Source organism: Pinus tabuliformis, chromosome 8 (genome assembly GCF_031772625.1).
Source record: "Pinus tabuliformis cultivar Carrire ecotype Pingquan chromosome 8, CPIR1, whole genome shotgun sequence".
Classification (NCBI taxonomy): domain Eukaryota; kingdom Viridiplantae; phylum Streptophyta; class Pinopsida; order Pinales; family Pinaceae; genus Pinus; species Pinus tabuliformis.
In genome coordinates, this window is record NC_142294.1 from 200534491 (window position 1) to 200606579 (window position 72089).

The 72089-nt window shown below is 38.9% G+C and overlaps 1 protein-coding gene across 1 annotated transcript; it reads right to left on the minus strand.

Moving 5' to 3' along the window:
- Positions 1–23687: 23687 nt before the first annotated feature.
- LOC149234824 (uncharacterized) lies at positions 23688–34959 on the minus strand. The gene is made up of 3 exons (XM_089371953.1): positions 33973–34959; positions 25609–25784; positions 23688–25517 (listed from the first exon to the last, which is right to left on the minus strand). Exons 1-3 carry the CDS (start codon positions 34703–34705, stop codon positions 24039–24041), a joined length of 2388 nt encoding a protein of 795 aa, XP_089228079.1. The 5' UTR covers positions 34706–34959; the 3' UTR covers positions 23688–24038.
- Positions 34960–72089: the final 37130 nt, after the last annotated feature.

Consider the following 72089-nt stretch of genomic DNA (forward strand, 5'->3'; position numbering starts at 1 on the left):
ATGGCCAATTTCTCATTTAGGGTAAGCTCACTTGCTAGTTCAACGTCTTTCTGTTTCTCTACTTCCAATGCTCTCTTTAGGCCTTTTGTTCTTGGCCTTTTCCTTGGCACTTGTTCTTCCAGCTCATCAGGATCACCATATTTTCCATATGCTTTATTAAGGCCTTAGCCTTGGTCTCTTCTCTTTTGGCTTCGAGAAGGTCCACATCCATGATCAGCTGTTTTGTTTTCAGTTGTTGGATTTCCTGCTCAAGAAATGAAATGACATATTTAGCTCATTCCAATTGAGTTTGCAATTGTTTGATTTGGGCCTCTTTCTCTTTGATGATCAAGCTTGTGCTTTCATGATCATCATCCATATCCAAGTCAATAAGGTAAAACTCTGTTTCTGTCTCATGGAAGTTTTCATCCTCATGTTTGCTCTCTGCCTAAACCTTTGCCTTTGTCATATTTTGCTTACCCTTTTGTACCTGCTTTACTGATGAAAAAGGCAAGGCCCTTCCCACAATTTGTGGGGTAAACACATGCCTATGGTCTCTCTCATAAGTATGTGCCAATGTGCTCAAATCTGCCCTCTTAGGCTTGATGACCTCAACCCTGTTAGGTGACCCTGCATGATCATAGAATGGTGATGATGATGGTGAAATAAGTTGAAATGATGGAGGGATGGATGTAGTGCGCTGAGATGGAGGGGGTAGTTCTTCAGCATGATGATCAGTGGGATGATATGAAGAAGGCATATCTTCAACATGTGGAGGTTTTGGAGCAGTGAAAATATCATTGGCAATGAAAGTGTCCCACGAGATGCTCAATTGATTAAGGTGATGGAGGACAATAATATTGATCAGAGAATGATGAAAAACATTGTTCATTCGTTGCTCACACCTTTTTCCCTGAACTTTGTATGCCATTTTTTGAATGCTCCTGAACAAATAATAAGGGATATTTAGCATTCTAACTCTTGTGAGGTGCATGAGCAATCCAATATGGTATGTGTAGAGTCTGGGAAATCTACCTTCACAAGTGAAGTACTTCATGATGATTTTCATCATGGGAGCATATGTATCAAGAAGGTGGTTGAAAGGGAAGAATCTCTTTCTCTCATTTATGAACTGAGGCTTCAAGTATGGCTCATAATATTGATGATCTAGGTTTTGAGCTTTAAACCACCTTTCACCCACATTACGCATTCTAGTAGCAGCAGCAATAATGGTTGAGGATATGGTGAAGGTTACACCAGTAAGGGTCACTTGATTGTCCTCAAGATTTGAAATGAACTCTCTGGTCAAAACAGTATGGCTTTGAACTCTTTATACCATCACACAAAAATCAAAACATCCCAAATGTTTGAAAGAAGTGATTGTCATAGGTGAGGCCATTAATTCTCTGGTGTTGGTAGAATCAAACCTCAAGATTCTTCCTCCTTTATGCGGTTTTCTTTCTTCTTGGTCTTCTTCCTCTAAAAAATCTTTGTTTTCTTCCTCCATTATGAGTTTTCTTTCCTCTTACTTGAAACCCTAAGGATTAGGAAATATGAGTGGGAATGGGGTAGGAAAAATTTAGGGAGTGGAGGAAGGGATTAGCGAACTTAGGGAAGTGATAGGGGAGTGAAATATGTATGGGATTTAGGATTTGATATTTAATTATAGGTATGTAGTATGGTTTCCTAGGGATTTCGTTGCCTAGGAATTAGGGTTTAAGGGAGAATGCACTTGGGATAGGGATTTAGCAACACAGGGGTAGGGATGGAGTTTATTGTGATGTGGGAAGGGTAGTAGGGTCTTAGGAATAGTTTTTAGGGGTGTAGGAAAAAAGCTAGGGTTTGCAAGCCTTTAGAATTTCCAATTTCACACAACGAACTTCATAGCATGAATGATGACTTTGAAAAATGTATGGAGGGATGGACAGGGTTGTACTTACTTCATAAGAGGCTTAGAAACCATGTGCTAAGGGTTTGGAACCTTTGTTTGCAGTTTGAGAGCTTGTGGACAAAGTTTGACCAGTGCGCAACACCCTTAGTGCGTGCACATCGCTTTTAGCCTGTGCACAGCACCTTCAGCCTATGCGCAGTGCCTTCAACCCGTGCTCAACGTCTGCCTCTGTTTTGTTAATTTCGCCCAAAATTGTGAGGAATGGTGCTTTGGGGTTTGTTCAAGAAATTATAGGAGGCAAATGGAGTTAGGTTAGATGCTAGGAAGGCCTTTATACTTGAGTGAAATTGATCATTAGCTTTTAAAAACCCACTTTCTAATGTTTCTCTTCTCCTTTTTTGATATGGTTGCGAATTTACTTTCTAACTTTCTTCTTTGCAGGTGGATGATGCTAGAGTTTTGGCACTCTTCACATTTGAATTTGCTTGGATGAAGTTGGCACATAGTTTTTTGAGTTGACAACTTAGGAATAGTAACTTATTACATATAATGAACATAAAATTACATAAATTAGAAAAAATATTACATCTGTTTTTAGAATAAAATTACAATTTGAACTAAAACTGATACTTGGAATGAAAAATAGAACTTGGGCAAGCATAATTACATGTTTGCCAATCCTCTTTAAATGACAAAATGATATTATTTTTCTCTCTCATAATTTTTGCAAGTTCAATGGCAAAGGAAAAAGGAATGTGGGAAATCAAGGAAGTAGTCAACCCTCCAAGAAAGCAAGAAACTCCAGGTATGAATCAAATGTTGTTAACAATATGCAAGATGAGTATTATCTTATATCGGCCCTCTCCACTACCTCTCCTCTGGACTCGTTGAGAAATTGGCTTATTGATAGTGGTGCCTCAAGGCACTTTACTAGTTACAAGGAAGCTCTCTCTAATCTGATAGAGAAGGAGACAAACTTGGAGATTATTCTTGGAGACAATTCCACCTATCCCGTAAAGAGTGTAGGGAATGTTACCCTTCAATTGAATCAGGGTAACACGATCCACTTGCAAGAAGTCCTATATGTACCTGATCTCAAGAAGAACCTGGTGTCCATTTCGGAAATGGAAGACAAAGGCTACAAGGGGGCATTCATCGATGAAAAGGTATGTGTTTGGAAAAATAATTTTAAATACGCTTTTACTCTTGGATTCTGGGTTGACTCTTTATATCAAGTTGGAGGAAGTCCATTGGGAGTCATATCTTGCGACACATTTCTACAATTTGAACTATGGCACTAAAGGTTTTCCCACCTTCATTATAAGACTCTACCCGATGTGAGGCAAATGGTGACAGGGATGCCCGAGTTCAAAGTAGAGCATGAAGGTGTATGTCCGGTATGTGTCGAAGGAAAGCTTAAAAGTGGACCATTCCCCTCAAGTAATAGAAAGACTGATGTTGGTCCACTTCGACATATCTGTTATGATGCCCATAAACTCTTTGGGAGGATATCTATATTATCTCACTTTTACAGATGATTATTATCGAAAGACTTGGATCTACTCTTGAAAAAGAAGGATGAAGTGTTCACCTGGTTCCGTCACTTCAAAGCCTTGTTCGAAAATCAAACCGAGAAGAGAATCAAGATATTAAGGACCGATAATGGCACTGAGTATGAATCCAATGAGTTCCATGACTTTTGCAAAGAAGTTGGCATTAAGAGGGAGACAACAACACCATACACTCCTGAGTAGAATGGTGTCACTGAAAGGAAGAACCGTACGATTGTGGAAGTTGTCCGTGCCATACTCCATGATCAAAGGCTTCCAAAGTTTCTATGGGCCGACGCTGCAAATATTGTCGTATATGTTCAAAACCAATGCCCTCATCAAGCATTGGACTCATAGACTCCCGAAGAAATGATCATTGGGAAAAAACTTGATGTCTCTCACATTAGAATTTTTGGAAGTCCCGTATATTTGAAAGAGAAAAGAAACAAATTAGGTGCATCTGGAAAGAAAGGAATATTTATGGGCTATAGCGAAAATACTAAGGGCTATAGAATTTATGTGGTTGGTCAAAAGGAAGTCGAGATAAGTCATGATGTCACCTTTGACGAAGATATGGCTCTTAGCAAGGTTGACAATCTTCCTATTCCAAGGTAAGATAAAGAAGCTGACATCAAGGAGCTAGACGAAAAAGAAGATGAAACAATGTCGGATGTTGAAGAACCTGTGGATCCTATTGATCCTCCTCCTCAAGAGCCCTACTCCTCTAGGAAGAGGCCCTCATGTCTTAGTGAGACCCTTGAAGATGACGAGAGACATATTGCACCTAGAGGGACTTTCCGTGAAAGTAAGAAGACGACCACGTATCAAGGATACTTGACCATTATGAGCACTATCATTCAAAACGAGCCTACATCGTTCGAAGAAGTCGTGAAGCATCAAGTATGGAAGGATGCTATGAATGAAGAATATGAGTCCATCATGAAGAATGATCTCTGGGATGTGGTCTCCAGACCGCAGGACAAATCAAATGTCACCTCGAAATGGATTTACAAAATCAAGCATGGAGCTTATGTAAGTGCTAAAAAGTACAAGGCTCGCTTTGTTGCTCAAGGCTTCTCTCAAAAGGAAGGTGTGGATTATGATGAAATATTTGCACTTGTTTCCCGATACACCACCATCCGCTCAATCATAGCCCTTGCTGCTTCGCAAGGATGGAACCTACATCAAATGGATGTGAAGACCACGTTCTTACATGATTCGATTAAAGAGGAAGTCTATGTGGAACAACCCGAGGGGTTTGAGATTCATAATCGGGAATTTCATGTATGCATGTTGAATAAATCTCTCTATGGGCTGAAGCAAGCACCCCGAGCTTGATATGAGAGGATCGATAGCTATTTGATGAAGCTAGGATTCACTAGGAATGAAGACGATCTGAACCTTTACTTTAAGGTTGAAGATGATAAGCCTCTCATACCAGTGTTGTATGTTGACAACCTCTTTCTGAAAGGTGCAAATCGTCTCATTCACAAATGTAACAGGGAGTTGGCTTCTGAATTTGAGATGAAGAACCTATGACTGATGCACTACTTCCTAGGGTTGGAGGTCTAGCAAAAGCCAAGAGAAATTTTACTATCTCAAAGAAAATATGTGGTGAAGATATTGGAAAATTTGGGATGGTGGACTGCAAGCCCGTGACTACCCCGATGGATCTTAACTTCAAGAAGTTATGCGGTAGTACTATCGAACCTGTATTGGGAAATGCTTCTGAGTATCGTCAACTCATAGGAGCATTGATGTTCTTGGTGAACTCCTGTCCAGATATATGTTTTGCAGTCAACACGTTGAGCCAATATATGGTTGAGCCTCATCACTCACATTAGATTGGTGCTAAGAATCTTCTGAGATATCTTCGGGGCACAATCACTCATGGACTAAGATACATTGTCAGAGATGTGACGCTGCATGGTTATTCCGACGTTAATTGGGCAGGCAGTGTGGTGGACCGCAAGAGCACTTCCGAGTGTTGTTTCTCTTTGGGTTCTGCTTCGATATCCTAGATGAGCAGGAAGCAAAAGTCTGTGGCTTTGAGCACCGCTGAGGCCGAATATATTGCTATTAGTATGGCCCCCTGTGAAGTTGTTTGGTTGAAGAAGCTCTTTAGTGAGTCGTTTGGATATACGATGGATACTACCATGATCCTCTGCAACAACTAGAGTGGGATTCGTTTATCAGAGAATCATGTATTTCATGATCGCTCCAAGTACATTGATATCAGGTACCACATTATTCGGAATATGGTACAACGAGGAGTTATAAGGCTCCTATTATATTGAGACTAATGAGAAGGTCGCCGACATTCTGAAAAAACCCCTGGGAAAGGTCAAATTATTGAATTCCCTAGAACAACTAGGAGTCGTGGAGAGACCCTCTTATGAGGGTCCTGTATGATATGTACAGTGAGCTTTGGGAGCTCCGGGGGGCTTGGAATACTTTTTGGAGCGATGAGCAACCATAGGGTGAGTGGTTCAACCTTTACCCTAGCGGTTTGTTGTGGTCAGGGTGAGTGGTTCAACCTTTCCCCTAGTGGTTTGTTGTGTACAGGGTGAGTGGTTCAGCCTTCACCTGTGATACCCCGTGGCGACATGTACGCAGGATGAGTGTTTCATCCTTCTCCTGCTGAGACGTCCTACCCATGAAGTCTGGGACTCATGGGAAGTACCTCTAATCTGGCCAATGAGTAGGGAAATAAGGATATGGACCATAGTAATACCGATGGACACATCATGTAACTACCGTACTCCCTATGCTAGGATGATATTGATCTGGGATCAATTGGAACTAACTTAGGGTCAGTGAGAGTGGTATGAGACACTCTCTTTATTTGGAATTGATTTCGGATTTGTAAGAGTGCTATTAGACACTCTTTTATCTAGGACTGACTTCGGGTCAGTAGAGGATGGTATGATACATTCTCGATCACTTCTTCTTCTTCATAGTTCAGCAGAGCAGAGCATAGCAATGTGGAGCAATGCATTGATGGCAGAGATAATACCGACAAACAAATAGATTAGCAGATGAAATTCTCCCCAGTTGAGAGGGAGTGTTAAAATTGGCAACTAGGGCCAAGCTCCATGTGGGTCACCTTATTTATGGAAGCTGATATTTTTCTTAGATTCCTCTCTTTGAGAGGTGTAGGATTGATCTAACAATCATCCGATTCAGACATGTATTCATGGAGATATGAATTTATTTGTATTCTTGACAATTTGTCAAGGTCGCCCAGCAAACAAAACAGTGTTTTACACCCCTAACTTATCCTCAACGTGGCATATAAAAGGAGGAGACCTTGTGGCATAATCTCACTCATCTCATCGTCTCATTCTTCTCTCTCCTAGCTTGATTGGGTATGTGTAGGAGGAGCGGGTATCTCACATGTAGGAAGAAGGAGGATGCAGATCTAATTAGGGTAGCATTGACTTGGGTTGACCGAGGTGTAGTTGGACAGTTATGGCAGTGTTGACCAGCGTGGGGGCATCTTTGACTACGGTTTGGGTTAGGCAGCCTCTCCTAGGCTAGCCGCATTTCTGATTAGAAATTTGGACCTCTGATTGACCACCCATTTGACCAGCGTTGACTGTCAAGGGTTGACCACAGACCTATCCCTACGTTGACTACAGTTTGACCATCATTTCATACTGTTTTGGGTTTTCAATTCTTGTTGTTGGAGGCTGAGTTGACTAAGGTTGACTTGAGGTCAATTCTGACCTGTTTGACCAACCTTGACTTTGTTGGTTAGGGTTTTGTAGCAGCTGTCATAAAATTACAGATTTGTGTAATTGTACAATCTCTCTCTCTACTGAATTATTGAAGAATATAAGAAGAATTGATCAAAGGTTTCTCCGCATTGGGGTTTGTCCCTGTTGTTATCACTCCTTCAGATCTCCAAGGCTGAGCAAGAGTCTAGCTGAGGTAACCACAAACCAATCTTTTGACTTGGTAGCTAGCCTTACCAAGCTGGAGAGGGCTCTCTCTAAAGAATCATACCCTGGAGGGTTGGATGGATTAGGGTTTTATGCTAGGTATAAAATGCAGAGGTTGTTTTGATTTGATTTGGTTGGGGTAATCACTGGATGAGTGAATTAGGTCAAATAGTGAACTAGGTCAAGGCAAAAGAAAGTCAGAACTATAGACATCTGATGGGGCAAGGTAGGCAAGTACTTTAACACTTTGTGGTATCTTGATGGAATGGTTCAGACTGATGATGTGCTAATGTTAGAACATTCCGACACATAGGAAATAGTTAAGTATAACTTGGTCTAGTGTAGAGTTAGGTAAAGTGTGTTTCTTTACTATGTACATTTGTAACTTACAATCTGACAGTCACGATATGTTCTAGACATGAAGTGATATGACGGTTCATTCTCTCCTCGGTATTACCGACACTTGATCCGTGGCTTAACACCCGATTGGTCCATGATCTCTATTTAAAGAGCATGAAGGGTCATTTTTAGGGTAACCGTTCATGAGAGAAGCTTATGTAAATTTTCATTTTTTTATTAATAAATTGCCTGAAGTGGCCGCGTTGGCTCAGGCTGTGGACTGTTTCCCTCTTTGAGGGTTTTAACCACATCAAAAATACTGGTGTATTGATCTGTGATCTGTTTGTGAGTGATGTCCTTTGGTGTTCTATCTAAGGAACTTACCCTGTAAATTCCTACATCGTATCAGAGTTATTTGAAGGTCGCTTCCGTTGGTGATCCAAATCAGAAGTTGGTACAACTGCGTCCGACTGTCGTTCCCTAGATCTACTGTTTTTGACCGCTTTTGGGCCGAGAGCACTGATCTGTCGTGTTAGGAGCATCTGTTCCAATGAGGAAACCCTTTCGTTTCATGCGAAAAGGTTTATGTTAGCCCTAGCTACGTCATTTTTAAAATCTAGAGGTATACAATCTTTATTTGTAGTTTTAGTTATTTATCTCTTTATTTATTTCGGTTTATTTATCTCTCTGTTTTATATTACCGAATCTATACCTTTCATTTCTGTGTATGCTCTTTGCCCGGCGACTTTGTGCGATCTTGGAAAATCAGAAACATAAATGAAATATTTTTTTCATGCGTATGCTCTTTTCCGCCACGCCTTTGTGTGATCTCGGAAAATCAGAAACATTGAAGAAAATATTTAGTTTCCGGCAAAAGGTAACTTCAAGCCATAAGGTTTGGTTTTTTTTGTATGTCTATGTTGGGTTGTGTGTTTTTTTGTTTTGTAGGAAAAAAAGCTTTTCCAAATAAGCATGCACCCCAAAGCTTCAGTGACTTCCTCTTTTCTAGAACTTACTAGCTTTTTAAACTAGCTCACTTGGTCCAAAGTTACTTTATGAGAATAGAGGTCTTGTGTTCAAGTCTTTCTTTTTGTTGAGATACTTTTTTAAAAAGCACATGTAACTTATGTTTTAAAGTTACTTTATGTAAAAGTGTTCTCACTCATTATAAAAAATGAGTCACTTATAATTCTAAAGTCTTTTTATCTTTTATTTGAGTTACAATTTAGTGAGTAGCTCATAAAGTACCATTGTAAAAGTGACTTTCACTTATTTATAAATGTGGGTCACATAAATTTTTTTTAAAGTGAGCTGATTAGATTAAGTTTGGAAAAGGGACGGAATTTTTTTAAATATAACATTATCATTCTCTTCTGCACATTCACGCACTTCATCGGCATCTTCAACAACTTTTCTTCAAAAAGCCATAACTTCTTTATTCGGAAGCCATTTTCAGTGCTGTTTTTTTTAATCGGCCTAATTTTCAAGATATTTCCATTGGAACACTTAGTTTCAGCATCTATAACATCAATTTATGTTAAAATGGAAATTTCATGCCAAGTTATTCTTGACAACACCAACTACTTCCAATGGTGGTCCTACATTGTGGATTTATTTAGAAATAAAGGTCTTTACAGAATAGCCTCAGGCCAAGAAACCAAACCTAAATATGAAGATAAGGCAACCAAATGGGAAAATATGTAAGATCAAGCACGTGGGTTGATAAGGATGTCTATTTCTCGAGACCTTAGATTCTATATCGCAGAACTTGATATCCCTAATGAAGCAATGAAACAACTCACTAAAGTTTTGGGAATTAAAAATAAAATTAGAGCCCATCAACTCGAAAATGATTTGCTTACTTTGGAGCCCAATAATTTTTCTTCCATTAAAGATTGTTTTTCCAAGTTCAAGACCCTTATACTTCTCTTGGAAGGCGTTAAGGTTAAGAAAGAAGACGGTAGCCTTATCTATTCCATTCTTACTAAGTTGAGACCAACATACTCTGTGTTTGTTTCCACCTTCCATTCTACTAGAGAAGCATTTATTTCTCAAGGACAAGACTACAAGTCCCCCTCTTTTGATGCCTTATGTGCTTCTTTAATAAGAGAACAAGAAAAACTCTTACATCTTGGTCTTCTTAATCTTGGAAACTCTTCTAAGAAATCCTTAGCCGCCCAGCATCAACCAAGTGCAAAGAATCCTAAGAAGCAGTATCCTAAAAAGAATGGTCCTAAACCAAACAAGGGTCCTAAGCACTTTCAGTCTCAACAAAATGAAAAATCAATTCAATAAAATGATAAAGAAAATAAAAACAAAGGGAAGAAGACTCATAGACATTGCAAATTTTGTAATCGAGATGGCCACTTAGAATCCAAATTCTTTAAAAAGATGAAAACCTTGGAAGCAGCAATGAAGAAGCACAACATCCATTTGGATCATTCTTCAACTTCAACTTCATATTTAGGAATAACACTTTCTGCATGCGGTTGTCAAGCATCTCGGTCTGGTTATGCACTAAATGTATCTTCTTCTTCTCATTCTCATGAGTTGCTCATTGATTTTGGAGCTTCTTATCACATGGCCAAAAACAAAGCCATGTTTTCTTCTTTAAATGGTTGTAACACCAAAAATATATATGTTGGTGTCAGATATCTCTTAATGTTGTATGGACTGGGACTATTCATCTAGACAATGGTCAATTTAATGATGTATTATGTGTTCCAACCTTATCTTGCAACCTTCTATCTGTATATCAGATAACTCATTCAAATGAAAGTAAAATCGTTGAATTTTCAGCTCATGATGTTGTAATTAAGGACATAAGAGATCCCAGACAAATTTTAGCTACTGGCATTGCTGATAATTCTACAAAGTTGTATAAGTTTAACAACTTTGGGTCATCAACTCTTCCCTCGGTATTTGTTGCTCATAATGATGAAGTGAGCAAACTTTGGCATGAGCAATTCGGTCACTAAACTATCGCTCCCTTCAAAATCTATGTAAAGAAAATATGGTGACAGGTCTTCCTATGGTATCTTGCAGAGATGGTGTTTGTTCCGGATGTATATTCGGAAAACATCATCGAGATAGTTTTGAAAAACATGCATTTTGGCACGCCTCAGCCAATTTACAGCTTGTGCATAGTGATTTATGTGGTCCACTTCTAGTGATTTCATTATCTGGCTACAAGTATTTCTTAACTTTCATTGATGATTTCTCCAGACGCACTTGGGTATACTTCTTAAAATTCAAGAGTGAAGTATTTAACATGTTCTTGGCCTTTAAGACCTTTGTTGAGAACCAATCTGGACATCAAATTCTTAAGCTAAGATCTGATAATGGCAGAGAATATGTTAACAACAAATTCATCAACTTTTGCACTGAGCATGGAATTCAAATGCAACATAGTGTTCCATATACTCCACAACAAAATGGTGTAGCTGAAAGGAAAAATCGCACCTTAAAAGAAATGGTTAATTGTATGTTTTAATCTAAAGGACTTAGTCTTAATTTTTGGGCATAAGTAATTAACTGTGCAAATTACATAATAAATCGCACTCCTACTAAGGTTTTAAAGAATATCACTCGAGAAGAAGCATGGAGCTCAATTAAACCAAACGTAAGTCACTTTCGTGTCTTTGGAAGTGAAGCATGGCCCATATTCCAGATGAGAAACATAAAGCTTTAGAACCTAAGAGTGAAAAATGTATTTTTGTTAGATATTTTGAAGATGTTAAAGGATATAGACTTATTCCACTTAAGTCCAAAAATGTTATAATTAGAAGAGATGTAAAGTTTGTTGAAAATATATCGGCCTACGAGCCTAGTTCGGCGGATGTGCCACCTCTCTCCATCCCTTCTACTTCTAAAAATATTTCTTCTTCAAATGATGACAGTGAGAATGACAATCCTCCCCCACTTTCTCAGGATCCTCCTTCAGCGCCTCAGCTTCCAAAATGGGCCCGTGCTACTTGGGATGCAACAGGTGCTCTTGCAGGTGATCCTAAAGATCAACGACATGTTCTCAGTTCGATAGAGCCTTTTCTTTACTAGCTCAAGTTTCAGCGAATTGTGATCCTTACACCTTTCCAGAAGCCTCAGACCATCCAAATTGGGACACAGCTATGAATGAAGAATATCGTTCATTATTGGCAAATGATACATGGGATCTTGTTCCTCTTCCAAAGGGATTAAGACTTGTTAGATGCAAATGGGTTTACAGACCAAGTTTGGGCCAGATGGAAAAGTTGATAAACATAAAGCGCGTCTTGTTGCTAAGGGTTTTTCACAAGTTGAAGGCATTAACTATACTGAAACCTTCTCCCCTATTGCCAAAATGAACTCTATCTGCCTTGTTCTTTCCCTTGTTGACTCTTTCAAACGGGAAGTCCATCAAAGGGATGTTAATTCCGCCTTCTTGGATGGGGACTTGCATGAAGAAATCTATATGGAACAACCTCTAGGCTTTATACAAACAAACTCCAGCCTTGTATGTCGGAATAAGAAATGCTTTTATGGTCTCAAGGAAGCCCCTCGGTCTTGGTATGCCAAAATGGATAGCTTTCTTTTAGATACTGGCTTTTCTAGGTGTCATTCTGACAACACTGTCTACACCAAGAAAGTGGGTAAGTCTCTTATCATTTTTGAAGTTTGGGCCAGATGGAAAAGTTGATAAACATAAAGCTCGTCTTGTTGTTAAGGGTTTTTCACAAGTTGAAAGCATTGACTATACTGAAACCTTCTCCCCTGTTGCCAAAATGAACTCTATCTGCCTTGTTCTTTCCCTTGTTGCCTCTTTCAAATGGAAAGTCCATCAGATGGATGTTAAATCCACCTTCTTGCATGGGGACTTGCATGAAGAAATCTATATGGAACAACCTTCTGGCTTTATACAAACAGACTCTAGCCTTGTATGTCGGCTTAAGAAATCCCTTTATGGTTTCAAGCAAGCCCTTCGTCTTGGTATGCCAAAATGGATAGCTTTTTTTTAGATACTGGCTTTTCTAGGTGTCATTCTAACAACACTGTCTACACCAAGAAAGTGGGTAAGTCTCTTATCATTCTTGTTCTTTATGTTGATGATCTTATCCTCACGGGTAGTGATCCCAACCTTATAAACCATATGAAGTCCATCCTTCAAAAACAATTTGAAATGACAGACTTAGGACACTTGCATTATTTTCTTGGTCTTCAAGTCTTGCAATTCAAGGAAGGTATTTCCCTTTCCCAGTCCAAGTATGCCTGTGATCTTCTACACCACTTTCACATGGAACATTGTAAGCCAGCCCCTTCTCCCTTTCAATCTGGAGCCAAACTTTCAATCACTTGTACTTCCCGTCAGCTTGTAGGAAAACTTTTGTATGCTACCTTATATCGTCAGCTTATAGGAAAACTTTTGTATCTGACCCATACTCGTCTTAACCTTGCCTTTGTTGTTGACCTTATTGCTCGGTTTATGCAAAACCCACATGAAAGTCACTGGAAAGCAGCTAAAAGAATACTTTGTTATTTCGAAGTACAGTTTAGTTTGGGATTCATTACAGTGCAGAAGCATCTCCTCTATTGGTTGGTTTCACTGATTCCGATTGTGCTGGTGACCCTGATGATCGAAAGTCTACTACAAGTTATGTCTTCACTCTTGGTTCTGGACCTATTACATGGGATTGCAAGAAACAAAGTGTCATTTCTCTTTTTTCAACAGAAGCAGAGTATCATGGCGTCGTAGAAGCTAGTAAGGAAGCCCTGTGGCTTCATCAGACCCTGTTAGAGTTTGCCTTTTAGCAACGACATCCGACTACAATTTGGTGTGATAGTCAAAGTGCCATTCAACTATGCAAAGATCTAGTTCATCATCAGCGCAACAAACACATTAAACTACACATGCACTTCATCAGAAAGCTCATTCATGACCATGTTCTTGAAGTGCAATATTGTTCCACCGATGATCAAGTTGTAGACATCTTTACAAAGGCTCTCACAGAGGCAAATTTTACTAAACTTCAATTTATGGTTGGAGTTCAGGAAGTTGTCACTAAGGGGGGATAGGTTCTAATGCCTCCTTCCTTCTCCTATTGTGTCATATTTGTACATCCTTCAATCCTATCCCAAGTTGTTCTTAAGGGGGGATGTTAGGATATTCTGACACATAGGAAATAGTTAAGTATAACTTGATCTAGTGTAGAGTTAGGTAAAGTGTGTTTCTTTACTATGTACATTTGTAACTTACAATCTAACGGTCACAATATGTTCTAGACATGAAGTGATCCGACGGTTCATTCTCTCTTTAGTATTACCGACACTTGATTCGTGGCTTAACACCCGATTGGTACATGATCTCTATTTAAAGAGCATGGAGGGTCATTTGTAGGGCAACCGTTCATGAGAGAAGCTTATGTAAATTTTCATTCTTTTATTAATAAATTCCCTGAAGTGGTCGCATTGGCTCAGGCCGTGGACTGTTTCCCTCTTTGAGAGTTTTAACCACGTCAAGAATATTGGTGTATTGATCTGTGATCTGTTTGTGAGCAGTGTCCTTTAGTGTTCTATTTGAGAAACTTACCCTGTAAAGAGCATGGAAATCATGAATTCTTTTTAAACTGAAGAAATGAAACAAATTATTATGATTTTCCCAAAAGAGAGTATAGGAGATGAATTCTTCTTATCATACTTGAAAAACAAACATATTTTAGAAGTGAAATGCATCATGGAAAATACAAAACATTCACACACATGTAACTGAAGAAAAAACAATGTCAAAATACCATGCCATAGGAATCCCACCAAAATCGCGACAACTCATCCAATATATTCCATGCCAAAGAATACAAGAATGTCTATGATCACAAGTACAACATCCAACTGAGTCCGACCTCTAAAAAGGGTGAAGAAAGGGAAGATATAGACATCAAAACAAACTCCTCCCAATCTCAAGGGTCGAATTCATGAGAAGAGCAGTTCCACCAAAATCTGAACTTATAGCTAGAGTGTAGGGTGGTCAAAGTGACTCATCCCTAATTACATTGAAACTGATTCATCTAACTTGTTGAAGGCTATTAACCTAATGTATTTACCCCTAGGTAATAGTAAACGACCATAATTACATTTACCATATCAATTACATCAGTAAAAATTGATTCCCAAAGATGAAAATCAAAACTAGAGCAAAATAGTGAAAAAATCAGGCAATTTGTCTTATTCACAACGCCAGTGCGCTATGCGTGGCACCTTTAGCATGTGCGCAGTGCCTTCTTCTGGTTGTTTTTTGAAGGGGTTGTTGATGTCCAAATTGAGCTCAAGATAGCCCCTTGAAAATCTTATCTTGTCTACTTTCCATAAATGCACTTGGTTCCAAAAACTAACAAGATTTGACTCTCCAAAAGGTCAATCTCCCAAGACTGCTTCTGTGCACAGCGCCTAGCTGAAAAAGAGGGCAAAATGTGATTTTTGATAAATGAACTTGGTTCCAAAAACTAACAAGATTTGACCCTCCAAAAGGTCAATCTCCCAAGACTGCTTTTATGTGCATCGCCTAGCTAAAAAAGCAGGCAAATATGTGATTTTTGAGGTGTTTTGGCCATTTCTCCATGTCAAATTGTCCAATTTTGGTGTGCCAATAGTCAAAATTGTATGTTCATGGCCTTCTGAATCCAATGGTGTTCTTGGTTTTCCATTTGGATGCCTCTAGAAGGTGCGCAACCCATAAGGCGTTGCACATAGGACAGTTCAACTATGCCACAACTATCAAATCTTGCATAAAAAACCCAAAAATGCCAAAAAGTGCCCAGAATCTTGTCAAAATTGGTGTATGAGATGTTGATGATTTGTGTTAAACATGGAAAGAGGCCTAAGCAAGGATGTCCACTTTTCCTTTCTCCTCTTGCACATTTAGGTTTTCAAGCTTTGACTTCACTTTCTTGAATGTTGACCTTGCTATTTGGCTTCTTTGGCAATAATACTTTTCCATCCTCTTATGTACGTCATTGTCTCTTTTAGCCTTGTCTAGGAGCTTTTCAAGATGGTTGTTCACCATTTCAAGCAAATGTTCCCTATTTTCATTGATCATTATGGCCAATTTCTCATTTAGGGTAAGCTCATTTGCTAGTTCAGCGTCTTTTTGTTTCTCTACTTCCAATGCTCTCTTTAGGCCTTTTGTTCTTGGCCTTTTCCTTGGCACTTGTTCTTCCAGCTCATCAGGATCACCATATTTTCCATATGCTTTATTAAGTAAGGCCTTAGCCTTGGTCTCTTCTCTTTTGGCTTCGAGAAGGTCCACATCCATGATTAGTTGTTTTGTTTTCAGTTGTTGGATTTCCTGCTCAAGAAATGAAATGACATATTTAGCTCATTCCAATTGAGTTTGCAATTGTTTGATTTGGGCCTCTTTCTCTTTGATGATCAAGCTTGTGCTTTCATGATCATCATCCATATCCAATTCAACAAGGTCAAACTCTGTTTCTGTCTCATGGAAGTTTTCATCCTCATGTTTGCTCTCTGCCCAAACCTTTGCCTTTGTCATCTTTTGCTTGCTCTTTTGTACCTGCTTTGCTGATGAAGAAAGCAGGGCCCCTCCCACAATTTGTGGGGTAAACACATGCCTATGGTCTCTCTCATAAGTATGTGCCAATGTGCTCAAATCTGCCCTCTTAGGCTTGATGACCTCAACCCTGCTAGGTGACCCTGCATGATCATAGAATGGTGATGATGATGGTGAAATACGCTGAAATGATGGCGAGATGGATGTAGTGGGTTGAGATGGAGGGGGTAGTTCTTCAGCATGATCATCAGTGGGATGAGATGAAGAAGGCATATCTTCGGCATGTGGAGGTTTTGGAGCAGTGAAAGTATCATTGGCAATGAAAGTGTCCCACGAGATGCTCAATTGATTAAGGTGATGGAGGACAATAATCTTGATCAGAGAGTGGTGAAAAACTCTGTTCATTCGTTGCTCACACCTTTTTCCCTAAAATGTGTATGCCATTTTCTCAATGCTCCTGAGCAAATGATAAGGGATAGTTAGCATTTTGACTCTTGTGAAGTGCATGGACAATTTGATATGGTATGTGCAGAGTCTATAAAATTTGCCTTCACAAGTGAAGTACTTCATGATGATTTTTATCATGGGAGCATATGTATCAAGAAAGTGGTTGAAAGGGAAGAATCTCTTTCTCTCATTTTTGTATTGAGGCTTCAAGTATATCTTATAATACTGATGATCTAGGTTTTGAGCTTTAAACCACCTTTCACCCACATTGGGCATTCCAATAGCAGCAGCAATAATGGTTGAGGATATGGTGAAGGTTACACCAACAAGGGTCACTTGATTGTCCTCAAGATTTGAAATGAACACTTTGGTCAAAACAGGATGGCTTTGAACTCTTTGCACCATCACACAAAAAGTAAAACATCCCAAATGTTTGAAAGAAGTGACTGTCATAGGTGAGGCCATTAATTCTCTGGTGTTGGTAGAATCAAACCTCAAGATTCTTCCTCCTTTATGCGGTTTTCTTTCTTCTTGGTCTTCTTCCTCTAAAAAATCTTTGTTTTCTTCCTCCATTATGAGTTTTCTTTCCTCTTGCTTGAAACCCTAAGGATTAGGAAATATGAGTGGGAATGGGGTAGGAAAAATTTAGGGAGTGGAGGAAGGGATTAGGGAACTTAGGGAAGTGATAGGGGAGTGAAATATGTATGGGATTTAGGATTTGATATTTAATTATAGGTATGTAGTATGGTTTCCTTGGGATTTCGTTGCCTAGGAATTAGGGTTTAAGGGAGAATGCGCTTAGGATGGGGATTTAGCAACACAGGGGTAGGGATGGAGTTTATTGTGATGTGGGAAGAGTAGTAGGGTCTTAGGAATATTTTTTAAGGGTGTAGGAAAAAAGCTAGGGTTTGCAAGGCTTTAGAATTCCCAATTTCACACAACGAGCTTAATAGAATGAATGATGACTTTGAAAGATGTATGGAGGGATCAGCAGGGTTGTACTTACTTGATAAGACACTTAGAAAACATGTGTTGAGGGTTTGGAACCTTGGTTTGCAGTTTGAGAGCTTGTGGACAAAGTTTGACCAGTGCGCAACGCCCTTAGTGCATGTGCAGCGCTTTTAGGCCGTGCGCAGCACCTTCAGCCTATGCACAGTGCCTTCAGCCCATGCTCAACGCCTACCTCTATTTTAATAATTTCGCCCAAAATCGCGAGGAATGGTGCTTTGGGGTTTGTTCAAGAAATGATAGGAGGCAAATGGAGTTGGGTTAGATGCTAGGAAGGCCTTTATACTTGAGTGAAATTGATCATTAGATTTTAAAAACCCACTTTCTAATATTTCTCCTCATTTTTTGATATGGTTGCGAATTTACTTTTTGACTTTCTTCTTTGCAAGTGGATGATGTTGGTGTTTTGGCACTCTTCACATTTGAATTTGCTTGGATGAAGTTTGGCACATAGTTTTTTGAGTTGATAGCTTAGGAATAGTAACTTATTACATATAATGAACATAAAATTACATAAATTAGAAAAAATATTACATCTGTTTTTAGAATAAAATTACAATCTAAACTAAAACTGATACTTGGAATGAAAATTAGAACTTGGGCAAGCATAATTACATGTTTGTCAATCCTCTTTAAATGACAAAAGGATATTATTTTTCTCACCCTCATACTTTTTGATGGCTTTATGCAGTGAAATGGAGTATTATTGGACCTTGAAAGAATGAAACCTAGTGACCTAATGGGACCTTGAATGAGCAGACTCCATGTGGACTTGACTGACACAAAACATGATGAAATGAGCCTTTATGGTCAATGTATTCTCAGTAAGACACATGAAGGTGGGCCAGCAAATATTGATTTTTGAGAGAGAGTAGGGCTTTTGACATAGGGCTACTATCAATGAGTAAATTTTTGAATGAAGACCTAGGTAGAATGACAAAAATTTCAGAATGGGACCCTAATATGATATAAAAGAGGAGTTTTGATCACTGATGGCAGTATGCAAATACTTCCTCTAACACCTGGCTGGTGCCACATCTTGTGTCCTCTTGTCTTTGCTTGTCTTCCACTGTTTACATTTATGTTCTCTCTGCATTTTACTATCATGTTGATGTGATTGCTATTCTGGAAATTGATATTGGGCTAATAAGAAAATTAGAGTAAATTGCTCTTAAGCATAAGAACATACCATAATTTAACATGGTATCAGAGGGGAGGTGAAGGCAAAGCCCAAGCAAGAGTGAAAGAGCAATCACTGAAGGCAAAAAGAAAGGACAAAAGGGTCAATGGGTTCCTCATCCCACTTCTCGTTCGAAGATAAGCTCCGTGAAAAGTCTGAGTATCACGGATGGAAGATGTCTCTTGATCTAACATTGGAAGAGCAATAAGTATTGAACTACGTGAGGGGTAAAATTCTGGAGCCTCCATCAAATGCACCGGGTGCTACAAAGAAAAAATACACCAAGGGTGAAGTCAAAGCGAAGAAGATTATCCGAGATTCAATTGACAAACGTCTGGTGGCCTACATTTCCAAGTTGAACACCTCCAAGGAGATCTACGATAGATTGGTAAGCTTGTTTAAAGTTAGTGATGCAAATCAAGTTTTGTTCCTCAAAAATAAGTTGAAGGATATTAAGAAGGGGCAAAGACGAGGATATTCAAGCCTACTTCTTAAAAATCACTAAGATCAAGAATGATCTTCTATCGATTGGAAAAGTCATTCCTGACAGGGAAATAACTATCACTACCCTTGGAGGGCTCCCATCCGAATGGTATATATTTAGAACCACTCTTCTCAACAATGAGAGAATTCCGGGGTTTGAAAAATTGATGTCGAGATGCACTCAAGAAGAGACAAGGATGGTGGAGCAAGAAATGCCTTCAAACAAAGGCAACTCCGTTGCTTTCTCCTCTCATGCCAAAAGGAGAAATAATTTTGGGTCTAAAGTTCATTTCAAAGGAAAGTCCAGATTGAAGGGTGAAAGGAAAGGAAGATGCTTTGTTTGCAATAAATTTGGCCACTATGCAAGGGAGTGTCCAAATTGAAAGGACACACCACATGATGATGATCACAATCATTCCAAGGGAAACTCCAACAATCAAAGGAATGGCAGGATCAATGGGAAAGGGAAAAGGAATGCGAGAAATCAAGGAAGTAGTCAATCCTCCAAGAAAGCAAGAAACTCCAGGTATGAATCAAATGTTGTTAACAATATTCAAGATGAGTATTATCTTATATCGGCCCTCTCCACTACCTCTCCTCTGGACTCGTTGAGAAATTGGCTTATTGATAATGGTGCCTCGAGGCACTTTATTGGTTACAAGGAAGCTCTCTCTAATCTGATACAGAAGGAGACAAACTTGGATATTATTCTTGGAGACAATTCCACCTATTCCATAAAGGGTGTAGGGAATGTTACCCTTCAATTGAATCAGGGTAACACATCCACTTGCAAGAAGTCTTATATGTACCTGATCTCAAGAAGAACCCGGTGTCCATTTCGGCAATGGAAGACAAAAGCTACAAGGTGGCATTCATCGATGAAAAGGTATGTGTTTGGAAAAAAAAAATTTAAAGATATTTTTACTCTTGGATTCCAGGTTGACTCTTTATATCAAGTTGGAGGAAGTCCATTGGGAGTCATGTCTTGCGACACATCTCTACAATCTAAACTATGGCACCGAAGGTTTTCCGGGATGTGCCGAAGGAAAGCTTAAAAGCAGACCATTCCCCTCAAGTAATAGCAAGACTAAAAATATATTGCAGTTGGTCCACTCTGGCATATCTGGTATGATGCTCGTAAATTCTTTGGGAGGATATTTATATTATCTCACTTTTACAGATGATTATTCTCGCAAGACTTGGATCTACTTCTTGAAAAAGAAGGATGAAGTGTTCCCCTGGTTCCGTCACTTCAAAGCCTTGATCGAAACTCAAATCAAACCGAGAAGAGAATCAAGATATTAAGGACTGATAATGGAACTAAGCATGAATCCAATGAGTTCCATGACTTTTGCAAAGAAGCTGGCATTAAGAAGGAGACAACAACACCATACACTCCTGAGCCGCATGGTGTGGCTGAAAGGAAGAATCGTGTGATTGTGGAAGTTGTTTGTGCCATGCTCCATGATCAAAGGCTTCTGAAGTTTCTATGGGCCCAAGCTGTGAATACCACCGTATATGTTCAAAACTGATGCCCCCATCAAGCGTTGGACTCACAGACTCCCGAAGAAATGTTCACTGGTAAGAAACCCAATGTCTCTCACTTCAGAATTTTTGGAAGTCCCATATATTTGAAAGAGAAAAGAAACAAATTGGGTGCATCTGGAAAGGAAATACTAAGAGCTATAGAACTTGTCGTTGGTCAAAGGGAAGTCGAGATAAGTCATGATGTGACCTTTGATGAAGATATGGCTCTTAGCAAGGTTGACAAACCTTTTGAAATCTAATCAAATCACAGAAAAAATGGCCCTGGAATAGAGGTTGAATTTCAGCCCTATAATTACCTCTAGGATGCCATAGAAATCTCGCATGTGTGAGCATAATTAAGGTAGATAACTCAATATTTCTCTCTCCTTTGACTTCCTTCTCTTTCTTTTGACTTCACTCTCTTTCTTTTTTGTTGTGTAGAAATAGATAAGATGTTGATGTGATGAATGATTTGTTTTCCAAGAGGTCGAGTTGACTCGTATAGTTGTCAAGGGTCGATTTGTCCGAGGGCCAACTTGGTCTTTGTGTTGACTTTTGACTCAAATAAGAATTCAAATTATTTTCTTACAAAAGTCCAAATGGGACTTGACTCAAAGACAATTTTCTTTGACTCGTAATAAATTCTTTTGACTCTTTTTTACTTAATATGAAGAACATGCTTTGACGAAAATAAAATAATTATAATCAATATGATAAATACATTACCGATAAAATTACATTACATTATGAAGATCAACACTCGTTACAATTTCAACAATGAGAGTCGGCACCAAGGGCATGGTATGCCTAGATAGACAACTACCTTCTCAAATTAGGCTTCACGAAGAGTGATGCTAACCCTAACCTATATTGTATTGTGGTTAAAAGCCAACCTCTCATTCTAGTGTTGTAAGTTGATGATTTGATATTGCCATGGTGAGAGGAGCTCATCCGCAAGAGAGATCTTGCAAAGGAGTTTGAGATGAAAGATATAGGGTTGATGTACTATTTCCTTGCACTGGAGGTATCACATGGTGATGGATAGATATTCTTGGGGCTATGAAGATACACACAGGAGATTCTCAAGAGGTTCCACATGCAGGATTGCAGGCCCATGACCATGCCTCTAGTCACAAACTGGAGGAAGGTAGATGCTACAGAGGTGAGCGAGTGGATGCCACTGTATACCAGAAGCCCATAGGGCCATTGATGTATCGTGTGAACACACAAACATACATTTTCTTTGCAGTTAACTAGTTGAGCCAATTCATGGTTGAACCAACCAGAGTGAAATGGGTTGCTACCAAGCACGTGTTGACGTATCTCAAGGGCACAATAGATTATGGATTGTTGTACGCACAAGTTGATGGGGTGACTCTTTAGGGATCCACAGATGTAGATTGGGTTCCCTAGTTTAACAGGAAGTGGAGATCAGTGGCACTTATCTCGGCTGAGGTTGAGTACATGGCTGCCAACTTGGCAGCTCACAAGGCTATTTGGTTGAGGAAGCTACTTGTCGAGTTGTTTAGTCAAAGGTTAGAGCCCACGCTCAAAAACTATGATAATCAAAGTTGCATCAAGCTCTCTAAAAATCCAGTTTTCCATAACCGCTACAAACACATCAAAATCAAGTACCACCATATCAAAGATTGTGTTCAGAGGGGTAAAGTTAGACTTCAGTACTTACCTATAGGAGCAGGCATTGGCAAAAGGCAGTTTCTCTACTTCAAAGATAAATTGGTTGTTGTACATAACACCTTCCTCTAAGAGGGAGTGTTAATTGAAATTAGTAATGGAAGGGTTTGGCTAAATTTAGAAGTGCACTAAATTGGGCAAAAGAACCCGCATGTGAAACTAAGGCATAACCATACTTTCTCTTAGTGTTGACTTGGGAAAATTCCCTAATTTTCCTTAGTCAAAATAGTATATCGAACTCAGCGTGCATGGAGATTTTATCTTCGTTCATCATCCATCAATTCGATGAGGCAATGACTTGAGTTCAAGATATTTAGCCAGACTTGAGTTCAGTGAGGCTGTTCAACTTGGGCTTAAGGTGCCAGTTCACTTGAGTTGAAGAGCAGTTCAATTCTATATAGACAAGGGCGCGAACTTGGTGAGACATATGATTATACACTAGCGAGAACTTGAGGTCAGGGAGAGCCAGAGCGCATCACTTGAGGAAGTCGAGATAGTTTGCACGAGGCAGTTCGGCCTGTATAGTTGGTACGGTGGCACAAGAGAGAGGCTGAAGGGAATTTCTCCCAGTGCTTTGTAATTAATTACGAAGAATTTTTTTTTGTGTAAATCAATAAAACACACTAATTACTAAGTATTCCCCAGTTGAGATTTCTAGAGTATTTCTGGGCTTTTGTTAATTATGTGCTTGTGTTTTCATGAATTTACTTTTCACTGTTTTTTTATTAGCTGCAGAGCATTAAAAAAAACTAACAACGAGAATGAGAGAGGAGATTATTTCTTATTACTACAAGCCTATAAAGAGCTAATTTTCCAGAATTAAATTTGAGAAAGGAGATTTTTTCTTATTTCTATCTAAAAAGAAATCTTCCCTGCAAGAACATGCTACAATCAACACAGGCAAATGAAACCCAACAATCAAAATAGCATACAATGGATATCCTAATGGCGTGTGCATATATAAGAATTTTGTAAATATAATTGATTTTATTAAAACGTGGGGCGGAAGGACACATTTGTCCCTTGCTATAAATAACATAATAATCCACAACAAATAAGAGATTATTTTAACATTTCATAGAGAGGAAATTGCATTATGATATGGACGTACACCTCCAATGACTGAATTTGTATTCCAACACAGTAAATGAAAATTTGAGTGCTTGGATCGCCCAGCAGAAAATTCTTATTAAGCCGGAATAAGACTTTTATATGGTTACAATGAGAACAAACTTTATACAGATCACTCTGTCCTGTTATGTTTTCATCATCGGTTTTAGGAACCTCAGTGGGCCAGGGGTAGAGAAGTTTACTCACGGTTGAACGTATACTTACCCATAACAGATCCTCTCCTCTCAAAGGGACCTTGGCTCACGCTGGAAGGTGGTATCGTGGAAACACCAAATCCATATCCTGATGACTCCGTAGGAACCGCATTTCGACCAGAAAAACCTGAAGACTATCCAAGGCTGCTTTCACGATTACCTTGGTTCACACTGGAGGGAATCGTATAGGGATTTGATCCATATACATATGACCCAATGCCAACCATATTACCACCGCCAAATTTTGACGTATATAGTTCTTGTGCCCTTCTCTCATAATGAGGAGTGGCAAATGAGTTTGTCGAAACACCAGTCACATATGATGATGCTCTAACAGGATTGTTATGAATTTCCCCAAAATTCAACGTATAGCTTTCCTGAACTCTTCCATCATAATTAACTTCAGCCACATTGGACAATGGAACTGCAAAACGACCAGCAGGGACACTAGCGCTGTACAATGATGATCCAATAGGTGTTAGATTACTAGTCCCAAAAGCTAAGGGGTACCCTTCATGCCGTCTTCTCTCATTATTTATTTGAGCTCCAATGGAAGGTACTGATGCAAAGGCACCAGCAGCAAGCCCTGTGTTAGCAGCACTAGAAGCTGATGGATGGTGATCATGACCAATAAATCCGTAGTTATTTTGAACCCCATCAATGTTGTAGGGTGAAGGTTTTGAGTTATCCATACCACCAACCACTCTGGTTGTCTCATTCAGTGAAGCAACCCTAACCCTCTTTGAAGCATAGTTTTCACGCTTTGAAAGCCCATAGCCAGGGTCAAAAGATTGACGTCTTTTATGCTGTGCGTCATTCTCAGCAGCTTTTTTTCCGTCTTCTCTCTCTTCTTTAACTTCTGCCTTTTTCTCAGCAGCTTTCCTTCCATCTTCTTTCTCTCGTGCCTTTTTCTCAGCATCTTTCTTTTCCTCTTGTGCATTTTTCCCAGCATCTTTCTTTCCGTCTTTCTCCTGCACCTTTTTCCCAGCAACTTTATTTCCGTCTTCTTTCTCCTGTGCCTTTTTCTCTGCATCTTTCTTTTCACCTTCTTTCTCCTGTGCCCTCTTCTCCACAGCCTTATTTCCGTCTTCTTTCTCTTCTATCTCCTGTGCCTTTTTCTCACCATCTTTCTTTCTGTCTTCTCTCTCTTCTATCTCCTGTGCCTTTTTCTCAGCAGCTTTCTTTTCTTTCTCTTCTATATTCTCTGCCTTTTTCTTAGCAGCGTTGTTTCCATCATTCTCTTTTATCTCCTGTGCCTTTTTCTGAGCAGCTTTCTTTCCATCTTCTTCCTGTTCTGCACTTTTCCTAGTAGCTTTCTTTCTGTTTATTCTAGCATTATTGCTGTTTTTTAATGTGTCTTCTTCCTCCTGTTCCAATTTTGAAATGGCAGGATTTAGACCAGTGACCTTTGATGTTTTGCTCTCATTGTTTTTGCCCCTGGTTCCGGGTTCTGGTTGTTCTTCTGGTTCTCCCCCCTTTCCCATTCTTTTTAGTTTGTCTTCGAAAAAATGACTTTCCAAACCATATTTTCTGCATGTATTAATAACACCTCTCAGGGCAGCCTTCAACTTCATAGCTGCATCTTTCTGGAGCATTGCCATATAACCTGGTACCTAAAACACAAATCAAAATATACATTTCGAATTCAGTATTACATCAAGTAGCTTTAGATATTAGAGAAAAGATATAAAAGTCAGTAACAACCTGAGAGGCAGCCGTGCCTTGTGCATTCGTCACAACTTCCTTTCCAGCCTTCTCCACATCTCTCAAATATGATGTCATCAAATCCACATGATCTACTTTGTCCAGCATGCCAAATGCATCAGCGTATCTAAGGGCCTCTAAACGTTTACCATCCTTGGAAAGCATATCGATAAATTCTGCATAAATACCAAAAACCTGTGAGCCGCAAATATCTAAAATAACCATAAGTAATTGTCTGAATCTTTAAGAAATAAAGAACGGGTGTCCAAGGTTTTAAGTGGATACTACACCCATGTTTGATTTGTAGTCCATTATGATAAGTGGACTGTCAAACCAAAATGTCACACAGGTAAGCACCTACACAATTTATTTCCAAAAGATTTTGATTTATAATCTATGATGGGTGGAGTGTCCACACTCTATCTATGTTTGATTTGTAGTCCATCCTGATGATTTTAGTCCATCATGATGGGCGATGTGTCTAACCAAAACATGGTGGAGTGTATAACCAAAACATCACACAAATAAGAACCTACACAATTTACTTCCAAAAGATTCAAACAAGATAAATAACTTTTCAAAGAATAACAAAGAACAGGCAAAAGTCGAAGAATTTTAGCAACAAAATGAACTGCCAAAAGCCAGTGGAGACACCTTGATATGACAACTCCCATACTCATACTTTTCAATTTAACTATATAAAAAAAAATGGAGACTTCACTTCAAGGTCTATTCATCTGCATGAAACCAGTGCAGAAACTCCACATCGAATGCAACGAACCACAAAAATCAAAACAACAAAGCCATAAACTCGTGCGTGGTTAAATGGATTGCATAAACTCTTGCATAGCCATAGTTCTGCACTACATATTTATCCTGTGCTCTTGTGATGGATACTCCACTGCGGATGTTTCCCCGCACACCCTTGTGGGTGGGAGAGACACCAGGAAATGGAGAGGCAGACAACAGGGGTCTTCCCTCTTAAATGGGTGGTCCAGGAAGCTCGGCCCTCCTAGACACTGCCCTTAAAATTTCTCGTCATACCATGAAAAAGGTAAAAAGATCAATGAAAAAATAAACCCTTTTTCAACTTATAAAAGCACATAAACACAACCCACATTCACTTTTCATTTACATTTCCTTGTACGTGCCACTGATTTCTGAAACCTTGGCCTTGCTGTGTACATTCTGTGGACAGCAAGCGTAATAGCGGAGCACCGCACTTTTCACCCAGCCATTGTTATTTCAGTTAAAATGTGGAGGAACTTTATTCGTGGCACATCTACATCGGGTAAGGAAATGAAAAAGAAATGATGACCAATGATGTTGTCTAATAAGGTCACAACAATTTTGTTCGCACAGCAATTTTTTCCCTTAGAATCTGGCAAAGAAATCTTTAATAAATTCAACTGTGGGAGTGTTTAGTGTTTAAATCATTTTTTATAGTAGAAATACATTCAGCGTCATCAAATCCTGAAACTTGAAAGCTCTAACCCAGATTTTCGAAAATTTCTGTCAGATTTTCTCAAAATCATACTGTAATTTCTTTCTACTGTTTTCCATGGTGTGTATTTGTGTAAAGCTCACTTGAAAATTCAAACGGGAGCAACTGAATAATTGACATTGTTATCAATTAATTACTTCAGTTTCTCCTCTCGCAGCTCCGTTATAGAGATGACCATTACTGGTGCAGCAGACTGCCCTGTAAGCCTCGAAGTTGAAGAAATTAGTGGCAGCTGCAAACAGCTGAAGCTACCTGAAGAACGTGTCTGGCTTAAAGGTCGGTGATTGGATACAGTCAATTAACACTCAGATCACAAGTTGACTCTTGAACTGAGAAGACCTTAAATCACACTATGAGAATGTGAGATTTGAAGACAACAGTTGTAGAAAAGGCATTTGACTCCTAGAAATTTTTCCGAAAATCACACTTGATATAAAAAGCAGGATCACAAGTTGACTCTTGAACTGAGAAGACCTTAAATCACACTATGAGAATGTGAGATTTGAAGACAACAGTTGTAGTAAAGGCACTTGACTCCTAGGAATTTTAACGAAAATCACACTTGATATAAAAAACAAAGCCAAATTTTGGCACTCAAATAAAAGTGGTAACATGAGTATCTCAACTTTGTAGTTTAAACTGCTAATTTCGGAGGCATTTAAAGTACATGTTTCATTTTGCAAGAAGATGACTAACAACATTGAAAACCATGTTCACCTGAGGTCACGTTAGACAGCCAAATTTGGATGTTTCGTCGTGTAGTTAAAATGTCAGCTACTTATTTTATCAAACTTAGACTAGATACCTTTGAACAGTCAAGGTAGAAAACAAAATTTATATGTCTCATTGTGAAGTTGAAATGTCAACCATTTGTCAAACTTTGAGTTGATAAAACATAAAAGGCAATGGTTTTAGAAGAATATTTCCTTTGATTTATGATAATGAGAGTTAGTTTATTAAACATGAGTTCACGTGTATTATATGTGTGGTAGTGTATTTGTTTTACATTTTGAAAGGTTTTTTTGGTAGATTTTCCAGTTTAATTTGCTAAGAATCTGGAGTCACAAGTTTGAGTAATAAATTTTCCATAATCCAAGTGTCCCAGACAATGTTACTTGGGAGCGGGAGCGGGAGCGGGAGCGGGAGCGGGAGCGGGAGCGACCATTTTCAGAAGCTCCCGGTTTGGGAGCGAATCGGGGAGCGATTTTTTAAAAATATATATATTTTTTAGATTTTTTAATTTTTGATACATACATGTCAACAAAAACATGTAGAATGATGAAATAGACATAAAAAACATAAAAAAACATAAATTGATCATTGAACCATATATCACATCAATCATCTAGAAATTATAATCGTCATCAACCATGTCCACAAGTTAGTAAAATACATATTACAACTGCAACATAACATGAAGTTGATACATTGAAGTTGAAAGCTTTCAGAATTGAAAATTCAATAACATTTATCATCATTGATCACCAAAGTAACAAGTTGTACTTGTAAGCCAAGTTTAACCATTACAAGAAGTAATATCGAAGATATTTCTAAGTCCTAACTTCTAACTGTTAACATGATATGAAATGTTAAAAATTTATAAAATGAAACATGAATAATGAGATGAAATGAAACAACTTTAGTCTTTCACAAAGCATCATATTCATAAATCACAATCATTACCAATGAGTTATAATTGCCAAGGCCCAACTTCAAACTTCAAATTTTCATTGTCACAGTGATATAATGTTTACAAAAAATATCATAATGTCATAATGATATGAAAGAGTCAAGAGTCAAGAGTCAAGGACTCAAAACTCAACAGTTATGAAAACTAAAGTCTAATAGAAACTAAAAAAGACAAGTAAACTGTAAATCTACAAGTGGCCCTTGCCACGAGAGTCCCCAGGAGTATAAGTAGGTCGTGGTGGTCTTCTAGGAGTCTCCCGCACAGACCGACGACCAGAACTAGAGCCTCCACGCGAGGGTGTCGATGGAGGTGGCGACAGCAATGGAACCAGACTCGGGCCTCGAGAACTGCTACTGGATGGTGGAGGTGGAGGTGGCATGGCTGCTGCAGCTGCTTCATGTTCATCCCGTACAAGCTCCTCTTCTAGTTCTTCCATATGTACAATGCCATCCTCCAAATTGTCGTCCTCAGGGTGATTGTCCCAAATTTTATATGTGGGATCTTCATTAGCCCGATCACAGTAATGGCTCAACAACCTCAAATTGTAATGCACATAAACCAAGCTTTCTGCTCGGTTTTCGTTGAGCCTGTTTCTTTTCACATTATGTATATAACTGTAGGTGCTCCAACACCTCTCTGCAGAAGAAGAATTTACAACCTGTGAAAGAACTTTTTTTGCCAATTTTGGCAAAAGTCTGTGGCCGCCATATGTTTCCCACCATGTGAGAGAATCAAATTTATCCTTGTCGTCCATTGCATGGAAGTTACCATACAAACCACTGCCACTGAAGTATCTGCCTATTTCAAGGCGCACAGCTGCACATTCCTCCCTGTCAGGCACCAACTTTTCTAATGCTTCCAGATATCCTCTAGTTACCTCTTGATCTAAATGGGGTTTGGTCCTAACACCACCCCCTGCTGCAGGTTTGCCCAACCAAGATTCTGAGTAGTATTTTGGCGTAAGGATATACGCCAAGCAATGTAGTGGAAGGTTAAGCCTATTCCACCGTTCACACACACAATCATGAATCAGTTTGTACAAGTTGGGATCTTTATTATGAACAATGTCTTTTATTTCCCCCAACATGGTATCCATTTGCTCATACACCTCGCCAATCACTGGTTTGTCTGTATCTGCAAACCGAATCATGTTATAAATTGGCTTGGTGAAATCCAATACCTGTCTCACAGTTGTCCAAAACTGCCCATCAAGAGCGACCTCCTCCACCGTTTCAAAACCTGCCATGTCAGCTACATTTGTAGCCCTTTCCTTTAACACCTGCCAATGTGGACTTGATACCATGCTAGCTAATGCCTCTCTTACCTTCAAAAGGCGCCTAAAGGTGAGGTAATAACTACCAAATCTAGTCCTCGCAATCTTCAGCAACTCCAATCTCGAGTGACTGCGGAAAAGGCCATGGGTATTGCTATGATTTGTAATAAATTTTATCATTTTTTTCCTTTCTTGTACAAATCACCAATCCATTGGTATTGTTCATTTTTGTTTTTGACAATATCATGCAACAGAAGGTTCAATGTGTGAACCAAACATCCAGACCAAAATATGTTCGGGTATTTATCCTCAATAATTGCTCCCGCTGCCTTACAATTAGGAGCATTATCAGTGATGACTTGGATGACATTGTATGGGCCAATACGCTCAATTGTTTCAAGCAATGCTTCTGCAATGTTGATAGCAGTCTTGAACTTGTCTGAGTAATCATGTGCAGCTAGAAAGATGGGACCACTTCGGGACACAGCAAGAACACTTATCAATGGCTTGCCTTTTACATTTGTCCATCCATCAGATACAATGGACACCCCATTGTCAGTCCAAGAACTTGTCATTTTATTCAAAGACTGATATTTTTGCTTTTTCATGATCAAGGCCAACAGTTCTTGCCTTGTCATACCCAGGGCTCTTGTATCCTTTAGGGGCATCATTTATGGCAGAAACCATTTCGTGCCAATAAGGTGAGCGTAGAACATTGAATGGTATCCCACATGCATAAAGGAACCTGTAAACTTTTGAATATACCACATGCATAGAGGAACCTGTAAACTTTTGAATCCACATCATTCCTACACCCCTCATCAAGGAAATCTGATATGGTTCTACGCCTTAAAGATGATGACCCTGTGCCTCCATGTCCATATCCACTGCCTTGGGAGGATGCTGAAGGAGTTCTTTGTGATGGTGAGATTGGTTCAAAGAAACCCCTTGATCTTTTTGTTCTGTATTGGGCGTCCTCCTCTTCCTTTATGTATTTGGCTCTATCTGCTGTTGACACCTTGTCACGAGTTTTGATTCCTATTTGTTTCTCTCCATCCCATGGCCTTTTCCCGCAGAGGTGTCTTCTAGCACGGGTGTATGAGCCTGTGTAGTCAGTGTTGCAATGGGGGCAATGAAATTTAGTGGTTCCACCCCCTCTCCCTGTTTCAGCCCTGTGAACATATTTCCACAATGGAGTTTGGTCTTGTTTAGTTTTTTGACCCTCATGTTCACCCTCCTCAACCTCCTCCTCACTGGGGTTTTCACCCATTTGACTTCCTCCGGCTTCTTCATCCACCTCTTCAGTTTGAGGCCCCCTCCGTTTCCTACTCTCCACCACCATAATAACCATAAAAGGGACCAGGAAGAGGAAAATGCCAATAAATATCCCCAGGTCCATGGTGTTTGATGTTTGTAGGGTTTGAGTCTTGAATCTGCAAATTAATTTAGTTTATTGGGATTAATTCATTTAATTTATTAATTTAATTTAAATTAATGAGCTTTAAACTCAAACAAGTAAATTAAACTAACCAAATTAACTACCTAACCAGCTAAACTAACTAAATGATTAAGTTACTTACCTCTGCAGGCTTGCTCCTCGCTCCTTGGCACTTGCTCCTCGCTCCTCAGCTCTGGCTCCTTGCTCCTCAGCTCTTGCTCCTTGCTCCTTTGCTCTTGCTCAGCTCTCACTCTCAAGCTCAATGAAGTTGAAATGATTTTTGTTTGGCCCATTGGGCTTATAAACAAAAAAAAAAAATTCTAAATTTTTTTAATTTTCGGGTCCGGCGGATTTTTTTTCCGCCGGACCGCTCCCGGTCCGTTAAAAATCGCTCCCGGAGCGTCTTTTAATGCCCGGGAGCGATCGCTCCCCGATCGCTCCCAGGCATTAAAAGACGCTCCGGGAGCGCGGGAGCGATCGCTCCCTGAAGCGCTCCCTCACAGACCAAGGAGCGCAAATTTTTTTACGGGAGCGCGCTCCCGAAAATCGCTCCCGTCCGGGAGCGATTTTGGGAGCGCGCTTCGGGAGCGGGTTCGAGGGGGGGGCGCTCCCCCGCAACACTGGTCCCATAAGATTTTCCAAGTGATGAATCCAAAAATACAATCAAAAACCCATTTTAAATAATAATAAAAAATTAACATTTGACCCAAAAAAAAATTTACCAAATTCCTACCAACAACTTTAAGTTGTAGGATATATATTTCTATTTTTCTATTTTCTAATATATATAAAATATAGTTTAAATTAACTATTTACTTGTTTTAATATATTTCATTTTAAAAAATCTCAAAATATATATAAACACAGATACCATTCCCAAAGCCTCCACCCGACTATATTTGTGTGAGATTCACATTGTTCATACTGCACTCATATCGTAAGTGTTAAATGGAAAAGGTAAATATTCTACCAAAATTGCCTGGAACTTGTAATCAGCCTCATTCATTTTTTCACATGCCATTCAGATGAAACAGACCACATGCAAGAATTAAACTCTTTGGACTTAATATATCGATCTTACCTGTAAACCAACGCCCGATGGCTGAACAAAGACATTTAATGAAGCTCAATTCACATTTCTATCTACAGTATCTTTTATAACTACCGCCTTTGTTATCTAGAATCAAGTTCAACATTTCATAATGGTTTTCTGAAACTACTTTGCTATATCTTGGCCTAGTTAACATACAACACTCTAATTTACTTTTACTCAAATAAACTAAAAGTTATGTGAAGTTAAGAGCATCTTGGTTAGTTGCCAAAGGGGATGTTTCATACCCCACACCAACGTTCAAAGCCCCAATGACGTACTTCGGGGATGTGGATGGAGACAGGTGCAAATTCGGGAGGAATTTGGAAAAAATATATCAACCAAACCCGTAGCTTTTCAGCAGAAAGATCTTCCTGGAATGTTACAAGTCAAATATATTTTACTGTAAAGAATTTGCCACACAATGATGATAGGAAGCATTGTGTAAAAAAGGAAAAAAAGCATGATAGGAAACGATCTCTAACCGGATATGGATCAAGCGGGTGGATTTATTTCTTTCACATGGTCAACTATCTTTGTGGTTGTCTATGCCACTACCTTCGCTGCTGGCGATGCATCTGATAAAAAGAGGAAAAAATTAAATGTTGTGAAAAAAGGCTTTATTGTTGATGGTTTTATAAAAAGGGAAAACAAACTAAAGGGTTGCCAAAAAAATTATGGATAAAAAGGAAAAATTTTAAATTATTGTGAAAAAAGGCTTTGTTGTCGATGGTTTTGTTAAAAAAGGAAACAAATTAAATGTTATAAAAAAAGCTTTATTGCCTACGGTCTTCTGGTTAAGGAGTGAAGATGGTAGCCTGTCAAGCACTTCCCCAGAGATATGTATATGTCCCTGGGTAATTTTGACTGAAAAGCACCCTTGCCATGGCTGCTTAGTCAAATGAAAGTTCTAACTTCCCAGATATATGTATAAGCAGTTGTTGCTTGGGTCATATGTCCCGGGCTAATTTTGACTGAAAAGCACCATTGCCATGGCCTCTTAGTCACATGGAAGTTCTTATATTTATTGGTTTGCCTTCTGAGGAGATATGGCACTGGGATTATTAGGTTGCTTGCAAATTGGAGGCGTCACAACAAACAAAGTGAAGAGGACCCACAATGCACACACAGACATCTAAACAGTTTTAGTACCGCCAAAGTGAAGCAGCGAGAGAGCAAACTAGCACATAAGCTCTGGGGACCTGCAACCACAAGCCAATTTCATAATTGGCAAAGTTGCTTTTAGCGCATGTAGCAATTCATAAAGCACCTTTATCTGAAAATTGTAGATGTGGGACTTCACACTGGTTTCCACTTTTTGTCTTTTTACTTGATGTTTAACACCAGGAGATCTGATCAAGGCACTAACCTGATACGTTAGGAGACAACCCAAGAGAACGACACAGCTCTAGAGTTTGCTCGTTCGTCAAAACAGCCAACAGTAGCCTCCAAAGCTCATCCCTCTCGTAATCGGCCGCGATCTTAAACGAGGCTAAGAACTTCAGAAAGGCCATAATATTCACCCTACTGGCGCGATTACTATTCTCCATATTCATCTCTTTTTTCCAAGCCTTGGCAATCTCCCGGGCCGAATCTTTGATATCCGAGGGAAAAACACAACTGTCATCGTTACCGAAAATGAGGTAAAGGCACTCAAAGAGCAAAATGCTGGCCTTCTTATACTGAAAAAATGGGGGCTCCAGAGCATTGATCACCAGCTTTGCCGCATCAGGTTCTTTAAGGAGCGCCACGAACAATTCCTTCTGCAGGGCTTCCCCTTCATTCATGTGGTCCCTTATGTAATTTCTGAGGCCACGGCCGTCTGCTTTATCGCAGAAGATTTTAATCTCAGACCGGACGCTAACAGCTGGGAGAACTCTATTGAATAAAAATTCTAGTTTCTTCTCCTTTATCTTTAGGGTTTCGTACCTCGACTGCAGGGCTTTCTGGAGGTCATGATAAGACTCCATCAGGTTCTTCCGCAGATCACGAGCTGACTCGCTGATGTTGTCTTTCAACAGCTGGGACAGACACTCGTCGAAGGATTCCATCATTGACTGAAAGCGTTGGAGAAATTCGAACGCGGGATCTGCTGCCGCCATTGCTACTGAATGTAAATCCAAAAAGGTGAGGAGTTTCAGAAGCTAAAGTCTAATAAGGAAAAGATAATCTGTTTAGCATCTGGAAAAGAGTGTTTGCATATAGGCCTCAGTCATTTTATTGGGCCCTGGTCCCATCTGGTTTTTCCCAAACTTGCGTAGTCGGCTTGGCCAGAAAAGAATAAAGGTCGGTAACCCATTAGCCAGAAAAATATAAAGGGTGGGCTAAGGGCCAGAAAAATATAAAGGGTGGGCTAAGGGTAGCTTGCCTGGTTGGTGGAAGTTCTTTGTTAAGTCATTGGCCTTCTATCGTGAGGTTAGGGTTGAATTTTCTTTGGTGGAAGCTCCTTGTTAAGTTATTGCCTTCTATCATGAGATTGGGGTTTAATTTCCTTCTTTCTATTGGGGTCAAACTCCATATAAACTCAAATGTGTGGGAGTTAGTCCATTGATAAAAAGAAGAATAAAATGGTGGCTTTATGATTTTTTTAAAACCCTAAATTAGTACCAAATAAATCTTAGTGATTACTACTTAAAATATTCTAAAGTTTAAAGTTTAATTTTTGAAATTTGTTTTATCATTTCAATATAGGTATTATAATAATAAATACAAGTGGTGTATGGCAATTTAGTGTCTATCACCCAAGTGGAAATTATGTTTTCAGAAAAATTACAAATTGATATATGAAGTGGATGAATTACATTTGGTAGATAGTAACAACTAGTAAGTCTGCACATTTTCATTTTTACTCCTCCTCGTTCAGGTGTTGATGAACACATAAATAAAGGTGGGCAATAAATCTTGTTAAATATATTTATTTACATCTTGTTCTTATCTATTTTTTATTCATATACTTGCTTAAATTAGGTGGGCAGTTTGATGGTAAATATTTACATGAGTTGATCCGAAATTGATCTAAAACAATTAATAGGGTATTACAAACTCATGTGCATGGATGTGTCTATGTTATTTTATGCAACGGATTGATAAGATTGCAAAATACACAGACACTGAAGCAGTTAAAGAAAACACAACATGCAAACATATAAACACAACAAGTTTAATAAGGAGTTCACTCAATACTCCAAGGTTACGTCTCCTGGTCCCGCCTTTAGTGGTGGCCTCTCTATTATGTTTTCAAAGCAGAGTTTTTACAATAGTGAGCTCAATTTGAGTCTCACTCAACATATATAAATCAGTAAGACTGTACTTGGATTCTCCAAGTCTCTGGAGTACACAGACTCTCCTTACTGACTCTTGACCTCTACTGGTCACAATGGTATGAGTCCAATCTGAACCTCTCAAGCCCTTTATGGAGTACACAGACTCTCTGACTCTGTCTCGATGCTGCCTTTTGCTTCTGCAGGTGATCTCGACTTCTTCTCTCTGTTCTCTGCTCTTAGCTTTCTTAACTCGCTTATTGCTTTTACTGCTTCCTTTAACTTGCCTGCTACTTTCTCTGTCAATTCGTGGCTTTAAAGCCAATCTGCTTTCTGACTATTCGTTTCAGCTTCTTGGCTTTCTAGTTCCCCTATCTCTATCCGTTTGAATCCCTCTATTATGCGTAATCATCACTGTATAACACCTCACAGGGAGGTGGCCACCTGTTTCATAACGAACTGAGTGTCAATTCTCTTGGACGTTTTCAAAACGATCATTTATTCCGTTAACTCCAAGAATGCCCGCAAACACGATGTTCTGTCAACGCACCATCCACGTTGAACTTCAAATCTTATACAACTCTGTCTATTTACCTCATCAGGTCCAGTCACCCATCGGAACGCATCTTCGTCGTTGATCTGGGGGCCCCAAATCCTACAGTCATCGTCCATATCAGGCAGGTAAGTAACATTATGTTTACCCGTCCAATGTGAACAGTTTTCTCTCTCTTTCGTCGGACGCGTGGCACCCATTGTGTGGCATTGGGCGGGACTTGATTGAAACCGCTTACCGCTCGAAGCCCTTCCGATATTTTGTCGGTTTTTGTGGGACCCCACTTCTGACAGAAGCGGAACAGTACTTTTCCGCAATTTACAACTATTTCGGGTCCGGGCGCTTAGGCCTTTTCCTTCTTTGAGGGGTTTTCCCTACAATATGCGATTACCCTCGTTTCTTGAATTGACTCCTAGTTTTGCTAATTTGTGGCAGCAAGCATTACCATGGGCCGACGGTCTACGCGCTTGACCAAGGGTCCTCGTTGCTCTGCGCTAATCACAAATTGCAATTGTTACGAGGTTATCTTTGATAAGCTTGATTTTTATAAGACTTTGAAACTTTGGCATGAATTTTACAGAGTTCATGAAACCTTAGAGAGTGTTCTAGGATCCAATTTAGATCACGGCCTTCCCACTGAAAAAAGCTTTTGGACTACCAAAAGTTGGTTTTTAAGCATCAATCAAGTGAGGGTATAGATTCCTCACTTGCCCAATTTCTATCCATTTTTCACTGCTTGGTTTTGAACCTTTGAGTCCAATCCTGAGGTACTCAACATCACCTCTACGTGTAGTTCCCACCTTCCTGTCCAGAACTATATCTTCCCGCAATTCATTGAGATATTCAGGTAACAGATCATCAATAGAAGGTAATTGACTCTCCTCTTTGGGATCTTCAATCAATGAAGGTTCAAATAGTCTCAAGCTTTCTGCATTAACTACCGAATAGATTTGCATGTAAGCTAGCAAATCAAGGCGAAAAGCATTCTCACCAATGTTCACAAGTATCTTGAAAGGTCCATACCTTATTGGCTTCAGCTTCTTACCTTCACCTTGCATTTTGTCTTTGTTGATATACTGCCAAACTTGATCACCAACTTGGAAGCTATGCTCAATCTGATGCTTATCATGCATTGCCTTGTACTTGGCTTGGCTCTTTTCCAACTGTTCATGTACTACCTGGTGAATCTCTTGGATTTGCTCAATGAACTTGGTTGCCTTGTCCACATCACTATGTCCATCAACTACTACGTCTTTACCAAATACAAAATCCAAGGGATACCTTGGTGTGAAACCAAAACAGGTCTCAAAAGGAGATCTCTATGTAGAAGAATGTTTAGCACGGTTGTAAACATGCTACACATAACATAAATATTCATCCCGGAGCTTGGGATGCTTGCTGCAATAGCCTCTCAGCAACTGGATCACTGTCTTGTTGACCACTTCTGGTTGGGCATCTGTTTATGGATGAAAGGTTGTGCTCTTCTTCAGTCTGGTGTCCATCAATTCCCATAGACTCGACCAAAACTTCCCAACAAATTCGGAATCTCGATAAGATACAATGGAAGTGGGTAATCCAAAATGAACCCATACATGCTGAAAGAACAACTTTGATGTTTGTTCAGCTATAATTTGCTTGTTACAAGGTATTAAAATACACATTTTGCTTAACCTATCCACAATAACATATAAATAGTCATGACCTTTTCTAGATTTAGGCAGCCCTCAACAAAGTCCATGGAAAACACTTTCCCAAGGATGAGAAGGAACTGGCAGTAGAGTGTACAAGCCTAGTTTTCTATTGATGGGCTTGCTTTTAGCACACATAGTACACCCTCTTACATATCTAGAAACTGTCTCATTCATTTTTTGCCAATAACAAAATCTTTGCAGCTGTTTTACTTATACCAAAGTGACCAATATTAGAGAAGTGTGTGCTTCTCGAATTATCTTTACTCTTTCAGTTTGTGGAATCCATAACTTTCCAAAATGATACAAGAGTTGGTCCTTAACATGATAATCCAATTCTTCTATTTGTTTGCCACGACTTAAAGTTGCATATACATCTTTAAAATCTATATCTTGAGCATACTGTTCAATGTAGCTTTCATACAATACTAAATTATGCTTAAGTATAGTAGATGTGTTTATGATTGGTCTGGACAACATATCTGCAACTTTATTGTGTATTCCCTTTTTATATATGATGACAAGATGAAACTGTTGTAGAAAACCCATCCACCTATAGTGTCTTGATTGTTGTAGCTTAGTTTGTGAGTGTAAATATTGAAGTGGTTGATGATCACTATGTATAACTATCTCTTTGCCCATTAGATAATGTTTCCATTTTTAAACACTATGTATTAATGCATATGATTCCTTATCATATGTGGGATAATTAACTACTGCAGAATTAAATGTCTCAGAATGATAACATATGGGTTTACCGTGTTGCATCAACACTGCTCCCATGGCATAGTCGCTGGCATCTGTTTCAATCTCAAATGGTCTTTGAAGATTGGGCAGTGCTAGTATTGGTGTTGTACTAATCTTTTCTTTTAAGGTGTCGAAGGCTTTCTGCTGTTTGCCTCCCCACTGAAACACCTTGTTCAATCCTGTTAAAGCATGTAAGGGAGTTGTAATCAAGGAAAAGTTAGCAATAAACTTTCTCCGATACTGTGCTGCTCCTAGGAAGCTTCTAACTTCAGTAGCAGATTTGGGTTTAGGCCAGTTTACAATGACTACAACCTTAGAGGGATCTATCTTCAATTCACCACCCGCTACAATATGACCCAAATAATTCAAAAATGTTTTTCCAAATTCACATTTTGATAGCTTAACATAGATATTTTCTCTTTTCAAAACATCTAGAGTCTGCTTGACATGCTTCAAATGTTCTTCCCATGTTTTACTAAATATAAGAATGTCATCTAAATATACAATGACAAAATCATCAATAAAAGGCTTGAGTACATCATTCATTACTCTCATGAAAGTAGCAGGAGCATTAGTTAAGCCAAAAGGCATAACTAACCACTCATACAATCCCTGCTTTGTTTTGAAAGCAGTCTTCCATGCATCTTTCTCTACAACTCTGACCTGATGGTAGCCACTATGCAAGTCCAACTTGGAAAAGTAAACAGCTTCTTTCAACTGATCTAGTAGATCATCTATGCGAGGAAGGGGATAACGATTTTTTATCGTTATCTTATTCAGTGCTCGGTAATCAATGCACATTCTCCATGAGCCATCTTTCTTTCTCACCAAGACAATTGGAGACCCACATGGTGATGTGCTAGGTCTTATGAACCCTTTCTCGAGCAGCTCCTGTACCTGCTTCTTGATTTCTGCATTCTCTAAAGTGGACAACCTGTACATTCCGATGTTAGGCAATGGAGCATCTTGCTGCAAATTAATATCATGTACTATTTCCTTTTGGGGTGGCAGACTTTTAAGTTCTTGAAATAGTATATCATATTCTGAAACAAGTTTTTCTAAATCAGCTTGATGTTTAGCATTATAGCCCTCAAATATATTGGTTTTATCAGTTTTTTTTTCCTTTACAACCATTAGTAAAAATTGTTTGCATGCATTTACAATTCTTTTCATTTGCCCCGAGTTTATGAGAGTATAATTATTCTTGAGTTTATGAGCTCTTACAATATATTTGATTCCATCTTTAATGAGTTGATACTTGTTTTCAGCTCCATAGAAAATGGCTTTCCTATCATACAAGTAAGGACTTCCTAAAACAATTCCACATATATTGAAAGGAACTATATCTAACTCAACCTCATCTACAAATGCTGACCCAAAAGAAAACCTAAGTTTACACTCTCTAGTCACTTGTAGCTTTGCTTTATCACATAACCAACCTAATGGACATGGCTTCTTGTGAGGTGTGGTTAGTAATCCCAGCTTCTTTACAATTGCTTCAGAAATTAAATTTACTTGTGAGCCACTATCAAACAAAGTATCAATCTTTTAATGCTTGGAAATAACTCGAATATGAAAAAGCTCATGTCTTTTCCTCTCATTTTCTTCATTATCAGTAGATTGTGCAAAATTACTAGTAGATGCTTCAGAATTTTTACCTTTTATACCTGTGGCTGCGATTGTTGTTTCATCCCCTGAATCTGACCCTAAATCCTTTTGAATAGCTGCAACAGTCTTCTTCTTTTTGCCATGGAACTTCTTAGGTCTCAGCTCTAGATGCAGAATCTAGCAGTGTTCATCATCATGCACATCCTTCTTGCAATGAGTGCACGAAGGCTTGGCCTTTTTGTACATCATTTGTCTTCCTCTCTTTCCATTTCTGTTTTCTCTTTTCTTTGTTCTTGCTTGCAGTGGGTTTTGATGATCCCCCAACTTCTAGGTTCACATTCTTGCCTCTAGCCTCTAGATGTGTAGCCTAAATAGATACCTCATCTATGTTAATTGGATTCAACATGAGAATGGTGTGCTTTAAATAGCTGTGTAGACCACCAATATACTTCAGCGGAGTTTCAAGTGAGTCTAAAGAACTTCCTAGAATCAAAGCTCTTTCTCTAAATCCTTGAGTGTAGCCTTGTACACTTTTCCCCTTTAATTGTTGAAGAGTTTGCCAGCTCATCATGGCTTGCTACATATAAGCTAGTGGATAGAATTGCTTTTTAATTGCAGAAACAAATTCACTCCAGATAAAAAGAATTTTACCATGCTTCTTCATGTCAACTTGTGTGGGAAGCTTTTCTTCTTTCCCTTTGCCTTTAGAATGGTCATGGAGGAGAGATTCTTCCACTCCTTTTTTGTTTGGAGTTTGATGAATCTTCATCTCTACCTTTCTTAAATTCTCTATACATTTCCTCCACCATGGCTCTCATGGTCATGAAACTATCCATGAACTGGGAGTCTGATTCCAAGGGACTTTCTTCTGCCATTTTCCTCTTAGGGTAGACTCTTCCAATTTATGGGTTAGCTTCAACCAATTCTCCTTCTCCTAATTTGAGCTTTGTCCTAGTTAAAATTCAACAACAAAATCCAACACAAGCTTGTCTAACCTTAGCAACCTAGAGCTCTGATACCACTTGATCCGAAATTGATCTAAGACAATTAATAAGGTATTACAGATTCATGTGCATGGATGTGTCTATGTTATTTTATGCAATGGATCGATAAGATTACGAAATACGCAGACACTAAAGAAGTTAAAGAAAACATAACAGGCAAACATATAAACATAACAAGTTTAATAAGGAGTTCACCCAATACTCATGGGCTATGTTTCCTGGTCTCCCCTTCAGTGGTGGCCTCTCTATTATGTTTTCAAAGCAGAGTTTTTACAACAGTGAGCTCAATTTGAGTCTCACTCAATAGATATAAATCAGAAAGATTGTACTTGGATTCCCCAAGTCTCTGGAGTACACAGACCCTCCTTACTGACTCTTGACCTATACTGCTCACAATGGTATGAGTCCAATCTGAGACTCAATACATGACAGGCATATACATAGGATTTCGCTTGAACCTCTCAAGCCCTTTATGGAGTACACAGACTCTCTGACTCTCTCTGACTCTGTCTCGATGCTACCTTTTTCTTCTGTAGGTCAGCTCGACTTCTTCTCTTTGTTCTCTGCTCTTCGCTTTCTTAACTCGCTTACTACTTTTGTTGCTTCCTTTAACTTGCCTACTGCTTTCTCTGTCAATTCATGGCTTTAAAGCCAATCTGCTTTCTGACAGTTCATTTTTGCTTCCCGACTTTCTGGTTCCTCTGCCTCTGTTTGTTTGAATCCCTCTGTTTTGCGTACTCATCACTGTATAACGCCTCACAGGGAGGTGGCCACTTGTTTCATAACGAACTGAGTGTCAGTTCTCTTGGACGTTTTCAAAATGACCATTTATTCTGTTAACTCCAAGAATGCCCGCAAACACGACATTCTGCCAATGCATCATCCACGTCGGACTTCAAATCTTATACAACTTTGTCTATTTACTTCATCAGGTTCGGTCACCCATCGAAACACATATTTGCTGTTGATATTGGGGCCCCATATCCTATGGTTGTCGTCCATATTCGGTAGGTAAGTAACATTATGTTTACCCGTCCAATGTGAACAGTTTTCTCTCTCTTTCGCCGGACGTGTGGCACCCATTGTGTGGCATCGGGTGGGACTCGGTTGAAACCGCTTACCGCTTGAAGCCCTTCTGATATTCTGCCAGTTTTTGTGGGACCCCGCTTCTGACGAAATCGGAACGGTACTTTTCTGCAATTTACAATTATTTCGGGTCCGGGTGCTCGGGGCTTTTCCTTATTTGAGGGGTTTGCCTTGCGATATGCGATTAGCGACTTGTCGCTAATCGCATATTAGAAACTACCACCATTTCTTGAATTGACTCCTAGTTTTGCTAATTTGTGGCAACGTGCGTTACCATGGGCCGACAGTCTGCGCGCTTGACCGAGGGTCCTCGTTGCTCCACATTGATCACAAATTGCAACTGTTACGAGGTTATCTCTGATAAGCTTGATCTTTATAAGACTTTGAAACTTTGGCATGAATTTTACAGAGTTCATGAAAACTTAGAGAGTGTTCTAGGATCTAATTTGGATCATGAGTATGAGGTATTTTCAAGGATTTCAATTTTAGGTGGTTTTCCTACGAAACTTCATAATGAAAAATCATTGCACAAATATCTAAAAATCATGGCATAAATATTGATGGTAAATATTTACATGAGTATGAGGTGTTTTCAAGGATTTTAATTTTAGGTGGTTTTCCTTTGAAACTTCATAATGAAAAATCATTGCACAAATATCTAAAAATCATGGCATAGATATTGCAACTGCATCCAAAAATTATGGCAGAAAATTTTGAGGTAGTTATCCACATGGCATTATATTGTGCAAAGGCTACAATAAGACCTTCAAGTTATAGAGTAACAAAGAAGTCAATTAAATAACAAAGCATGGACACATGTGAAAGGAGAATGGAGATGGGAGGGAGGTTAGGGTTTGACAAGGGATAGGGGTTGCAGACTCCACAGGTCTCTAAGAGCTACGGATGAAGGCAGTGGGGCAGTTACAGGCAGTAGAAGATAGCTTTGTGGGCAGTCGTTTCAACAATTTCGAGGAAAGGGCGTTTTTTCCCAAGGTTACTATTTTTGTTGAGGTTATTTTTTAGTTTTTATTGTCATCCTCCTAACCTTTACTTGGCATTAGCTGAGTTCATGATTGTTTGGAGCTGAGGTGGCAGGCCAGGTTTGAGGTGGAAGGTTATAGATCTAGAGGATTTAGTGGATTTTAAGCTGGAAAGCCCAGACGAGGGGGCTATTTTTACCTCACCAGAGTATTTTGGGTTTTCAAGAGTTGATAAGGTAGACAGTCAAGATTTGAGTTGGATTACATGGCCACAGCTGGAGCATGTTGCCAGATTTGGCTTGCATGTGATAGAACACTTGGTGGAGGCAGTTGGAAACAAAGAAAGGGAGGTGACTACTCAATCCTTTGAAACCTTCGAAAACCCCTTCACAGTCTGCCTTCACTAACACCTGATACACTTTATTAGCCTTCAAGAGCTAGTTTTGGGGCAAGAAGAGACCAGGAATGTTTCGGATGCAGGACCCAAACCTTTCTTTCCTTCGGGATTCTTTGAAGCTCCAAGGGGGGAGACCTAATTGACATATTTGGTTTGAAGAGTTTGGAAGTTGAAGCTTTAAGCAATGATAAGTCTGGGGGAGAGAGTAGGGAGGTATTAGCCTCAGTGCCACCAATGAAATTACAAATGTAAACCAAGCTCTTCTCCAAGATCCAACTTTGAGTGGGATACCAAAGGCTCAGGTAGGGATTAATGCTGAGGAAAACCCCAATTTCACTCCGGCTCAGAAATTTTTGGGAGAGGAAGGGCAGACATTTCAAAGAGAACATGAAGGAAGGGTGAAACAAGCGCAAGGAAGTGGGGGGAAAAGGGTACGAAAAAGAAAAAGAAAGAGAGGGTGTTGAAGACTGAGAGTGGGACAATCCAATACAATCTCTGCTTAGGTGATGATGTGGAGATGTCTGAAGTGACAACCCTTGCTAAAAAAATTGTAGTTGGAAAGGCACGTAGCAGGGTATGGAGTGGAATCAAAATCTCTGTGAACAAAAGATTGGAGTGTTACAAAACCTTATCACCGCTTTATCACTGCAACATGCCTCATGTGACATCCCTAGGGTTTCTAGAGGTTGTTCCTCCCCAGTTGTATCTTCTGATTATATTTCCTCAGAAGGAAGAGGTTTTAACACTTATAGATACAATCTTAGATCTCAAAAAATAGGACTAGATCCAAGATCCCTTGGAGGTGGATTAGGACAGAATATGGTTCCTCTTGGTCTTGGAAAGAGAAGAGGTAGAAAGTCCTATATTTCATTGGCACATGCCAAGGCTAGAGAAGAGCTTGCCTCTGGAAAATAATCCTCTTTGGATAGGACCATTAGAGCTTTGAAGGCCCAGAGTGCGGTGCCCAAATGATTGTCCTATCTTACAACTATAGAGGGTTAGCAAGTAATCCCAATAAACTTTCTTTTAAGAGACTTGTTCAGGTTATAGGCCATGAGGTCATTTTCTATAAGAAACTTTGGCGAAGGGGGACAAACACACTTCCCTTCTTGAGGGAATTCTTCCTTATTGGAGCTTCATCAGTATGGATGTTAGGGGAGGCTCTGGGGGGTTGGCCCTAGGATGGGATTCTAGAAAGATTCAGATGGAGGGTAATTGGAGCATTCCTTCAAAGCTTGGCTTGGATGGTTTCTCTTTGGACTTAGGAACAAAGTTCACATTCCTAAATATATATGGGCTGCATGAGGATTGTGTAACCTTTTGTTCTAATCTTTTAAAGAGGTCACTTGTAAAGAGAGATAACCTTATTCTGGGAAGGAACCTAAAATTCTCTATAGGTGATGTAGAGTCAAGGGGGGATCATGTTAGGCTCAACATACTTTCACATTTTTTCTCTCAACTTCTGTCCTCGTCAAATCTTATTGATATTCATCCCATTAAACTTAAACCTCCCTGGAGGAACCAACGTCATGGAGAGGTTAAGGTGGCCAAACACATTGACAGGTTTATTTGGATGATACCATGGGTAATAGACATAGTCTCCTTCAATAGTGGATCAAATTGGGAGGTGAATCTGATCAATTTCCCATCATACTAAAGATAAAAGGAGGATCCCTGAAACTATCTATCCCTTTTAAAATGAATGGTGGTTGGCTTGAAGAAGAATATTCTAGGAATTTGGTTTGCAAAAACTAGAAACATTTTCATAAGGACTCAAATAGGTCAGTGGCACAACAATTTGGGGACAGTTTGAAACAAATCAAGATTCTAACCAAGGAATGGGTTGCTTGGAAATGGTCCAGGGAAGAGGAGGAGCTCTCTACTATTAAAAGTTGTTGAAAAGTGTGCAACAAGAAATGCTTGTTGAGAATGCAACAAGATGATGGAGCTTAGTGAAAAGAGTCGCCTTCACTAAGTGGGCCCGCAGGCAAATTATGGTGCAAGTTCTATTTTTTATCACAGTATGAGTGATCACAGTGTGGGTGATCACAGTATGGGTGATCACAGTATGAGTGATCACAGTGTGGGTGACCACAGTGTGAGTGATCACGGTGTGAGTGATCAAAGTCTATTTTTAGACTGGCTTTCAAAAATAGAAAAGTCAAATATTATTGTCTCATAATAATATTTGGACTATAAACTTGATCTTATTCTCTTGGAGCACTTCAGGATGAGCTACGGATGTGGTACATGCAGATCCCAGAGGGAAATACGTGGTTACCTATGGGGTGACTAATATTTGCATGCAGGACTTCAGTTAGAACTCAAGTGAGTTGAGTTTAGTGGACTGGAGGTGCAGTTGATGGAGTTGTGTTCAGTTTAGCCTTGTTAAACTAGTTGTATTTAGTCTAACTGCTCAATAGACTAGAGATGAATTGGGTGAATTAGTTATTAATTAATTCACAAGTTATTAACTCATAATGCAACTATAGAATACATCAGTTAACTCAGTTGCATGTCAGTGCATGTTCAGTTCAGCAGGGACAGGTGTTAGAGGATCAGATTGCTATTAGTTGTGACTATAGTTGTGCATGATGATTTGCACAATCAAAGGGATTGAGTATGCCAATGAATTGGCCAATATCAAGAATTATAGCCTATGCCCACGTCCAACAGAGTGTGAGTGATTATTTGTAGGTCAAATACGAGTTTGGTAAGCCATTCTCATCAGTTCTTGAGCAGGTATTGAGCTGGAGAGGCAGGCAAGCAGTGGAATAGATTTGGAGATCAGATCTGAGCTGTATTGTGTGTAACAGGTGGAGCTGGTACTGGATTTCTTGTGATAAGCATTGTACTTTGTAATGCTACATGATTCAATCAATATAATATACAGATAGTGTGGGGTTTTTAGCAAGATGCTTTCCCCCAGATACATACTGTGTTAATGAGTTTGATTGATGCTTCTATGTGTGCCTGTGAATGTTTCTGCTTCTGTAAATTGATGATCAACGTAGAGGAGATTATGTATTATACATGTTCCGCTTATAATTGTATGATCAGGATAATCTCTGTGAATATGTGTTAAATTATTCAAAATTTCTACATGGTATCAGAGCAGGTTGATTTGTAGAAGAAGTTCTACATGATATCAGAAGCTGGTTGATCATCAGATCTATTATTCAGGAAGTGCTTACATTTTATTTCTTTAGGCAGAGTCTGTGATCGGGCCAGGTAGCCTCTAGATTCATCCTTCTTTTGGAAGGTGAGATATCCGGTGAATGCCCATACAGTCGATCTCTGTACAAGAAATACTTTGTTCTCACGAATTATAGATCGGAAGCGGTTGAGTTTTGAGCTAGTGGAATTCGGATTTAATTCCAAAGCAAGAGATAAACTTAGAAACATTAAGTGTGAGAATGGAGACAGTATGCCCCAGTATCTCACGAAGTTCACCCAATGCCAGGATGAGCTGGGAAGTGTGGGGGTGACTGTCGGATGAGGATGGTGAGTCTAGGACTCCTTGACCTTCCTAAGAGTTGGCATAGCTACCAGGACTCGGTGAATGGAAGGGAGAAACTGCCAAATTGTGAACGACTATGGTCAGATTTGATGCAGGAGGAGATCAGACGGAGCACTAGAGACAGTTCTTCATCCATGCAGGATGAGGAGAACTATGCCTTAGCAAGTAAGGTGAAGAAGGGGAAGGGGAAGGTTTCTCTCTCCGAATCTAGTTCTTCCAATGACGGGAAGAAGGTTGACAAGGCGAAGGTGAGATGCTTTCGTTGTCATGAGTTGGGTCATTATGCTACTAATTGCCCAAAGAAGAAGTCCAAGAAGGGATCCAGGGAAGGATCTGAAGGTGAGGCACTTGCTTCACAGTTTGAGTTGGATTTCACACTCTTCGCATGCATGGTTTCATCCATGATGGGAAGTGGTTGGTTTCTTGATAGTGGAGCTTCTTTCCACATGACCGGTGATAAAAGTTTGTTTAGTACTTTGGAGGAGAAAGATCTCTAGATACTCATAGGGATGGGTAATGATGAGAAGTATAGTGTCTCAGGTGTAGGCATGGTTATTTTTCAGAGGGAGCATGGAGCTCGCCTTACCTTGACCGATGTCAAGTATGTAACATGACTGAAGAGAAACTTGGTGTCGATCGCGATGTTGGAAGACAGAGGCTATGATGTGGTCTTCAGTAAGGGAAATGTTTTCCTTAGACACATCATCACTAGACAGGTGAAGCAGATTGGTTCACGGGTCAAGGACCTGTATGCTCTTGAGGTTCAAGATGCATGCAAAGCCTTGAGCAACGAGGCAACTGATGGAGACTTGGTGGTTGAGAGGGAGCGTATATTACCTCTCAACATGCAGAGCCAGAAGAAGTCTCAAACAATTGTGGAGGAGCCACAATTGGTGCAGCGGCTTCAGGAGGTTGTGGAGGAGCCACAACAAGGGAAGCTGAGAGGAGATCGAGTAGAGACATCTACTCATCCAGAGACCTCCAGTAGCGGGAAACTTCGAGCCAGGTGGGCTGAGGGATCGCATGCAGCCATACCTCCAGGTAGGAGGTGGGGTGATGTGGATTGATCGTCCCAAGGAGGAGGGGCAAGATCCTTGAGGTACCCAACCTCTTGGATGAGACCTTGCTATGGGAGCCCCAAATGTGTAGTAGCAGGAACTGACTGATTGGGTAGAGACAGATGCCGATGGAGCGGAAGAGAGAGCGACAGTGTAGGGAATCCCAGGACAGTGCATAGCTAGCAGGCTGCAGCAATGCGAGAGGCACAAGTGTTTTGCACAGTGTTAGGTGGCACAAAGAGGTGTGCAATGGTGCGAGATGCATGGAGATGTTGCAGTAGCGCAGATGTCAGAGAGGGAGCACTTGTCAGCAGCAGTTAGAGCTTCAGCATCAGAGGATGTTTCTAGCCCAACAGGGAGGTCAGTTGGGAGGTGCAGTGCGGATGCAATGCTGGGAGATAGAACTAGCAGCAGCACGGATGCAGTCAGAGATCAAAGTGACAGAGGCTAGAGTAGTCAGATACTGAAGAGCACAAAGATGCAGAGTTTTCAGTCGACAGAGGCAATAGCAGTCAAAGACTTTGATGACAGAGCAAGTGGACCGGTCAGATGTGTTGCATGGAGAACATTCCAGAGTTTCAGGATCGGGTTTGAGAGGAAGCCTTTCTTGTTGAGAGGGAGTGTTGAAAAGTGTGCAACAAGAAATGCTTGCTTGTTGAATGCAACAATATGATGGAGCTTAGTGAAAAGAGTCTCCTTCACTAAGTGGGCCCGCAGGCAAACTATGGCGCAAGTTCTATTTTTTATCACAGTATGAGTGATCACAGTGTGGGTGATCACAGTATGGGTGATCACAGTATGAGTGATCACTCACAGTGTGAGTGATCAAAGTCTATTTTTAGACTGGCTGTCAAAAATAGAAAAGTCAAATATTATTGTCTCATAATAATATTTGAACTATAAACTTGATCTTATTCTCTTGGAGCACTTCAGGATGAGCTACGGATGTGGTACATGCAGATCCCAGAGGGAAATACATGGTTACCTATGGGATGACTAATATTTGCATGCAAGACTTCAGTTAGAACTCAAGTGAGTTGAGTTTAGTGGACTGGAGGTGCAGTTGATGGAGTTGTATTCAGTTTAGCCTTGTTAAACTAGTTGTATTTAGTCTAACTGATCAATAGACTAGAGATGAGTTGGGTGAATTAGTTATTAATTAATTCACAAGTTATTAACTCATAATGCAACTATAGAATACATCAGTTAACTCAGTTGCATGTCAGTGCATGTTCAGTTCAGCAGGGACAGGTGTTAGAGGATCAGATTGCTATCAGTTGTGACTATAGTTGTGCATGATGATTTGCACAATCAGAGGGATTGAGTATGCCAATGAATTGGCCAATATCAAGAATTATAGCCTGTGCTCACATCCAACAGAGTGTGAGTGATTATTTGTAGGTCAAATACGAGTTTGGTAAGCCATTCTCATCAGTTCTTGAGCAGGTATTGAGCTGGAGAGGCAGGCAAGCAGTGGAATAGATTTGGAGATCAGATCTGAGTTGTATTGTGTGTAACAGGTGGAGCTGGTACTGGATTGCTTGTGATAAGCATTGTACTTTGTAATGTTACATGATTCAATCAATATAATATATAAATAGTGTGGGGTTTTTAGCGAGATGCTTTCCCCAGGATACATACTGTGTTAATGAGTTTGATTGATGCTTCTATGTGTGCCTGTGAATGTTTCTGCTTCTGTAAAATTGATGATCAACGTAGAGGAGATTATGTATTATACATGTTACGCTTATAATTGTATGATCAGGATAATCTCTGTGAATATGTGTTAAATTATTCAAAATTTCTACAAAAGTCAATTGTGCTAGGTAGCCGAGTCCCATTATGAAGGTTTCAAAGATCATGAGTCAAGGGAGGAGTTGAGAAGACTAATCTCCAAGAGGAAGGATATACTAGCCAACAGGGACGCATAATGGAGAGTGAAAAGTAGGGTCATATGGTTGTAAAAAGGAGATGAAAACACTAAATTATTCTAGGCATATGCCAAGAGCCATAAAATGATCAACACCGTCTGGAAAATGAAAGATCAGCAGGTAAGGGAAGTAACAAAGTTTGAAGGATTGGCAGCGCGGGCAGAGATCACTCCAAAAACCTTTTTAGAACACTTGATAGGGTATTAATTGCAGAAATTATTAGGGTTGCAAACTTCTTCCCACATTTTATGGACGTGGAGGAAAGAAAAATACTTATGGAAGAAGTATCAGAGGAGGAACTCAAATCAACCCTTGTCAGCTTCCAAAAAGACAACAATCCAGGACTGGATGGTTGGACTATTGAATTCTTTACGAATTTCTATGATCTTATATGGGAAGACCTGTTGAAAGTGATCAATGAATCTAGAGAGGAGGGGCATATTCTCCCATCTTTCAATTCAACCTTCATTTCCCTAATTCCCAAAATAGACGACCCCTCCTCTTTTGAAGATTTCAGACCCATCTCGTTGTGTAATTGTATTTACAAAATCATCTCAAAAGTGGTTGCTTAGGGAATGAAGCCCATCCTATCAAAATATATTTCTAGTGAGATATTTGGATTCCTAGATAGGAGGAAAATCCATGAGGCTATCAAGGTAGCACAATAAGGTCTCCATAGCATAAAAACCAAAAATATCAAAGGGGCTATAATCGAGCTTGACTTGTCAAAGGCTTATGATTGTGTAAATTGGCTTTTTATTCGTCTCATTCTCACCCATGTAGGGTTTTAGGTTCATTTCATAAATTGGGTCATGAGTTGTACGATGTTAGTGTCTTTTGCAACACTAATAAATGGAGTAGCTTCCCCTTTCTTCAAAGCAAAGAGGAGTCTACAATAGGGCTTCACTTTGTCACCCCTTCTATTCCTTCTCGTAATTGAAGGTATAAGCAGAATGTTGGTTGCGGCAAAGAGAAAAGGGGATTTCCAAGGAGTAAGTGCAACCCAAACTATGTATATCACTCACCTCTTGTTTGTTGATGACATATTAATATTTGGCAATGGCGCTATTAGAGATATTAAGTGCCTTCATGAATTGTTGGAACTTTTTAGCAATGTAACTGGTATGGTGGTAAATGTCTTGAAATCATCCATTACTACTCATAACTTGTCAATACAGGAGATAAAAAATATGAGAAGGATTTTCCCATATGAGGTGAGGACTTTTGATGCAAGGCTAAAATACTTGGGTTTTCATTTAAAACCAAACAACTACAAAATGGAAGATTGGTCCTAGCTACTGGAATAGTTAGAAAATAGGCTTTCTAGCTGGAGCCATAGGTGGTTGTCATGAGTTGGGCGTTTGGTTCTGGCAAAATCAGCTATTGAAGATATTCCATTGTACTGAATGATGCTAGCCTGGATCCCCAGAGGTATTTTGGAAAAAACTTGGAGAATTTGTTTCAAATTTCTTTGGGAGGAATCAAGAAAAAAAATTATGCCTTGGGTCAAATGATCGTGAATTGCAAACCCAAAAATGTTAGGATGATGGGGGCTAAAAATATATATTTCTTTTCTAAAAGGTGTTAACACGAAATCAGGCTAGAGTTTGTTATCCACATCCAACCTATGGACAAAGGTAGTATACGAGAAGTACATCAGTCCTCTTTCTTTAGAGAATTGGATTTGATTGCCCAATAAGCCAAGAGGCAACATTTGAGTAGTGTGGCGGCCATTTTTAAACTCTTTTGACTTGATTGAATCTGGGTTGGCCTAGAAGATAGGAAATGGATAGAGGACGAGGCTTGGATATGATTCATGGCCAAGAAGTGGAGTTGACCACCTACTTCCTCAAAATCTAGTTATACTCTTGTGTGATGAAGGCATCACCAATTTACACCAAATTGCTAATCCAATCACTACAACCATTTGGTCACAGGGTTGGCAAACAAAAGAGCATATGAATCTCCCCCTTGAATTTTTGGATAGTTGGAGGATTTATCTTGAGGTGTTATCCAGGGCACACATCGGACTGACCGATCAAGTTGATGAGTTGTTTTGGGCCATAACGTCGCATGGAATCTACACACCAAAAATGGGCTACATTCATATAATGTCATAGGAGACATAATGGTGGTGGAGGGTTGTATGGAAAGAAAAGTACCCTCCAAAGGCAAAACTGCTAACCTGGTGCATAATGGCTAAGAAATTTTTTACCTAGGATATCATGCAAAGAACGTATGTCGTGGGACCTAGTTGGCGTGCCTTGTGCAAGGGTACCAATGAAATAATTGACCACTTGTTTACTACTTGTCCCTTTACACATCAGACCTGGAAGGACTGTAAGGAGATGTTGGGCTTCCAAAGGAGATAGGGAGAAACAAACTTTGTAGCTTCTTGGAAAACCTGGGTTCAAAATCAAGAGAACATGACCATCCAGGCCCTGCCTCTAATAACCAGTTTGTGAATTTTGATAGTTAGGAATAAGGAATTTTTCTGCATACTATCTTCGACCCATGGAAAATAGCATCTAAGAGTGCATCTATTCTCAATCACTTCCCTCAAACCAAATATGCTACTCTTGCCCGAATTATTAAAGAGGAGACCATTGACAAATCAATTCCCTGGGGCTTATTTGACAAGGAAGCCCAGTAAAATGGAAATTTTGTAGGAGAGGGCTTTGTTCTATATCATATTGATCAACATTATTATCTAGTAAAATTTGGGATAGGAAACAGATCAAATAATTGGGCCGAATCCATAGCTTGTATATCACTATTGGCTTTTGTAATTGAAAAAGGATGTGAAAATCTTCAGACTTTTGGGGATTCAATGTTGGTGATAAACTGGGACAATGGGACTCAACAATGCATAAATATATATTTGGTAATGTTGTGGATGATATCAGTAGGCTATGTCTTAATTTTTTTTCAGTTCCCTTGTAGACACATCTTCAGGGAAAAGAACTAAGAAGCAGGTAGGCTTTCTAAGGAAGGCCTTCTTCTAGACAAGGGTCTATGTCCTGAAACATTTTGAATATTGTCACAAATCATACATGGATACTCCATAGGCCAATCAAGGCTTGGCATAGAACTGGGTGCTTTATTTTTTATAGTTTCTTTTGGTTTATTTCTCATAAGCACATACAGGACAACTTTCAAACATAGAATACTTCATGACCCACGGGTATTGGTCTTTTTCTAGTACGCTCCTTTTTGGTAATGGCTCTACCTTAGAGAGCGATAAAATAATTTTTTTTCAGTGGCTCTATTTGAAACAAAACTCAATTTTGTCTGTTGTTCAATTTTTTGTGGTGATCCATGTTGCCATGGATTTTTGTAGAAATTATGGTGTAGATTTGCAACTGCTCATGAAGTTTTAATCAAAATCACAAGACACAAACCTACTCTATTTATCTATGGAATTCAATTCACAATTTATAACATCAATCACAAACATGCAATGAGAAATAACACACATGCACACAATATTTTTTCCAAGGGAAAGTAATATGTTGAAAACGCCTTGCCTGCTTGCATTAATATGATGAATAGAAATGTATTACAATTGCTTCACTCAACTAAGCACAACCTGCAATTGAATAACCTATCTCTCTACTCACTAAGAATCTCTTACCCAGACTCAGTCAATTTTTGGTTGTGCTTGAGCCCCTATTTCCTTTTTAATTTCTACCTCTGCTTGAGCCCCTATTTCTTTGCGCAATTCCTTGAGAAATTAGGCCCGTATTGTTATGCTGAATTTTCACGATTAAGGAAAAAGGTGAACTCTCTAGGTCTAGTGGTCTAACATAGAACAACAAAAGACAAAAAGTGTAAATTTTTCCTTAGAACAATTAGAGAATGGGAAAGAAGCCTACCTAGAATTTGTCGCAATCTTTCCTTTCCTCCTTGCTTGTAAGCTCTGAGTGTTATAATGAGAACTTGCACACATGACTAAAACAAGCAAAGAAACCACAATCCATGTGGCATAATATAAAGTCTCCATTCAATGAATCAATATGGCATTGAAATACATGAGTGTAAACATAACACATCAAATATAGGAAGACAAAATACTCTTTGTATTGACAAATGTAGGAGAGAGTCTACAACGATAAATAGTAGTTGACTTTGTAGAAGTCTCCCCAAGTTGACTTGTCATTCCTTGTCACAAAGCACACCTCAACATCAACCCTAATTCATGAATTTGATGGCTCTTTTAGGCTCAAATAAGCAACATGATGGCACAATCAATCTCCAAATGCCAACCTAGATCTTATGGGAGGCAGCAAATTTATAGGAGAAGTATGGTAGTTTAGGAATTATTATCCAATTACCAATCTAGTCTTGAGATCCACATAAGATGGGAGGATGAGCTCAAGGGATAAGAGTTGAAGTCTCCAATATAGGATTAGATGGGATTCGATCTCTTGTCCATGGTAAATAGATAAAACTACTTGGAAGCTTGGAGAAGAGGAAGCTTCATAAATATTTTTATTTTTCCCAAATTTCTAGATTCAGCACACTTGTAGAAGGGAGCAACAAGTGTTGATCAATGTTGGTGAACAAGCATGCAACATGCACTGAACACAGATGTTTAAAGAGGCAAGGTGCATTGGGGCTAAAAACAATGATTTTGAGCTAATAGTCCCAGAAACTCAAACTTTTTGGAGAAGTGATGCTTAGGGATTTGTGAAGGGGTTATGACAAAGTGCTTCAGGGTGTTGATTGATCTGGTTTGCAAACCTAATGTGTTGATGTGAAAAAAATGGAATGTAACATCTATTATTTAGGAATTTCTCCAAAATGTATTGTGTAATTCCCAAGGTTGATCATCTGACTGTATGCCAGCACATGTACACTCAAGACTAGGCTACAACTAATGTTACATTGCCTTGGAATCTCCACCACAGCTGGGGAACTCAAATTCTCTGCATGGACTAGCTATTTTGGGTTGATTGACCCGTTAACTAGATGATCACTGAGTTTGACTGAAGTCCCACTGTACAACTAACCTTCAACTAATTCCTCCAATAGTTGGAACTAGTTTAACTTAAAACAACTTGAAATCACTGACCTTGATTGCTACAAATTAAAAATCACACATGATTAACTAAACTCTAACTCCTCCAATCCGAATTTACTGAGTAAAATGGGTGACACGAGCCATGTCACACAAGTTAAATGCATCCAAGTTGTTTGCTCATGTGGAAATTCAAATTTTCTCAATTTAATCAAGGCAAAATCAAATTGAGAATTTGTTGCTGCATTTTTCAACGTTTTTTTACTATGGGACTTTTATGGTATTTTTCTGGAAGGAAAGAGCTCACTTTGACTATTTTTGTAAAATTGAAAAAAAAAATGATGGAAATACACTTTGAAGGTGTATATGTTGAATGTAATTTCGTTATAAACATTAATGGAATTACGGTTTTTTCCTTGGAAAAGTAGACCTTCAAGTTATGGTCCAATCAAATGTTTGAAAAATAAATAATTGATTTTTAAAGCTAAACATTATAACTTGCATTGGCCAATTGTAAACTAATAATGACCAATAGGTAAATCGATTGCTAGAGTCATGCCTTGGCATCGATTAATAAACTATTTTTGAAGTTGAATATCAAATTGGTATAGGAAGGGAAGTTTAGGAAATTTTCCTTTTAATTATGGTGGTGAAGCAATGTTTAAGCAATTTATTTTCTTTTTAGGTGCCATACACACTTTGTTGTACTCTTTTTTAAAGCTTGACTAAAACACATTGTATGAGATGGAAATGATATTTTGTGCAACACTATTACATGGAAAAAAATGTAAATCACAACAAAAAGATCTTTGTTGCAATGTAGTGTTTCGTGAAGGAAGAAATGTTGAATGTGAAGTGGTGGAAGAAGGAAAATTTTTGGAAGATGCAATGAAGGAAATATGCCCTAGATAAAAATAAAGAAAATTTGTCTTTGTTACAACAGAGGAAAATTTCCATCGCATGAGAAGAAATACTATGGTAGTGTTATGTATCACATGAAGATAAAGTTTCAAGAAATGAAATATATCATGGATATGGAGATGTATTGGAAATGTGATATGTCACAAATAAGGGAAAATTGAGGCAATGTGGTGGTTTGCAACTAAAACAATGTGAGGCATGAAATGTCACAAAGGAACAACTTTTGGAAGACAGAAAAAAGGAAATTTTGGCAAAGTTTTCGGAGGAAACTATATCTTTGAAGTGCTCTCTTGTCGCAAAATAATATCTTTGAGGAGGCATGACACATTGCATGAAGAAGAGCTTTATGCCCATGTGGCATATCATAAGAAACAAAACCTTTGCAAGATGGCTCTCACATTCCTTCTCCATCCCTTTGTAAGACCTAATACCTCAATCCACCAAAACCTAGTGATTGCATGTTGAAAGGACACCTTCAAAGATGATCCAATTCAATGTTATCCTTACATTTGTCATATAACCAAATAAATGAATCACCTCCACGCCAAGGCCTTATAGGAAAACCTACTAATTAAATAGTTCTAGGAAGCTAAATCTTACTCAAAAATCTTGTCAACACTTGGTGTTCTCCCTACATCCTTGCACATACATCTCAATGATTTTAGTAGCCACTAAAACTTTGGGCATAAGACCAATTCTAACTATATGATCGTGCACATTCCTCCCCTTTTTCCTCCCTTTTTCTAGTGCCTTCAAATTTGATTCATGCAACATTGTACAATGCAATTATAACTCATGGAATCCATATGAATACCTTGTTGTCATATATTTCTAAAATGCTCCATGGCTCCCTTCAACATCCCTTTCTTGGATACAATCATAAATCCTCACACTAATTTCCATAGTATCATCATTGTAAGAGTTCCTCACCTAACCTTCGACTTAAGTTACGATATGTCTTGATTTGTTTATAAAGGTGAATGAGACTAACAAACATGTTTTTGGTCCTAATTGCGATGAAAAGTGGGCCTCTGTGGGAGTCTTAGAGTTTAGAAACCTGGAAAACTAAACACAAGTGTGATCATATGGGAATTGTTTTCCTCTTACTTTTTAAAGGGGAATTAATTATCTCAAGGCGCTTATTCCTATGGCTCTTTACATCACTACAATCAAAATCACCTCCCCATATGTTGCTTGAGTAATGGGGAATGTTCATCTCTCTTCACTTCAACAATGAAAAGAGAAAACAAGGCAAGATACAATGAAGGGTTTTGATTCATAGATTGTCATTAGTGATCCATAAGTCTTTGTGTGCACACAAATACATGACCATATGTGCTTAAATTTGAAATATGGTTAATGTGCCTTGTTACTCGAATACTTACTCTCATATCGTCAAATGTGATAGTAATGTAACATTTTTTAATATGTAAATAATTAAAAATTAAATAAAAAGTATATCTTGTATTTTCATTCTTTTTATTGATCTCAATCTCGTATATGTGCGTAATTTATTTATTTTTTCCATTGTTTAATATTCTTAAAGAAATAAAGGAATTGTGTAATTTAAATATTTATCTTTTCCAAAGGGAGAAAAATTGTAATTTTATTCAATTTTTGAAAAAAGGAACAAAATTACATTGTGTAGATGCTAACCATATTTTCTACAGGAAACAGAATCAGGAAATCTATCAACTTTCATAAAGAAGTTTGGTGTTGGATAAGTGTTATGAGGAATTTTTCATCTACGGATAATTACTAATTCCCTAGGTAGGTAGCTATACCTAGAACAACAGATTTAAAGCGCTTATCCTTTTTCTATAGACGATAAATAAGACAAGGGAATCAAAGGACCTACTTGTTCTTTCGCTTTCCTTTTGTCTCCTTTGTATGACTCATGTCACTCCTTCTCAAACCTAACTCGCTCAAAAAGTACCTGCAAGCATAAACAGAAGACAGGGAACCAATCAAAGCAAGAGATCTATCGATTATAAGTAAATGGAATCAGATACATTCACACATATAAACATCATATATCAAGATAAGCATATGTAAAAAGGTGTAAACAACTTTATTATGTAGAAGGAAGAATTACAACCATGAAGTCTGATCCATTTCCACTCTTCTAGCTTGGGTTCCAACCAACATCACATCAATAACACAACACTCCAGTAGCATAACAATACTTGCTTATAATCTCAATTCTCACACCAACAATATCTCCTTACAAATTCTTAAAGTCTAGCCCCCGATCACTAAGATTAGTGCTCAAATTATAGGCAAATGGAGGAGGTTTCGTCATAAATGAGGGTATTGAATGGCCTTCCAAACTTAGAGTTAGTTTCCATGGAGGAAGGGATGAGAGGATAGGAGGTTATTTAACTCATTCCCTATCCAACTTCGAGCTCATAGGAGATGATAAGTGTGGGAATCTTCTAGATGGCTCCAAAAGATAATAATATTCCCAAAAGCCTATGATGATTTCGCTCAAACTCGCCCAACGCAGGTCAAAGTGGATCTAAGTGCTCTAAAAAGCACCCTGACATGGGCCTACCTGTTGGAAATAATACTGAGAGGGGGGGTGAATCAGTATTATCAGATCAATAATACCTTTTCAATTTCATACTCAGAAACATATACGCGACTTCAGTTAAGTGAACCCGCGTGTACACGCGACTGTGTCTAATGCAACTAGCGTATATCCAGAGATCTTATGATTCAGTTAATCTTATCTTCAGTAAATGCATCAGAACATTATTAAGCATATTAACAGTAAACAGGTGCAGTATAACAGAACAGATCATCACACAAAAGCCACACACATGAACACCATGATATAAGGTGGAAACCCAATGTGGGTGAAAACCACCTGCTGCAATTTGTCTCTTTCTTCTTTAATGAGAACTTCTTTTACAATGTACTGGTGCAGTCCTTTACAGCACGCAGGCTACAACCTGCAGAGGGCTACAACCCTCTTAGCTCTTGTACTAGCCGATCCGTTTACTAGTACGTAGGTGCCTACCTACAGAATGCTTCTTTACTCGTTTTCCAGCTGCTAGTGGAAGGGAGCTACAACCCCTGGCTCTTGTACTGGCTGATATGTTTACCAGTACGTAGGTGCCGGCCTACGAGCTACCAGGGACCACGTTTCATACATTTTCATACTGGATCCATGAAACAATCATCATTGTAGAACAACCTGCATCATCAATCACTGAAACACCCAATTCTGAATCACTGTAACCCTGTCAACAACAACCAGACAACATAACAACAACCAGATCCAACTTCATCTTCAAATATCATACTTCACATTGTATACGCTACTTGGATGAACCCAACCTGCGTGTATACGCTCTTTTACCAAAGCCAACCCGCGTACAGATCTGCAAATTCTAACTTATAACTCTGCAGCTATATCAGACATCAAGACATCAAAACATACCCAGATCATAATAATAAACATGCGTCAGTAGATCTGATCTATCCACAGGAAAACCATATGAAGATAATCATTCCAAGCCTTGAGATCTCGTTCCATCATTCATCATCCTCCACATGAGTGAAACCTTGGTTCAGATCACCAACCCATAACCAGCACTTGGATCACACACTTTCTCAGATCTTCATCACTCACACTTGGTATCTTTGGCCTAGTGATCTTCTCCTTATATAGCCTTAGGCCTTGCTCAATACCAAGAGCCAAAACCATAGTAACACAATACCATCAACCTCGAAACTAGGGATCGACACGTCCGTCGAGACACCATGGTCCAAAACCATAGGCACAACTTCCAAGGACTAACTGCCACTGACCAAAGGTACGTTTTCACATGTACGCGCTTTTACTGAAGCCAACCTGCGTGTACACGCTGATTCTCCTTGCTGAACCTGCGTATATCTCTTTCTTGTCCTGCTGTACTGAGATCTGTCCACTAGTTAAGTTGCCATCACCTGTACCAGTCTCTGAGCACCTGTACCAATCTCTGAGTGAGTTGCCATCAAGGACAACACTTGAATCATAATGCCAACAATCTCCCCCTTTGGACTTGATGGCAACCACCACACCAAGTCACTCTCCCCCTTTGACATCAAGGGCAAAGGGTGGACCAAGATATTCTCTTCTTTGGTATACCTTCTGCTGTCCATACTGCTGTCCATACTCCCCCTGAGTACATGCTGAAATCTCCAAATGTGCTCCCCCTTTGTGTATGCCAAAGTGTACCAATCTATCCATTCTGCTCTTGCTGAATTTTGCTGTTCATGCTCCCCTTGACTGTAGGCAAGATCTGCAAAAGATGTTCTTCAAGAAGAACAAAGACTTATACATTATAGAAGACCTTCCTATCACCAATGACTCAATTCATCACCCAACCTAGTGGGGATATACCAATATTGACTCATCCACCTAACCATGTGGAGATACATTAAGAGTTTACTCATGACAATACATAAACATTTCATCATTCATCCCAGGCATAGTGGGGAAACCAACATAGGCCGTTACATGACCTTGACATCATAAAAGAGATATCACAAAGAGATACATGACATAGTGATGAAATATCTAGACCAAGACTTATGAAAGCCACCAGCAGCATCATGATCTGTACCATAAGCATCAGCCTGCAATACCATTCCTAAACAGCAAGATGTATCATTTAGCTTCATAGACTTTATCAACAACTTCTAACCATAATGCCAACAATGAATTATTTGAAGAATCTGCTCCCCCTGAGTGTGAGCCAACCATGTCTGAACCATTTCCTGAGTCTGTTCTGCTCCCCCTGAGCCTGAGCCAACCATGACTGAACCTGGGTCTGTTCTGCTGCCCTTTCTCCATATACGCTACTTTTCAGTCTGTAACTCGCGTATATACGCAGCTTTCCTTCATGAAACTTGCGTATGAGAATTAGAACACTGAAGTTTTACACCTTCAGCTCCCCCTGAGTTTGTTATGTCTGTGCTATGCTGAGTACCCTGTGCTGTGCCATATTTTTCTGACTGAACTTCCTTTTTCTTCCATATCTTCAAGCATGTTGATGATTTCTTCTTATCATGAGCTTTGTTCCTGCAATCTCTTGCTTTATGTCCAAACTTGTTACATGCATAGCATCTTACATGTTTCATATTCCTCCTGTAGCAATCAGCAGCTTTGTGGCCAAGCATATTGCAAGAAAAACAATATCCATTAAAGTACCTCGAATGTGATGATCTTTCTGCATGATGGTCTTGAAACCTTCTTCTTCTACATATGGCTGCAACATGTCCAAGATTATGACATACATAACATTCAACATTATTCAGTGGAGGAAATAATCGTCTATCACGTCCATAGTTAGGAGTAAAGAATCTTCCTTGAGGAATTTCTTTCCTTGGTTGTTCCTTGTTGGGCATTTCAGATTTCTCATTAGAGTTTCTTGCCTCACCTTGTGAACTAGATTCACCTTCAACATATCCACGAAAACCAAGACCAGTCTTGATAGCAGGAGATCTTTGACTATGAAGAATATCATCCAAGACTTTAGTACTATCTTGAAATCGTAAAAGCTTATCCTTTTCTTCTATTTTACCTTTCAGGATATTTACCTCAACTTGATGTTGTTCTTCCTTTTCAATACATTGCTTCTCCAAGGTCTCTTCAGCTTTCCTTCCTTCATCCAACTGATGCCTTAGTTTGAGGATCTCGTTTTCTTGCTCTTTATTCAGTGCTAGCAGCATTTCTCGAATTCTGGAGGCACATTCTAACTGATCTTCTAATCTGATGATTTCTTCCTTGAGGGCATTCTCCCTTTTGCTAGGTAGATCTTGTTGATCTATGATTTGATCTGATGCTTCATTTGCTTGTCCATCTTCAATCTGAGATGCTTCAGGATCTGAACACTTGCTTCCACTCAACGGCAGGTTGTCATTTTTCTTTTGAGCTATCTTCTTCTTCTGACGTGCTTTCTTCCCCATTGTTCTACGAATCTCCTTCAAGCGATCAAGCTTCTCTGAAGGACCTGCTCTGATACCAATTGTTGGAAATAATACTGAGAGGGGGGGTGAATCAGTATTATCAGATCAATAATACCTTTTCAATTTCATACTCAGAAAAATATACGCGACTTCAGTTAAGTGAACCCGCGTGTACACGCGACTGTGTCTAATGCAACTAGTGTATATCCAGAGATCTTATGATTCAGTTAATCTTATCTTCAGTAAATGCATCAGAACATTATTAAGCATATTAACAGTAAACAGGTGCAATATAACAGAACAGATCATCACACAAAAGCCACACACATGAACACCATGATATAAGGTGGAAACCCAATGTGGGTGAAAACCACCTGCTGCAATTTGTCTCTTTCTTCTTTAATGAGAACTTCTTTTACAATGTACTGGTGCAGTCCTTTACCAGCACGCAGGCTACAACCTGCAGAGGGCTACAACCCTCTTAGCTCTTGTACTAGCCGATCCATTTACTAGTACGTAGGTGCCTACCTACAGAATGCTTCTTTACTCGTTTTCCAGCTGCTAGTGGAAGGGAGCTACAACCCCCTGGCTCTTGTACTGGCTGATATGTTTACCAGTACGTAGGTGCCGGCCTACGAGCTACCAGGGACCACGTTTCATACATTTTCATACTGGATCCATGAAACAATCATCATTGTAGAACAACCTGCATCATCAATCACTGAAACACCCAATTCTAAATCACTGTAACCCTGTCAACAACAACCAGACAACATAACAACAACCAGATCCAACTTCATCTTCAAATATCATACTTCACATTGTATACGCTACTTGGATGAACCCAACCTGCGTGTATACGCTCTTTTACCAAAGCCAACCCGCGTACAGATCTGCAAATTCTAACTTATAACTCTGCAGCTATATCAGACATCAAGACATCAAAACATACCCAGATCATAATAATAAACATGCGTCAGTAGATCTGATCTATCCACAGGAAAACCATATGAAGATAATCATTCCAAGCCTTGAGATCTCATTCCATCATTCATCATCCTCCACATGAGTGAAACCTTGGTTCAGATCACCAACCCATAACCAGCACTTGGATCACACACTTTCTCAGATCTTCATCACTCACACTTGGTATCTTTGGCCTAGTGATCTTCTCCTTATATAGCCTTAGGCCTTGCTCAATACCAAGAGCCAAAACCATAGTAACACAATACCATCAACCTCGAAACTAGGGATCGACACGTCCGTCGAGACACCATGGTCCAAAACCATAGGCACAACTTCCAAGGACTAACTGCCACTGACCAAAGGTACGTTTTCACATGTACGCGCTTTTACTGAAGCCAACCTGCGTGTACACGCTGATTCTCCTTGCTGAACCTGCGTATATCTCTTTCTTGTCCTGCTGTACTGAGATCTGTCCACTAGTTAAGTTGCCATCACCTGTACCAGTCTCTGAGCACCTGTACCAATCTCTGAGTGAGTTGCCATCAAGGACAACACTTGAATCATAATGCCAACACTACCTGCACTAAAGCGCACTTACCCTTGACCAAGGTTGTGTTGGTCCCTCAAGGAGGCAATTCTGGAGGGCTTCGGGCCAAGAAACTCTTAGGGAAGGAGGCATTCAAAGTGGTGACTTGTCTAGGGCATGTAGCAACTAAATTAGGGTTTGATGAGCCCTAATGGTACTGATCTGAATGATGGGAGTGATGTGCCCAAATGGATCTATAACAGCTACCCCCCTAAAGTATGAAGTCAAAAATAATGATGTCGAGTGATATGCTTTACGACGTGATGAGGAGGTTCCGAAGTGGATGGTGACCTACATCGATTATAATACATAATATCATGATATTTTAATTTTTCTCATGAATCGCTGAGGGAAGGCATACCCATGCTCAACATATAAACTTTCATTACAAGTACATAGACAGTTGTCTACAGATATATACCCATGATAGAATGACCATCAATATAAAGCCATTGTATGGATGATTTGGTACATTTCCTGAAATCGTAGCCTGGACTAGATTCGGGGTCTTCTATCTTGTTCAATCGTTCGCTCAAGTACGAGTCTAACCATGCAAATATGTGATCTGAAGTCAAACATGGGAAGACACCGTCTAATTACCAGCCAATGATGTAAGTCATTAACATACGCGAGAGAAATCACCGATAATGATAATGATCCTCAAGGTACTGCAGTACATTCTGCATGGTGTGAGTGGATGTTTTGATGTCAAACACCATATAAAGTCTTTCGGTTGAAGGCCAGTAATGTCAACCTATCGCCAGAAGCAAGAAACCTGCCATTGATGTATGCAAGTCTCAAGGTACTGAAGGGGTGTTTCTAAGTCAACTTCCTAGATAATGTGCTAATGTCGACAAGAAGCGGCTCATCATAGGAGGGCCTTGATGTATCCCACATCAATGACACGAAACGAGTGTAATGATTTTAGAGATAGAATGTGACTAATGACACAAGGTTCAAGAATGGTGATCATGAAAATGAAGGTTTATGACTATTGCAAAGGATGAATTTCAAACTGAGTGACTTCTCTTGAACATCTCAGCAACACTGAATGGATTGGTAGCATTGACCCAAAAAAAAAGTAATGGATGGTATGATAGACCAAGGTATGATGACCATCAAGCAGATATGGTATGATAGACCAAGGTATGATGACCATCAAGCAGATAACCCAACCCAAATAATCACAATGATGAAGTGAAAGTGTCATGTTCAAGAGCGACACCATAAAGTGGTTTACCCCTTTTCCCATTTTCCCCAGTCATTCTTGACCAATACCTCTTTATTTTTATCAAGCTTGAGAAGAATAACATATCCTTGTTGTATAATTCCACCCTTCGGGTGAATCCATCGTTATGTGATGTTTTAACGAATCTAGCAAAGGTGAAACTCTGTCTTGTCATGATGGACAAGTTCTTTTCTATTTAATGTTTTAACGAGTCTAACGACAATGATAACTTGATCCCTTTCATGTTTAGAGAGTTTGAAAAGGGACAAAAATAAAACTCCACAAGTTCTTTTTCGTAAATTTGTCTCTTAGGTCTGAAAAAGCGTAAAACAATACAAGAGAGAACCTGTTAGCTCAGCTATTTATTTCAACATTTGAAGGTCAAATGCAAGCCTGATCGGGTTGTCTATGATCAAAAAGAGATTTGCATCAGCCATCCTGCCCATTCCCCTTCACTCTGCTTACGCTCTTATTAACTCCGCTACCTCTGTTTTGCCTCTAAAAACCCTGTGTAAGCCCCTTTTCCGTCAAGCCCCCTAGCGCTAAGGTTTTAAACCCATATAACCGCGCACCTTCACAAAAAGTGCTACCTGCAAAGAATTTCCTTGTCACATCAGTCAAAAAGCATGTGAATTTAGTCCCCGCCGTCCGATCCTCCACCTCGCGATCCAACGTCATTCGCTTCCCCCGCTGCTGAAACATGCCTACGCTTTAACCCGTGGGGAAAGTGGTTTGCCACCGGTCTCATCTGCCACGCATCACCCGATGATTGTGATCGCTCCCCCCGCATACGATTACCGCCGTCCTCCGAAAGCGGTGCGGGGAATACCGCCCGCCAACGAAACCACTTTTCCATGCCCGTTAAGTCCACGCGTAGCTTCCGCCCCCGATCACCGTTGGAAATTCTCATGTTTAATCCAACGGCCATCGTCCATCTCGATCTCATGTCTCCTGATAGCGCCTACAAATTGATCTCCATCGTTCGTCTGTTCCATGCAACGGCCAGTATTGCCCTCCTGACCAGATCATCCGTCCGTCATGCAGTCTTCGTGTCCTCGACATGTACCATGCTCCCGAAGGACAGAAGCGGCCATTTATCAGTGTTTGGCACATTTACTTTTCAACAATTGCATTCAAGAGCATTATGGCTGAAGGACGAGAAGAACATGCCTCGAGCAGTTGAATTCATTCAGCAATTATGGAGCTTTCATTCATATTACATTCCACTTGCTCAAGAAGGATAGCAGAATACCAGCGAATGTAAAATTCATTCATTGAAGCAGCAGGTCGTAGCAGAGGCCCATTTTAGATAGTTAAAGTGGTTGGTGGCCAATTATGACCCCTCCACGCATAGAGTAGCAGAGCATTTTTGTAAAGAAACCCTATATATACCTAAAAACAAGATGTGATGAGGGTTGATGGTTGTTGTTTTGATGTAAGGTTCAACTTTTGGAGACTGTAACTATTGTGATACTTGTAACGTCTGGTCTTCATTTTCAGCTAATACAAGCTTCTTTTGTTGTTAATTGCTCACTTTCATTTCTGCTCTGTTCTAGGCTGTGCCTATTATGCATTTGTTCATGTGCTCTTGATTCTTATCATTAGAGGGGCTATCATCCTACCTCAGTGTTGAAGTCTAGTATGTATCATTGAACGTGTTATGCAAGTTTCTGTTCACTTAATGCCAGAGAGTTGTCATCCTGTCTGTGCATTAGGAAATAGATTTGCAGACCTTTTTACTGGTTGCAGTCAGCTATCACATGGTCTTGTGTATCTGCTGGTGTGGTCAGTATTCTCCATGTTCACTTAATCCTCAAACTGTGAGTAATTGGTGGTTTAAAGCCTTGTAGTCTGGGGGTGTTCACCCATGTCTGGAGTTAAGCATAGTAGAAGTGGTTATCTGGCTTGAATATGCATCATGCCTTCCATTCATCCATTTCCAACTTTATGTTGAGTTTGTAATGTTCCCGAGCATCTCTGAGATACAACCTAGGAGAGTTTCTTGGCGTGATAACAGAACCTATTGACCATGTTCGGTCAACGTATTCCTTTTTTGTAAATAATCTATCTCAGCTCGAAAAAAGGTTAAACTTATACTAAGTAGATGTCATTTCCAATTCGTTAACGAGGTGAAAAGGACAAGCGCTCGACAATCTTTCCATATTTCAAGAGTCTAAAAAGAGCTTAAAGAGGACTCCGAGGGGGTTCGTTTCTCGATATTTAACAAAGCTCGAAAAAGAGATAAAAGTATGCTTTGTGGTCAAAGTACAATTCACAATCGTGCATGTCAAATTTTGTAAATCAGTTGTAAATCTGTTCAAAGCAACACCAAACGGGTTAAACATACATGTTTCATTAGTAAAAATAAGTAAATACTAAAATTTACTCATTTAATGATCATGAAATAAACATAAAAACAAGAATTTACCATGTTATTTTCACCATTTGATATTTACCATTCAGATTGTGCTTTGACCCTGTTTTTTGCCTCGATCTTCATCAGCTGATTGCGAGAGATTCTGCGGATCATTTCTCATGTTGTCTGGACCACGTAGGAGATCTACCCCTCCTCTTTCTTTTCATGTCATTCTTTTACTGTTCATGCGTTATTTTAGAGTTTTTAAAGCCACTAGGGTTTGACTTTTTCGTCCTAAGATCAATGTAGGATTGCATGTCGAAAACTGCACTGGGGAGCACTCATACAGAAGGCATTCTACACTGCAGCACAGTGTCTCCTTGCCTAGGCTGCGCTGGGCGAGTTTCACAAACTTGTTTCACCAAATTGACCCAAAATTTCTCCAGTTTTTTGCATGAAAAGGATCCTAACTAAGCTTATGGTTTGATTTCAGGCTTTCATCGGACCATAATCTCTATTACTTGGTGAGAAAGAGAGCATGAAGAACAAGACATGGTTTCCCTAAATGATCCAGGTACAGTTGAGGCCCTCAAAAACTATGGGTTGCTCAAATACTTTAGGTTGTCCGGAATGAGGCAACAATCAGAACTATTGCAGTTCCTAGTTCATGCATGGGATTCGATAGATCAGGCTTTTCACATAAGGGACAAATTTTTCCCTATTGTGATCGATGATGTTTAATTTCTTACAGGGTTATCAAGACTTGGTGCCCCCATATCTCTTTCAGGTTCTTCCCGTGGAGGGGAGTCAGTGAGGTGTTGATGCCTCAAAAATCGCTGCAACAACATTGGGGGTTAACCACCCGGTCCGGACCTTAAAGCAGCTCCTTTTCCGTTTGGTGTGGTGGCTCCGACTATTCAACTAGGTCCAGTTACCTTCTCCCTATTGCTATTGGTTTATAATGTATCTTTAACGACCAATAGACAGGGACATCAGATCACTTCTTCTTGCTGATCACGCAAGAGAATGACCCTTAAGCTGATTTGGGTTCAGCCAAGCCACAACTAAAGTTTTGCCTCTTTGAGGAGAGGACTTAAAATAATGTAGAATTTACTCTAAATGCAAGCTTCTTCTATGATGCAAGCAAAAGAAACTAATCTAAATCCTATCTTAATTAGGCAGATATAGATCTAACCCAACTAAGAACAAGATAATTAAAATATTGGGATTTAGATATGTCTTGTTTATAATGAATACCAAGTTAATGAAGTAGTTCAATTAACTGATATTATGGATATCAAAACACATCCTATTGAGACCTCTTAACTGAAATAATAAACCAACAACACTCAGGAAGTAGTTCACATAAATGATATTGATTATCAAATCAGTAAATCCAATAACTAAACAATAATATGTGGAAATAGTTCACAACATATTACCATTCAATAAATCAGTTTTAATAAGGTAGATTTCTGAGTAAATAGTTACTCAGAAATCAGAAATTAATCTATAAGAACAGAGATACATGATAACAACATTGAGACAAACTACCCATATTGACAATAGTGCACAAACATGAATAAAATGACGCATTCCTGTTACCATAAAAATGAAACTGATATTTGAAATAGTAGTATTAAAAATACCAATTTATTGCATCCATTTCTCTGATCTTGGTCTCCAACAGTCCTTTACATTGCTTGAACTTCTGCCTTCAAAGCTAAAGCCACAATAGTGAAAACTCTGCCCCTCATACATAATTCAAGATACAAAGGAAAAATCCTCAATAATCCCCAGATCTGAGATTTTTTCTCCTCTCTCCTACAACTCTAAATTTCTATTACAGTAGTGCTTTTAGAAGTCTAGCATTGCAGAGGAGAGCAGCCCCTATTCCATTTTGCAATCTATTACTTATACCATTTGTAAGGAATTCTTGAGAGAAGAGTTTGTTGAAGAGAAATCTGTTAAATCCAATTTTACTTGCTCAAAATTCTGATATTCAATTGCTGGAGCATTCTCATTGATTGAGATTTTTATCTCCATATTTCTTCCACTGTTTTCCTGCAAAAAGAAATCAAAATAAATTAAAATGCAACCATAAAATCAACATGGCATTGCTGACATTTAAATCAAATCCAATCAAATTCTATTTAAATAAATAATTGAAAATAAACTATAAACTTTCTCTTGATGCCTCGGATGGTTTAATTGGCCAAGAATATCATTGATGAGTGAATCTGCAATTAGAAGAGGCCTGGACCAATGAAAATAAAACTCAGAAAAATGATTTTGTTTTCAAAATTCGGAGCTTGATCTTCTGCCTGATTTTTGACCCAATAAATGACCAACTGTGTCAATGAAATCTCCTCAGAAATATTCTCCTTGATTTTCTCTTTCCAATGAGCCGTCCTGGGCCTCATTTGGCCAAGTAAAACTCATTCTATGAGCTTCCAAAGTTGATGAGTCAAATCTTGCATGAATATGGAAATTCTGTTGCTCGGCTAAAAAAATCAAAATTCTCATTAAAAATTAAATCCTAAATTAAAATTCTAATTAATTCTAAATTAATTGTTAATTATAAACTAAACTAATTATTAATAACCTATTTATTAATCTAACTAACTGATATCTAATTAGCGATTTATAAGCAAATTTAATCTAATTAAAAACTTAATCAATATTAATCTAAATGATATTATATTTTAATTAAATTAATTAAATATTACATATTAATTTAAATAATATAATATATTACATATTATTAATTAATTTAATTAATATAATATATTACATATAACATATTAATATACAAACTAATATTAAAGTAATATAATAACCTACACTGCTTATTATTCATTCCACTCAAGTATGAGTGAGTTTTAACATCTAAAAAATCTAAAACAAAAAATCCATGTGTAATAAAACTTAATTAATGTTCGTTAATGATCGGGGAATCGCATCGGCATCGGAGAATATGGCGTTGGACTTTTATTACAATGCGAAATCCCGATGCGATATCGCATCGGGGGTGGCTTATGGGATTTTAAAATATGTTGCGAACCAAACTTGAGATCCGATATCGCATCGGGGGTGGCTTATGGGGTTTTTAAAATATGTTGCGAACCAAAACTTCCGATGCGATTAAAAGCCCCGATGCGATCGGAACAATTTTTATTATATATTTTTTTTGTTTTAAATTTTAATTTAATTAAATTAATTATATAATATATTAATTAATTTAATTAATTTAAAATTTAATTTTAAACTTAAATTTTTATTTTTGTTTTATTTTTATGAACATAAGTTTCTAAACTACAGCCACTTGGAAAATAAATGAAAAATAAACTGCAGCTACTTGAATGTTTAGATTTTTGAGATTAGGATTTGATTTGGAAATTGGAGTAAATTTCTTAAATCTTGATAATTAATGATTTGGCCGCATAACTAAAAATGAAAAATGTTAGTAAAAACTCGCTACAGGTTAATATTTAAAATGAATGCCTTATTGAACTAATTTATTTACAAAATGCAATATTGTACATTTTATGCATTTTTAACCCAGGCTACATAAATAATCAGACTTTCAAAGGAGCGCCATTTTCAAACCAGTTGACCAAATGAGGTGAAACAAGCGTCAATGTGAAGCTTATAGAAAATCGATTCTAACAAAGTAATCAAAACAGGAATCCAAAGAAAACTAAAAATTAACAAAAGCATAGGGCAATCAACTAAATAAAAATCCAAAAAGGTGTTTAGCCAAAATTTTTATAGAAAGGGTCCCCATTATTTGAGTTGAGCAAGTCAAAAATGGGGGGTTGTGTTTTTACCACAACAATGGCGACACGCGGGAGAAGAACCAGTTATCTCTGTTTAATGAGATTTTCCTAAAATTAAAGTAAAAATAATTAAAGAAGAGAAAATTATGCTTGAAATGCTTGACTAAGTTCATTAGTCTGAATAAAAGCAAGAATCATCTAATTGTAATTTTTCTTAAAATTCCTCATACATTAAAATATTTTAAAACTCTACATCAGTCCTTATTTAGTTGTAGAGATAAAGCAAGGGTCACTTTACAGCTTAGCTTTTAAAATATACTCCTTTGTCATAGGTAGAGCCACTACTGCTAGCAAACATCTATAGTTTCGACAGGGTTACCTTTTAATCATAAATGATTCAGAATCCCATCTTTCCAAGAATTATTGACCTAGAGATAAATCCATCAATATATGTTTATTTTTTATTTTTATTTTATTTTTTAAAGTAAATCTTTAAAAGCCATTATCCTGGTATGGTGGCCAGATAGTTGACAATGCCATTCACTGGTTAAAATTGGACTGAACAAGCTGGCTCGTGATGAGACCCCTTGTCTTATAATTGTTTGCAATCATAAGCCATTACCCTGGTTTGTTTAGCAGTGTTGGTAATGTCAGCCTATTTTTCCCCTATGATCATGGTAAGCAGGCTCATGATGAGACCTCTTATCTTTTAAGGTTTTGAATATATTTTGGATTATACTCTAGAAAAATAAGACTCTTCGGGACAGGGAGAATCATTGACTCCTTAAGAGTTAAGAATGACAATTTCAGAGTTGAAGGTGCTTTGCTGTAAAGTGTCTT

Bases quoted from the DNA above. Each gene is read 5' to 3' on its own strand.
- LOC149234824 (XM_089371953.1), bottom strand. From the start codon at position 34,705: ATGGCGGCAGCAGATCCCGCGTTCGAATTTCTCCAACGCTTTCAGTCA. The intron at 25,785-33,972 runs GTTAGTGCCTTG...GTATTTATGCAG, and splicing joins GTTGTCTCCTAACGTATCAG to AATTTATCGATATGCTTTCC. The intron at 25,518-25,608 runs GTTGTTACTGAC...TTTGTGTTTTAG, and splicing joins AAGGCACGGCTGCCTCTCAG to GTACCAGGTTATATGGCAAT.